Source organism: Tyto alba, unplaced genomic scaffold, assembly GCF_018691265.1.
Source record: "Tyto alba isolate M040663 unplaced genomic scaffold, T.alba_DEE_v4.0 Super-Scaffold_8, whole genome shotgun sequence".
Taxonomy (NCBI): Eukaryota; Metazoa; Chordata; class Aves; order Strigiformes; family Tytonidae; genus Tyto; species Tyto alba.
In genome coordinates, this window is record NW_024881329.1 from 15,530,808 (window position 1) to 15,595,971 (window position 65,164).

At 37.1% G+C, this 65,164-nt stretch overlaps 1 protein-coding gene across 1 annotated transcript; it reads right to left on the bottom strand.

The window, feature by feature from the left end:
- Positions 1 to 23,645: 23,645 nt before the first annotated feature.
- SLC17A6 (solute carrier family 17 member 6) lies at positions 23,646 to 57,993 on the bottom strand. Its single transcript, XM_033006928.2, has 12 exons — positions 57,381 to 57,993; positions 54,071 to 54,323; positions 52,884 to 53,002; positions 36,432 to 36,546; positions 34,491 to 34,578; positions 34,303 to 34,389; positions 33,242 to 33,384; positions 30,622 to 30,771; positions 28,337 to 28,469; positions 27,685 to 27,795; positions 26,127 to 26,254; positions 23,646 to 25,765 (listed from the first exon to the last, which is right to left on the bottom strand). Exons 1-12 carry the CDS (start codon positions 57,464 to 57,466, stop codon positions 25,433 to 25,435), a joined length of 1,746 nt encoding a protein of 581 aa, XP_032862819.2. The 5' UTR covers positions 57,467 to 57,993; the 3' UTR covers positions 23,646 to 25,432.
- Positions 57,994 to 65,164: the final 7,171 nt, after the last annotated feature.

The window sequence follows — 65,164 nt, forward strand, 5'->3', positions numbered from 1 at the left end:
AATGCTACACAGAAGACAGAAAATCCAGCCTGTGGAAAAATTAAGATTTCAGTAGTTTTTCCTATTCCACTTAGGGGAAAACCATCTAAATTTGGGAAGTTCTAAAATTAAAATTCTGGAAAAATATTTAAGATGTTTTGAAACATTCAATTTTGCTTCCACTCTGTGTGTAAGAAAAACTACAGACTTTAAGTTCAGAAGTGCCAAACCAGCGTCCTTTATTCTTGACACCTCTTTTAATTTTTCAACTAAATGGTATTTCAATGAAATCAGAGTGTTTCAGCTTTTGGCAGAGAAGTGCATTGTTATGTAAAATATTTCAATTAAATATTTTCTAAACAACAGTTTCATTTTGATTTAGTTTAGTTCTCCTTGCCAAAAGTTCCCTTCTCTTTTATGTCAGGACTCTGCTCTTGGAAGCAAGCTGAAAAACCTTTGGCTCTGACTCCATAGAAAGGCTGCATAGAAGACACCTTCCACGGACAGCATTAATTTCTCTGTGTCATTTCTGCTTCCCTGCATACACAAAGCTCTAGTCCTGGAGCATCTGTGTATAACTCTTCACAAATTGTGAACTTTTCCTTTGCAAAAATATTTTACCAGTCCTAGTATTTCTACAGATGACAGTATAACAGACATGCACACTGGTGGCAGACTTGATAATACAGCACAGGCTTTAGACTCAGCTCTATGAACACCTAACGTGGATGGGGTTCAGTTCTGTTCTCAGGGTAACTGAGAAGAGGTGGAGCCCAAATGTACGTAGCCAATATGACCCGAGCCACATCCTCCTTGGGAAACTGTAACAGGCACCGCTGAGGTAACTACCTAATTGAACTGTCAGCATTTTACAAAGGTATAACCATGCTTAGCAGTTTTGCTCAAGAACTAGCTTCCTAATGCAGACAGTTCAGTGAGAATCACAAACTTTCATTTTTAAAAAATGGTGGTTTCAAGCCCTCATACATATGGAAGAAACCTGGACAGCATAATGTAATGACATTATAACGACCCAGAAAGCTAAAAGCAAAAAACCACAGCACAGGCAAACAGCTGATTAAACTACATTTTAACTCATGAAAACGATTTTTTTTTTCCCCTTAAACCCTTAGGTTTTAAGGTCTGCCTAATGCTTTGTGAATGTTAAAAATTAGATATTAAGTTCTGGATCCTCAAATTCCATATGGTCAAATGTTGCACTAAAATATAGTGATCCTTAATTTTGTGGGGGTGCTCAAATGTAGTAATCCCTCATTTAGTGGAACTGCCCTGGTTCACTGCCAGGAGGCCTCTACACCTTTGAAGTTGGAAGTAGACTTGGCCCATGTAAAATCTCTGCTGTGTTACACAGAACATGCTAATACTATACATGTCATTACAGTAAAGTATGTTACAGTCTAAAAATTTTTATAACTTTCTTTTTTTCTGTTTTGAACAATTTAAATAATGTTAAAATCAATGGGGACATATAGAAGGGCAGATTTTGGCCCTATGTTATGGAGTGTACACATTGAATTGTACAATTTTGTGATGTAAAATAATACTGTAAACTATTAGGGCACTGTTTTCTTTTTATAATCCACATCAGATTTCTGTACTGCAGAAATACACTTAAAAGCTCCAGAACCCCCTGAAGAATTGATTATTTTGGGGTCTTTGGAAGGTTTGTGGCCTTTAAATCCAGCCATATTTCTTTAACTAAACCTAGTTGTATGTAACTGTTAGTAATAATAAACTATTTTGCATATCCAAGAAAATCTTTTGGCTTGCATTACAGCTTTAGCACAGAATGCACAGTGCATATCTGAGCAAAAGTAGTTTTGCCACTAAGGAAAACAGTCCAATATCTGCCAGGAATACTAAAAAATCAAATCAGTAGGCTTACCAATATTTTTTTCTGTGCTGAAGAATGGAAATACAGCTAAATATGGAGATCAGTAATATATATTATTGCTGGGGAAAAAGTTTCCTTTTTAGATTTTTAGACATTGTCATAAATCTTAAGATACGGTTTTCAGAGTTGCACAAGGTATTTGACTATTTTCTTTTTATTTCAATGGGAAATGAACATATAAATCCCACAGGCCTGGATTTTCAAAGCACCTAGAGGACTACTAATTTTATTCAGGTTTCTTCACTTTTAGGGAAAAAAATATTTTAAGTGAGTATGCCAGCAGTGATGTCCACAAATAGCACCATTTTGAAAGTAATTTTCTCTTTGTAAGAGAGAGCTATCGGAAAAGTAGATGGTGATTACCAAAAAGGCTCATATATAAATGAAACAGGTGGTCATTATATTGCCAAAGTTACTATAGCCCACAACTATGGTTAGGACCCCACTACATTAGGTGTTGTACATAAATTTCTGCAGTAAATTATTTATATATAAACTATGTATGAGTATTTGGGTTTATTTGTGTGTCAGGTACTGCACATGGGGATGATTGTCCTACCTTCCTATATACCTCATGAAATATATACCTGAACCAGGAAAGTCTCAGAAAGAAGAAATTCAAAAGAATGGAATGACTTCCACACAGAGGATGACTGCATAGGCTAGCAGTCTTCAACATGGAAATAAAGACATCTTAATCAAGACAGAAGTCTTCAAAATCATGAGTAGCATGGTGAGCTGTCATTTGTCTTTTCCAGCACAAGAAATCAGGACCATGAAATTAGGGCAGTAGGGGCTGACAAACAAACAAACACAACAAAAGTACCAACCCAAATCCCAAAACAAGAGGGAAGTTGTGTTAGACCTGTGAAATTCTTTGCTTTAGGAAATTTTGGATGACAAAATGTATTTTGTCAAGAAGGAACTAACAAGTATTTGGAAGAGAGATTTATTGAGGATTACTTAGACAAATATCAGCAGGCTTTGGAATTTTCCAAACTGAACATTTTTGGAGGCTCGAAGAGTATTAACAGGGGAAATATTGCATGTGCCTGCCCTCTTTGTACTCTTCCACAGGTGCTCACTTTGGTTTATTGTTGGAGTCAAAGCAGTAAGGTGTGGTCTGAACAGTATGGCTATAATCCCTCCTTGTGTGTGGAACTGCTTCAGCAGTAAAGATGGGTTAAAAGATTGTGCCCAAACCAAACCTCATTCCCTGATGCCTGGACAATTGTTCTGAAAGAACTGGAAACAAATGCGCTCATACAGAGGAGAAATCACTGATTTTCTGCATCACATTTGAATGACCTTAGCAATATGTACAAGATCACACAGGAAGCCTATATCCTAACACAGGGCTCAGTTTAAATCTTATAATAATTCTTTAGTCATCACCTGGCAGATTTTATTGGTGAACATTCTGTGGAATCAATGACATAATTTTGTAGCCTGAAAGTTAACAGCAGTAAGGGTAAAACATTCTGGTATCCACCCACATGTTTATTGAAATATGTCTGTGACAAATGAATCATCTTGCTCCTCACAGACTTTCTGATATTCTTGAAAGTTAGAAGATGCATTTGGTTATTTAGAGAATAACCAGAAAATGTACGGGGAAAAAAGAGAACAGATAATGTTGTACCTGTCAATCTGAAACAGCAGTTAAAGAAAACCGCCTGGTGTTGCCATACTTGGTCTAGACCCAAAAGCCAAATAGAGACATATATGTTAGCTCCAAAGCACAGGCAGGCCCAGTTAACAGCATTATAATAATCACTTGATCGATAACGTTTGGAGCAACCCTTATTCAGCCTAATGCTTAATTCCTTGCAATTCTGCCACAGGTATTCACTGTACAAGAAAACCAAAGACTATTTTATTTATAACAGAATCCAGTTTACTAAAAATAAATAATAATAGCATCACACTGTGGATGTGAAGTGATGTTGAGAGGCCTGTGTTAAGAATATTTCCTAAAGGTACTTTTTGGTTCTTTAAAAATAATCCTACATTTTGCGGAGACTGGAGATAAACTTGTGAATCATCATATCTACTCTGCTGCTATTCAGACAGACACATTGCATACACACTTCCATAAAATGATCAAGTTTCATCAAGTATTAAGTTTTCTTCTCCTCCACACCTATGCAGAAAGGTGTTCCAGAATCTCATTGATCAGATGATTAGACAATTGATATTCTAACTTTTATAACTCATAAATGAGTTTGTACTTTAGTCTTTATCTTACATGGTCCCAGGTTTCAGCCACTCCCCAGATTCCTGTTACTTCTGAAGAATATTGAGATGTCAGATTTGCAGATTTCTACAACTATAGAATATATTCCTAATATAAAATATATTCATAAACATCAGTTTAAGTGATGGATGGAGGGTCCCATTTACCCCCATATTTCATCACTTTCTCCCCAGAGTCATTAGTACCTTAATATTCACCGTGGCTCATTTTAAAGTCTCAGTATGGTAGCTGTAATCTAAAGTGTCTTTAGAATCTCTGTGGAGATTCTCAGGTATATCTGTGTAGGGTTCTGGCTGACAGGTGAATTTTTCCACTCTTTTAAGAATTAATTTTGCTCTAGGTGTAAACCAATTGCTATCAACATACAGAATCAACAGGCAACTTATCAAGCAGTATTATTTCTGACATGCCTTCTGTTATTTTTTATCACTTGCCTACTACCTCCTAGTTTAATCGCAACCTTAATTTTTATTCTGGTAAATTGTGGCGCTATATCTTTCCAAGAGCTAGAACAAAGTCCACTGTGCTGATTATATCTAACTGATAAATCAGTGACTTTTCATCTTTCTTCAGGGTTCTCAGTGTTGGAGTTCATATTAGAGGATCTGAAAACCTTATTTTCTAGACTCTATATAAGTGTTGTATCCATCATGTATTTTATTATTCTCAAAATTATCCTTGAACATCACTTTATGATAATAAATAGTTCATTCTTTCTTCATCAACATCATACTCCATTTCTTTCACAATCTGCCTCATGGTAAAGAAAGAAAAGGGATAAACTCCCAGTAGTTCATTGTTGGTGTTTTTCAAGAGTAAAGCTGTTTTTCCACCTTGTCAACCAGCACTGACATTATGCAGGGCTTTTGGAGGTGTTCTTTTTATGGACAATACCCTGGTGACACAAACCAGAGCAGCAGTGGCAGCAGCAGAAGCAGCTGAGGTGGTAGCATTTTTTTAGTGGATGAAACAGAAGAACTTGCCGAACCGGTGAGAATGTGACCCATAGGAGAACTTGTTGCCAACTTTCTCTCTTTTATAACTTTTCCTCTTTCTTTTTCATTATATTTGACATTTTCCTGAGACTAAGTTTTGTTAACTGCAAGTAGTTTATGGAAATGAACAGGAGAAATAGGGTCTGCTCTGATATGGAAAGTAGACAAAGAAAATATGCAAAAAAAAAAAAAAAAGTTTCAGAAGTTGGAAAAAGCATTTATGAAGTGCTTATAACCCCTCCTTGTCTTCAGATGCTGGGAGAAGAAGTTCTCCATTCCTTGCACAGTTGCTTATACACAAAATCAAATGTCATTAATTTCTATCCCTAATTAAAGCTGTTCTGTTTTTCTCTCTCTACCTTGACTTGACAAAGAATAACAGTCTTAGCTTTCAAGTTGGAAATTATCCACATGCTGTCATTTGGAATCCACTACTCTCTATACAATCCATTTGGTATATTTTTTTTTCCTTAAAATTAACTAAAAATTGAGGAAAAGTGAAAGAAGTTACTCAGCAGTGCTTTCACACTAAACCTATTACCTAAGTAACCTATTACACCTGTGTTCATCACATGTGCTGGCTTAAATCCAGATACTAACTTTCACCTATGTGGCCTTGAAGAGTCAAAAGCAGGATGTCTAGCAGACTACTTATAAAATACTGTTTCCACTCAGAGAGAAAAAACAAAGTTTTCCTAGGCTTTCATGGTGAAAGGATCTCATCACCATTGTTCTTAACTAGGTAATGTGGTGTAAGTACTGACAATAGCAGTAGATTCATGTGGAATGCACAAATGCAGTGTATAGTGTTGTGATTGACTGTGAAAGATTTTAGTAGATTTAAAATAATTTTAATAATTTTCCTTTTTAAAATACAGCCAAAATTGCTATAGTGATGCCACTAGAGCTTGAGAGGTCTAGGATGCAGATTTCAGAGATGGATTCAAACATCAGATGTAGAGCATGAGGTAAATTTATTTAATTTGTCCTAAGAGTCAATGTCTTTGGGATTAAGAGGCAACCACTGGATCATCAGGAGAAATCCATCAGATTACTTCAATTTCCAGAGCTTTAAAATTTGTGATAAATCCTGATGATAGATAGTAGTAGTAATATCACTTTAGGTTTTTTGTACTGAATTGTTTCTGTATGGTTGGTAAGAGAGAAGAGGCCAGGCTTTTGTACCAAGCCCATCTTTCTACTCTTTGTTGTATGTCTGGCCCAATGTGCAGAAAGACTCTGTAAAAAATCATTATTGCAGGCTGTAATTGATGTGAAACTGAAAGAGAAGAAGCCCTGTTTGCCTCTGTGGTGCAGAGAAGAGCAGCAAGGCTGCCTAATGGTCTTCGCTGCTCTGCATGTTGTGAGCGGCACAAAAACTCAGCAGTTGCATTAGTGAAACAGAAGTGATGAGATAGACAGCTACACTAACTCCTCCATCTCCTCTTCTTGCTACCCGCACATATGTAAGCAAACACCTTTTAATGAAGCATTTTGTATTTTGTCCATCCTTTCATGTCCTTCCCTAGTCACACACCAGGCATTGCTTGAAATCAAGATAAATGAGAACTTTAGAGAGAGAATTTTCTGATGAGGGAGAGATTGCTACACTGTTAAAGACAAGCTGCTTCAAAAGCCAAAAGAGCTCTGTTCTCAGATGTAGAAGCTAAGGCAAGAGCATACTCCTAAATTTGAAATGCTTTTCTCTGTTTGAGTAACTGGGATATTTTCTTCAGGCACTGGTGTTTAGATTGTGACCAGGGATTAAAACATGCTTAACTAATGGAAGTTGTTACTTCCATATTTGAAAAGAAAACAAAATTTCAAAATCAGATACATTCTGCTGTTTCTGTGTGACTGCATAAGTTTATTTTAATGCATATAGATGCCATCTTAACATACCTACCAAATGCTTTCAGGGGTACTTTACAAAGGAAATAATCAGTTATGTTTGTTGTGATTATTTAGAAAGTATATGCAATACTGTTTGCACTGTACAAGAAAGTAATGTAACTTCTTAACATTTTAAAATCTAACCAATCATTTGTGCCCACTGAGCTAGTTGCAAGCAAATGTGTTTTCACTGTTACAGTTGTCCAGCTTGGGAAGTCTTGATGTGATCTTTTCTGTGCTAATGTTTTCACACCTGATCTAATTTAAGATGTACTGAACAAGGAAGTTTATCTAAAATTTATTATCTGTTATCTATGTGCATCTATGCATACTTCTTTAAGAAGATGCTCTATATCTCTGCAACAGCTTATGATTATCATGTGATGCAGGAATTACCATGGTAACTACCTGTATGCATTTTTTACTGAACAGCTCAATGAGAAGGTAAGAAAAGCTGTATGAGTTGTTGGCAACACAAGTTACAGCTGCCCTTGGTTTGTGTAGTTCAGTCACTCAATGTGATGAAAGCATTGTCATTGTCTTAGGGTAGAATGCTTATACATTGTATTTTATATATAACATATTACATATATTTATGATCTATTTATATAATATTATATATAATTTTATACATTAGGTCCAAAGGAAGCATATTTTATTGGAAAATTAGTTTGACTTCTTGTGTATTTGTGACTTATGGCACAAAGGAATACTCTTGCTTACGCTTAGGAATGAGAATGAAAAGAGTTCTTTTGCTTATTTATCTCAGTACTAAACTGTTAGGCATTCAGTATTCTGTTACATTTTTGCAGCCATGAACATATTTCTCAAAGAAAAGAATTCACAGACTGATATTCCTTGAGGAAAATACATAAGCGGTGATTAAAGCTTTTTCAGAAATATGAATGCAGAAAATTCAGTAAAATTTAATTTCCTCACATAGAGTTACTGTGCCTGTTCATGCATTTTTATTTGAAATACTACATTTTGAGTGGTGTGGAACCTGAAATGCAGATGTTGGGGTTTATGAGATAATAGTTGCATTTAGAAATATATATGTCCCTAGTACTATAGTTTTAATATCTTCCTCTAGAGTTCTATGTGTAAGTGCTGCTAAGACAGACAGGAGCAGGATGTGGCCTGTATTCTCATTCACCGTCAATTGCTCAGATCCTTCGAGGAGCATTTACTACTCATTCATTGCATGTCTGCAAAGCCAAGAAGCTCAAAGTGGTTTATTGAAGAGCCCAGAAAAATTTGTTTTCTTGCAATTCACTGCTTAAAGGAGAACAATAGAATTAAGTGGAAAAACAAATCTGTACCCTTGAAGGGAGCCTGCAAAAAATGACAGTGAAATATTTTCCCCCATTAAATTATTTAAAGCTCAACCTGATGTCTTAGCTTTAAATCCTGTGAGTTGCTGAATATCTTCAGTCCCCACAGTCTGATGTTACAGAAGTCCTGTTTGCAGGAATGAGAGTTGAGAATTGTCCCCAGCAGTTCAGCCACTTCCAGACTCTGATGGGTCAGTGTTCTGAAGGAATCAAGAATTAAATTGTGCTGAAATTAATCAAAGTCCAATCGAGTTAGTCCAAGTATATCTATATGTGTCTATTATTTTCTTCTTCAGCAAAAACGGCAGCAGAGTTTAATAGCACATTAGAGCTGGAAGCTGGGTTCTGTTCCTAGCTCTGCCAGGAGCCTACTGGGTAAATGTGTCCTGGTCCTTTCAGTTTGCTCTACATGTATTTTCCTACTTGTAAGAGAGCATAATGCTTTTTCTCTGTGAAGATTTCTTTGAGATCACTCAGGTAACATATAAACAATTAGTAGCTTTGTCGTCATTGTCATGAAACAAAATATTGTAGCCACATCTTTGTTATCTGCTCTTCTTCCCACCACAGAAAAAGAAAAAACATTAGATCTCTCCTGACTTTGAATAGAGAATGCTACCTTTAAAAATAAAATAGCTCTTGCTTCTAGTCTTTCTCCTTGTCAACATCACAGTCTGCCAGCTGCCAGGTTTAAAAGCCCCACAAGTCTGCATTATTTTCCAGTACTGAGACATGGACTGACGTCACTCCTTATATAAGACCACAATTAAGTGAGTTTTTTCTTGAGTTAGTTCCAGTGATTAAATTAGTTACATTGACAGTGCCTGCTGTACAGAGTAACTGGCTCTACTCAAGTCTGTCTAATACCAATGCATATTTCTTTCTCCAAACTTGCACTGAATTTTATTTAGATAAAAAGATATTACAAATAATCTACTAATATTTATCTTCTCCTCCAACTCAAGTAGCCTTTCATGTAGCTTTTGAAAGTTGCCAGGTATGACACTGAATTGTCAGAGGTCATGACATTATGTGAAGTTTTTGAGCATCAAGTTACGTATGCTACGTGCTAATGCTTTAAGGAGAAAAAGGAAGTTGGATGTGCCTGATGTTTTCTACACTATTGATCATTCTCTGAGTCCTGCAGGGACCTCTTGGCAGGTTCAGAGTGATAAAAGAATGTTTCTCTGGATGTAAAAGCTTTTACTGAATATCAGTAAAAAATACAGCAAAACCTCATACAAAAATGTATTTTTAAAGGCTGTTTATATAGCAAATAAGTTATGACTTCAAATATTTGAAAGAGCGAAATTTAAAACAGCTTTATAGCTCTTAGTGATGTTGTCCTTGTGTACACTGTGTGTGCAAGATGTGTGCAAAAGTTGTCAAATGATCCTTGGAAAATACTATCGTACATATGCAGAAAGATACACGCATTGAAACTTCAGAAGCATCTATAACTTGCATATTTCCCACATGTCAAATGCTTAATTAAAATGTTCTTTTAAAAATATTTTTTATATATTTGCTTGATATCACATATGTCTAAAAGGAAAAAGTAAGACTAAATTATATTGTGTGAGATTTTAGCAGACCTCTCCTTGTATGGTGTCAATGGTGTGTAAATCCTTAGATAGTATGTAACGGCCACTAAAAATTCTATGGTAACATATACTCTGTGCTGTCATCCTAAAAGGGGCTCAGTCTGAATGTTCTCTTAGTAAAGGAACTGTGTTCTGCTAGGATAGGTAAGGAATGGGCTGCTTTGCCAATGTGCTACATCAGACAATGAAACAATAGAAATGTTTCTTGATGATCTCATTGCATATCCTATTTCCCAGTTTTCACAAGTTGTCTGTACAATATCAGATGCTGCTGGGCCGATAGTGCGTGTCTATTTCTAGACTGTCCATGTAGTGAAATTAGTTGGCTAATTATTACTGATGGTTGTCAGTATTTGCTCCTGAATAGCAAATGCTACAGCAGAAAAAACAAGATTTGGTAACAGTGCATGCTTTGGGTAAATATTAAAATAATTTATGAACAAAGGAAAAAAAAACCTATCTAAAGATTTTATTCTTCATATAATTAATGCACTGCCTAATTATAAAACATAATATTAATAAAGTTTTCTTTATGATCATTATTCATAATCTTTTCTAAAGATTGCTACATGCTATTTCAGGTATATCATGTGTATAATGACTATGTAATCTATATTTTTACATATACTCTTTTAAAAAGCACCCAACCAAAACTGAAAAAGTGATGTAAATATAACAGCATAGCTATGTGGTGCGGATCTGTAAGATATGTTGTGGAGACACGTCTCAAGCTAATAACCTTTCACCTCTCCCCATTTCATCTGCACTTTGGCCTCTAATCTGCCTCCACTGGGACTAGTATTCGTATTCCAAACCACAGATCAGCTGTCAGAGAGGTCCTATTATTATAATTTTATTTTAAAAAGGCAACTTGCCTTAAAACATGCCAAGTATTTTTGAATTCTCACATGAAGGGAGTGATGAGTAGCAGACACATGGTTTGAAGGCACTTTTTTTATAAGGAATCCTTAATTCTCCCTTGCTGCTCCAGTGACTAATCCCTTCCCTTCCAAATGCTGAATTTGTCAGCAGAGCATATGACCGGGGGGAGGGGGAGGAAGCCAGGCATGCGCACTTATTTTTGGTGGTACAGATTAAAAATTAGGTTGCTATGGATTTGCTAGAGCTTTTTATGCTAGAGTCCTGACAGTAAGATTTTGAAACGGAGAAAAGGGAGAAAGATTTGGTTTAGTAAGCTTGTGAGAGAATACAAGCAACTCAACACATTTGCCGTATTTGATGTTGAATTGTGTTTAAAATTTTAGGTCAGGTAATTATTTCTCTTCATGCCAATGTAGTCTATCTGAAAATCTTGAAAGGAATTCAGCTTGCTGAAAGGAAAATCATAATAGCTGTCAAGTCCAGCTCCTGTCCTTAGTGTATATGACTCTGTATCTAATCAACTTGACATAGAGTGGGTAGACTGGCAGCTTCCAGGTATCAGAAATGAAGGATGAGACACACATGTCAGAACTACGCAAAAGTAGGAGTAGCTAGAAGTATGCAACTACACTTTGAGAGTTTGACCTTTGGCACAAGGTGTTGCCAGCTCTTTTTAGCTGTTATCCAATATAGTAGCCGCAGTGCTGTTTTGTATATACTCAAAAAATGTAGCTAATGGCAAATTGTTGTCTTCAAAAATAGTTGTTTAGAGAAACTGATATTACTAGCTAAAAGATGGGGAGGCAACTCAGAAGTACCAGAGACAGATAGATGACATAATTCATGCCTCTAGCATTTCATTCCTTATGTAAATAAAGGACATCTTCAAACTATATACTTCACCACTGGATTGGCAGCTTTAAGACACAGAAATGTTTTTATATTGTCAGTTGCTATTTACTTTATATTCAGTATTTTTCTCAGTATTTGGATGCCAAAATGTTCTTTGTCAGTTGTACAGTATGTACAATTTTCCCCCTTTGCTCAGAGCCATTCATAATTCATTGTCTAGATTTGACTAACTATATTTCTCATGAATTTACAAATAAGTGAAATTTCTTATACTCTAGTGGCTCCTTGTGGAGTTGCCTTTTTTAGACTGAACTCCTGCACTTGATTCATTGTTGAAGGATTTTTTTCCTACATTTGCTTTAATGTACATACAGTTTTTGATTCTTAAGTGAATAGCTATGAAAAATAACCCAGATATTTGAAGACAGAAGTCTTTTATAAAGTAGTTCAGCAGTTTCATTATATTTGCTTTCAAACTGATTTTTTTCTTGGAATTTTGCCTGACTTCTTTTTAATGTGTGTTAACTCATAAAAAGTGCACATAATGAAGTCTTTCAAAATTTAAATGGCATATGTATGGGGGATGCTCTTACTCTTATTGAACTGGCCTGAATCATCTGAAGAGAGTAGAGCTGCTCTAGCAAGGTTGAAAGACTGTCTCTTTTCAACCCTGTTGCTCTGTTACTGTCAACCTATCCCATCCACTTCTGTCCATTTCTCCAATACACATGACAAAATGAAAATATTCTTTCACAGAGTAAGAAACAAACCTTCCAGAAATTGATAATTACTTACTTAGACAATTGAATCGATATGCAATACTTTAAACTTTGACATTTTTCAAAGCATGCTTTCAAATATTTGGGCTCCAGAGTAACACGTACAATCATTGTATTTATCCGTTAGAATTTAGCAGAAGATGCACCACTTCATAGTACTAAAATGTACAAATATTTATCTGCGTGCACTGAAATAAATTCCATATGAGGTTCCAGCTTATGGAGAATCCACGTGAAAAAGATTCCATGGGTGATGTAGACCATTATGGCTGCTCTTATCAACTGCATAAAAGGGTTGCTATATGGGTAGATTAGGTACAACAATTTTGCTATCCAAATGGTCCTTTGGACTAAGGAATCAAATGAAATTGAGATTATAGATTGGGACTGGTAATTGCAGTTTGCAGGTTTGGGCTGATGGAAGGTGGGGCAAGGAACATAGTGCTGAGGACTGGGCACTGCTGTTCTCATAAGATCATTGACTAATTCATCACACAGAAACAGTTTCTATAGATGAATAAAAGTGACTTGTCGCATGAGTTGAAAAATGTGTGGTGACTGAGGCAGAGGATTGCTATCAGATTACTAGCAAAAGGAGATGATGTTTTATTTATGATTGTTGAATGTTGTCCCACGGAACTGATTTCCTTTTTTCTTATTCCAAAATTTCTAGTCTGCAACTAAACAAGTTATTAAACAAACCATATAAAACTTCTCATAGATATTAAATAACTGTGTTTCTTATTTCTAGGATAGTGTGAGATGATACAGTCTGATTGTGGTCAGATGATACATCTGATTGATGGCATTAGAGCATCTGTAGGTGCAGCCAATATGGGAGGCTATGTTACAAACTTAGGTAGTTTTATTTATCACCACTTGTTCTGAAAAATCAGGATAAAAAACTCTCAAATAAATGCCCTATAAATTAGTTATCTTTTTTTTTTTTTTATGTAGTTCTCTACTTAATCATGCAAGCAAGGTGCTCATATGACATAGGTGCTGAGGAAATGGGGATCAATGTCTGGAGCACTAGGACACTGCAATGATGAGTATTACTGAAGAGTAAACAAGGAAATTAATCATTCTGTCTTCAAATCAGGATTTAAATTGGGTGATAACATTGAACGAGGAGAAAACAACATATTCAATAGTTGCTCATTAGTTTATGTTATTCAGTTGTGTACTGAGTGACACAGAGGTCTCATGGAAAAATACACTAGTTCATCATGCATTGTTTTAGAATATATGTGGAAAAGGGGGCGATTAGGGTTGTACATGCAAATTTTAATTCTGATATCTCCTAACTGTTAATACTTCTCTTTCCAATCTTAATACACACACATATCTATATACATATAAACATACTGTGTAGCAACCAGATTTTTTACAAGTGTATGTTGCACATGCTCAGTTTGATGCCTGGGCATCATCTGGAGGTGGTAGACTGCAGGAGGAGTTAACAGGAAGGTTTATTCTTCTGTCCATGGACTTAAACCTGTTCTTAAGAGAAAAAGGAGAGGTGATTTTCTGATTTTCTGTTCTTTAAGGTATAATAAATCTAATAATACTGAGTAGTGAGGTATTTGTGAATGTTAATGCAAAAAAACATAATGTGAATTTAATTACCACCAATAGAATTTTAAAAGTAACAAAGATAAACAAATTAGAACTGCTATTTCATGTAGACATCTTAATTTCTTCCATTTAATATATAATTATGTCACATTTTTCGCATCATATCAGAGTGGAGGATCATCTAAAACAAGTTGCCTTTAAAAATAGTATCAAAATAAATTAGCAAGAGAGGATCATGCTGAAAGATGATGCTTTGTAAAGTCTGGTTCTGCTTACCTGGAAGTGTGGTGCTGCTACAGGTTACTCAAAACCTGAGATCAAATCCTAATGGTAAAGTGCAACATGAAATTTGTGCTGGCAGCACAGGCAATCAGGCTTCTGATTTTAAACTCTGTATGGCCAGAGCTCTTTGAAACTGTCGTTTTTCCTGCCAAAGGGAAGAAAGGAGCCTGGCTGCAGCAGCGCTGCCCACGCAGCTCACACTGGCACGGTCTCAGAGGGAGCCTCCAACAGAGCCTCAGCTTTGCTGCCTTATGATAGTAAATGTCATCTCCCAGACTCAGCAAAGTGAGGAAAGAGAAAGGAAAAGAAGAAAGACATTGTCAATGTATAATCATATGCTAAATTACTATTTTACTACTATAAAATGTCAGGTTTTTCATTTTTACTATATTTTCTTAGTAAAATATTTCATCTGCTGCAAATCAAATATTAGCGTATAGCTAAATTTACCCCAAGCCTTGCCTTCTGTCAAAGTTGTTGCTGACAATCTCTGTCCTTTCTACAGATATAGAATAAGGAGAATGATGTCTGCAAACCAAAATGTGCATTTGCTAATGCCTTATTAGGAATATAATGCTGATTTGTTTTCATGCATTCAATTAATCACAAGAACAACTGTGGACAAATTAAATTTGTTTTTCTTTATATTACGTACAAGATAAAGAGTGCTTTAGAGATTAACTGTAAACCTGTTCTAATTAGTGCTCAAAAGCAGATCAATAATTCATCTGTGTATATCTTCCTGTACTTTGCTAGTAATCACAAATTAAATTAATGTCCACACACAACAAATGAAATTACGGACTCCAGCATTTTTCCCCAGGAGATCAACACCATTTCACTACAGATGACACAGAGTCTCAGTGGGTCCTACGCTGTTTATTCACGGAACAGAAGCAAAGTTACACTTAATGGGATGTCAGGCTTCAAGCTACTCTACAAACATTTTTTGTCCATATAAACTCTAACATATGCACATCAAAAACATATTTAGAAGAAGCTTTAGCTCCAAATAAAAATTGCGTAGACTTTTTATTTTGGAAGCAATTGAGGTTTCCCAAAAGTGTTTGAATACATAACGTGTCTATATGCTGTTATTAAGACAGTTAACTGTCAAACATCAAGAATACAGTTTAGCTAATTGATTTTATTGTCTTTTCTGATGCTTGGTTTTGCAGCCCATTTTGATGGTGACTTTTAAATCTCTCCCCTTAGTCAGCTGGAAGATTCTTTTCTGTCTCATTCTTCCTCACACTTTCCTTTTTCTGTATGCCTTTTTTATTATTTTTATGCGATTATTCCAGGATGAATCACATAATTGGTGATTTCATTGCAGAAGAAGAAAGTTTCTTGAAATGAAAGAAATGAGAAAAACATTAATTGTGAGATTCCTATTTCCTAAGTCGTGCTACCAACATGTTGCTGTTAATCCATTTACATATGATCCACTATTTCATTTTTATAACATAATTGAAAGTGATAGATTCACAAGATTAAATGAATCAGTAACAAAAGAGAAAATAAGCATTTCCAGGTAGTGCCTCCAGGTTCACTTATTAGTCAAATAGGGGTTTTTTTTCTGATGACTTGATGCCTCTAGGTTATTTTATTTGTTATTTTATGGGACTGTAATTCTTGTGTGACTTACCACTGTCACTACTGACAGAAACTTAGGTGTGTGTTAAGGTATATTACCTGACTGGTGCTGGATTCAGAACATCTGGAACATCTGCCGTTTGGGCACTGGGGCAGGTGGGCACAGATACATAGCTTGGCGACCAGGAGCTGTACCTTCCCCAGTTCTCCTCAGTGTCACAGAGACATCATTTCTCTTTGCTTCAAATACTCTTACCAGTTCATGCTAAGTAAGCAGCAGAGATCAGGAGATTACAGAAGCTCAAATCAGTGACAGAAGGACAGATGGAATATGAGAGGCTTACATTTGCGGCTCTGATTCACTGCAGCAGCAGCCGTAGTCATAGCCCAGGACTACTCTGGAGCTGATCCACTTTCGTTATGAAGTCCTGAGGAGATAAAGCTTTCATTCTGTCAGAGAACTAACAAATGCCAGGAGCTTTGAAGTTGAGGAAAATATAGTTAGGGCTTTCTCTCTGTTTTAGTTCTTCCATTCTGTTAAATGGGAATACAGACTGATATCTAGTGAGAAGCAGCACTGCAGATAATCTCCTACCTGGTGGTGCCTGTTCCAGAACAGAATTTCAGTGCTTGCAGTGTGGCTGTTACATAGCACAGTGTTCAGTCACTGGCACAATGGTGGTGGTTTTGAGAAACTTGGTTTATCTTCCTTATATTGAAGTCAATGTCTTCAAAACACATTGCCTCCATGGGGAGCTGAACAGGGTATTTTGACAGAGAATAGGGCCCAGTTCTCTGAAGTTTCATAGTCTGTGCATTAAAGTATCAATTAGGGAATAGATCTTAAATGAGTGCCAATAGTTAAATGATAGTAAATACTGCTAGTATTCTAACTCCACAGCAATTATTTCAGCTTGTATGTTTTCTGCTAGGTAGTTCTTGTATGCTTTCATATCAAATTAATGCACAAGAACAAATAAACCACTGATGGCCCAAAGGATTTTATTCTAAATAAAACATGGAGCATTTACATTTAGTATTATAAGCAGTAAATGATGGTTGCAATAAGGCTGGCATTGGATGAACAAGTTTCTAGGCTAATCAAGACATTCTAAGACAATAAAATAAATGAACTATAAATGGTTTTTAAACATATACCCTTTCTTTTTACTCAAATGAAAGACATACACACAAAAAAAAAGTCCTTTGAAATAATTGGCCTAAAGGGGTAATGCTGGTTTCTTAGATTTTTTTTTTCTGTCTTACTCATTACTGTATGTGTTCAGTATATTAAAACAATTATTTAATTTGACAAGAAAGGTGTATTGATTTTTGAAACAGTAAAATTTTAAGCTTCTTATCATGACCCAGACCATGTCTGAAAAAGAAAGAGATCTGGTTTTAATTGGGTAGCTATGACTGAAATATAAAAGAAATTTTAAAAATAAATATGTTTCCTGAAATACGTATTTTTTAAAAAAATATTTAATATTTAATTAAATTTTTAATGTATTTTATTTTCAGATTGCTTAAAATGACATTAAAGTTTTTGGAGGATGTATACACATGTTATATGAATAAGCTCTTCTTTTAGTCATTAGGCTGAGATTATGATTATATTTTTATTATTAAGGGGCATATGTCCACAGTAATTGGGATTTGCATGTTCACACAATGGAGAATACTAACTCACAAAGTACAGCCAGTCCACTTCTTCACAGTCCCTTCCTATTACATACCATCCCACTACCAGTCAAGAAATAACTGTGGACCATTGTCTCCAGGCCTCCTAAAGCAGAGCTAGATGGTCAGTCTTCACCTTGCAGTACTGCCTTGTGATTTTTTGTGCAAGACTAGTACATGCCGACAAACATCTGTTCATACAACCCAGTGAATTCAGTGCTTCATTTAAACAGGATAAATAGTTTGTGCTTTGTTGATCCTATGATCAGACATAACCGCACAGAAAAGTACAACTGAGAAAAAAGTCAAGCCTTGGTTGACCTTGTCTTTTTTTGATTCAATTTCAATTCCACAAAGCAACGTTTACAAAAAAGAAAATATTGTTATAACTTTCCAGATTAAAACTCAAAACAGTTCTGTTGATTGTTCTGATGTTTACCTTGAAGAAAATTATTATACTCTCCTCACAAACTTTTTCAGTTCATGGCCATCTATGGCAATTATCTAGTGTTGACACATTTAATTGATTATACAAGACAAACTCTAATTAATTGGCAACTTTCCACTTCTAACAATGCTATCCTTTATGTATTAAATGCTTTCTTATCTAGTTCATTTTCTGCTCCCAAGCATAATTCTTGCACTTTTTTTTTAACATCTGTTTTTGGTGTAATAGTGGCCTTTCTCTTTGATTTGCTGACTTTCCCAGATGCTACAAAAACATGGAGAGAAGTAAATAAGTAAGTAGGACTATCATACATGTATCGGGATTCTTCTAGATATGACTACTTGGATCACACAGAAATATTTTTCAAAATATGAGGATTTTTTTCCTCTCTCTGGATCCTTGAAGATCCAGCCATCCACTCACATCTTCTGAACACTGATTTAAACCAGACACTCTCTGTGTGGACCCTGACACATTTTTACAGTGCATGTTCTATTCATCTGCATGGCATGGAAATAGTAAGTCCAACATTTCCTGGTATCCCTTTTACTGTGCATGTCCTACTTAATTAGTTCCAATTTTTCAGTAAGTGTGTTGCACAGGAAGCTTGAAATCCCTGGCAGGAGGAGTACAACTGTTTGAATAAGGGAAAGAAATTCCATTCCTCAAGGAAAGGTCTTTTTCAAGCAACAACAGAGATGCTCTGAAAAAGTACGTTCTGAATTTAAGAAGATCCCTTAAATTGGGCAATATTATTAGCCTATTCATACATCTAGAAATATTATGAACCTCAGTTATATCAATTTAAGTAAGTACTAAATGCTAAATTCCTTCTATGGGGAAAATAATAGATTATGCTACATTTGTGGCCTGGAAAATGTAATGGCGGAAGTGACAAGATAAACAATACAACACCAAGTGTTTCCTGCCAATATCCCCATCCAGTTTTACAGACCTTTTTTAGCTGTTCTGAAGTTCCCTCAAGCTATCAGACTTCTAAGATCTCAGAGAGAGCAAAAAAACCTAAACGTCTTATGTATGATGCTGATGTCCATTCTTATTGTAGACTATAATAGTTTTGAGAGGAGACCTAGGTAAATTCTATTTGAACTTGCTGAGGATAGATTAGGATTTTAATCTGGTCAAAAGAGAACTAAAATCTTCCTGTGTACACTAAGATTTCTCTCCTATTACTGCTCCAAATATCTGTATATTATGCACATATATATGTGCATAGTGTATGTACATGCATGTGTACATATATGCAAACATAAAATAATACTCTAATGTGGTTCATGTTAAATTTTAAGTGAAGTTTTAGAACTGGATTCATTTTAATAACCATCTTTTTTGTGGATGGTTGCTATCTTTCTCATATAAGATATGTTTACCATTTGAAATATAATTTTTCTTGTTGCTGATTAAGTTAACCATTTTATTTTGTTAGGTTGCTAGTGATATGTGTAATCTCTGTTTTCTGAAAGAAAAGCAGTAGAAGAAGTAAATTTGCACATGTATAAATTACATATTGAGTGTTCCAGGTTGTACAATCAGAGTAGATGGGCAGAGCAGGGTGTTAACTCCATCGATGGTCCCAGAGACAGCAAGGCATTTATCAGGGCCAGGGCCCATCCAGAGCCCTCTCAGGAGCAGCAGGAGACAGGCCAGCATCAGGACTGGGGACAAGGACACAACAGAGATCCAACTTCTACTCAGGGGACAGACCAGAGACAGGGAAGCCCAGACCTGAGCTGAAATGGGGTTGCTGGGTCATGGGTGGGGGTGCAGGTGGGGGTCCAGGGCAGGATGATCAGGGCAATTAAGGCCTATAAGTGCCCTCATGGCCCTGACAGAGAAATGTGTTAGAAACTATGTTATGACAAGGTAGGGTGTGGTCAGAACATAATAACCAGCTTCTGAGCCAACTTTTGATCATACACTAGACTCAGGATATGGTGGGCCAGATATTTAGGACTCCACTTTTTTTCCTCACACTACTGCCATGAACAAATGTGAGGAAATCTGGCAGCTTTTCTATAAGCTTTTCCTTAAATGTCCTACCACACTTTATTTCCTGTAATTCTATCTTATATTTTATGTTTGATATTACATTTGCCTTTCATAGTCATTCTCTACTTACTTTCTCATAGATAAGAGCCAGCCAAAGGTTGGACGGCTGCTCAAAATCTTATTTTGTATTGTCTTCTAGTTCCCCGTTCATGACATTTGAGAGAACCTGGCTTCACATAAAGCAAAAATTGCAAGGATTATATGTTTCTAATGTTAAAAGCCTTACCAAGGAGGCATTTGCCAACAATCATTTAGTAACACTAATTCTCAAACATGGAAGATACTGTCTAAGCACTTGAACTCAGTATAAGTACGTACACAGGCTTCAGTAGTTGTACATATGTAAATATATAATACATTGCATCCTTTGCCATGCTTTGTGTTACAACAGAGTGAAAAAGTGTTAAGCAAAGCTAGAAGAGCAACATCAAGCATATCAGCTGGATCAGAGAGGATATACATAGATATTAAAAAATTTGACTGTAGTTTTAGGTCCTTTGGTTATCTACTCTTAAATCTCCCAGTGCAATTAAAATTATTAAAGCAAAAAAAACACAGACAAATTCAAAATAAGTACAAAAGCAGCTGCTGTTAAGTAGTTAATCTAGACTTAGACTAGCCTTCAAACTCCTTCACAGCATATCCTGAAAGGAACAAAACATTTCATCTTTCAGGGGCAGCAGCTAAGACTGTGATGTTATCTTCCTAACAGTACAGCTTTGAACTGTGACATTTATTCTGATTTCCACATTCATTCCTATTCCTAGCTTCATGCTGAAAGAGGACTTCATTCATATTTGCAGATATTCTTTTGTCACTGTTATTCAACCTTTAACTTGAGACTTTCTTTTCCCCCATAGAAAAGGGTTTTTATGAAATTTGGTCCATTGAATTTCATGATCACTGCTGAAAGCAAAGAGCACTTTGTGATAGCTTTATCTCTGCAAGAAATAGTATGTGTTAGCAGAAGGGATCTGACCAATACAGATTCAAATATTTAAAGAATTGTCACTGATTAAATGGTACTATCTATATGAAATCATCTGAGGACACCGTGGTTTAAACCTGGCCAGCAGCCAAACCCCACACAGCCACCCGCTCGCTCTCCCAGGCTCTGGGGGATGGGGAAGAGAGTTAGAGGGGTAAAGGTAAGGAGACTCATAGGTTCAGACAAACAGAATTTAATTATTGAAATAAAGTAAATTTAAAATAACAATTATAATAGTAATAATAGAATATCCAAACAAGTAATGCACAATGCAATTGTTTAGCACCCGCAGGCCAAGACCCATCCTGTTCCTGGCTAGTGATCCCAGAGGAGGAGAAATGCCCAATCCGTAATCCCAGAAGAGATCAAGCCCCTGCTTCCTGGCTGACCCTCATCTATATATATACTGAGCATGACGTTACCTGATATGGAATATTCCATTAGCCAGTTTGGATCGGTTACTCTGGCTCAGCCTCCTCCCAGGTTTTTGTGCACCTGCACACAGACAGGACATGGGGAATTTTTAAGTCCTTGATTCTTAGCAACAACTAAAACCATCAGTGTATTAGCATTCTTCTCATACCAAATCCCATAGTGAATCCAAACCTGAGCACTAATCTAGCAACTAAGAAAAAAAAAATAACTCTGTCCCAGCTGAAACCAGGACAGGACATAAAGGTAAACATTTGAGGTGATATTCTAGTCCATTTAAACTCAAAGCTTTTGTAATGATTTTAATGGAGCCTGGATTCTTCCCCTTCCTTTTACTTGTTGTTCTTCACTGAAAAGGTAACTGATAAATAAAAATGTGAGTTACAATTCCTTTCCTTTTTTTTCAACATAGTGAGCAGAGAGTACAAGATATGGGAAGAGAACAGAAATAAGTGACAGGACAAAATGATCAAGTGACTGAACACAGTCTGACTGATAAATGGGGACTAAGAGTCGCAAAAGAGGAGCACTGCACCTTACAAGTGCAACACCTCTGCATTGCTGGTCTCTGAATCCGAGCACAGAAGAGAAATCTCTGGTCAGGAAGGGCACAGTTCAGAAGAAGATGAAGAGGTATATTTTAGCAATACCACTTTATAAAAATGAAGTAGAAAGGGAGAAACATAAATATTTACGGAGAAGAAATATAGGAGTTTAGAGGAAGTGTCATGTCCTCTCAACTCTCCTTTTCCCTAAAACAGATCCAGCTGTTGCTGCTTGTCTTCACTTAATCAACCTTTGCAGGAACACAATTATTTTCTCCCTTTTCTCTTCAGCCATGTTCTTGATGATTGGTTCATGTATTTTTCTGTGAATAGGAGCCTGAGAAGTAAAAATCTGAAAACTTGTCTTGCCCTTCTTCCTTCCCACAACAGACCCCTCTGCACTGTCATTTAAAGAGGAAGTAGAGGAGACAAAGCAGAAGCAGAGAGCTTGAAAGAGAACATGGAGGATCTTAAAGCGATGTAGCATTTAAAGGCAATTATTGAGTTCCCATTGAGTTGTGCATGGCTCAACAGTGTAGTGTCTAATGCCTGGATTAAAGTCTCTCCTTTGTTCCAAGTAATTAAAAGGTGTCAAGCTAATAAGAAAAAAAAAATTGCCTGCACTTAATGAAAGGAAATTATTGAAACAATTCCAAAGATAGAGAACATGTAAAATTAGACTGAAAACTAAGAATTGATTTTAATTTTGTTAATTAGTTTTCATTTTCTGAGCTGTCCACTTAACCACAGTAAATACAACAGTACTTTTACAGCCCCTATTTATCCCACTTTTGAATCTTTCCGGAAGTTTCCATGGCAACATCACACCAGCCCATCAGAACAATTAGCAGTAACTTTGTGTGTTACTTGACTCAGCATCTCATGACAATTAGACTATTGTTGAGGAACACTGGGGCCATTACTGCTCTGTCTAGTGTTTTGCAGCCTTTTGTTCAGTTTGGTGTTTCTACATTCTTCTACTTGGTGCAAGAAAATTAATGAAGAGTCAAAATTTTGTTAGAAAAATACTTACTTTTAATATAGGATTTCTTGAATATACTGATTCCTGTAGGGTCTATCTAAAGATGGATGGATGTGCCTCACTTAAGGAATCTTGTTGCAGGAGCAAGAAAGGAAACAAATTCCAAGAGCAGCAGTCTGTGATTCTTTTCATTTTCTTTAGAGAATGATGATCCACACCAGCTCCTTAACTAACACAGATCAGCCTGTCTTTCCCAGTTTTACTACATTGGCTGGTATACTCATCCTCCTGCTCCTTTCTCTTCCACACCTACTCCAGCCATCCTCATGAGAGGAGGAACAACAATCTAGAGGTATGCGCCTCTCCCACCACATAGCTGTGCATGGTTGGAGGCAAGAGCAGACAATGCAGGACCTTGGATATTCAGCATAGCTCCCAGCTGGGACATAAGATACTATCTCCATATCAATAGCAGAACTTGTTCTGCAGTGACTATAATTTTGGTCACCTATATTAAAGCACATCTTAAAAAAAGACAAGAAACTACAATGTTCCTTTTTTATATAAAAGGATAAATAGAGCATTTTATTAACACTTTTTGCAGCAACAAAAGTGACACGGTCCACATCTTTTTCATTAAACACAGCAAAAGCTATGGTCACATTTTACATCACTTTGAGGCACAAAGCAAAATACTTCTTTCTTAAGGTCAAGGTATGATTTGCATTAAAAAAAGGAGAAGAAACAATCCTCAAGTTGTATATTGCGGTAGCAGGGTTTCCAATCACTAGCACAATACAATGAACAGACCAAGAATCCAGAATGGATTATTACATACAATAATAATCATTTGATTGAATTAAGAAATGGATCATTGTTGTCATTTTAGAGTATTAAGAAGTGGTCTGGTGTTGCTAACTTTAGTTGGTTCAGTTTGGTTTAATCCCACAACCCCAAATATATACAACAAGCTAAATGAAGGTTAATATATAGTCTAGAAGATTATGCACTTCATAATGCATTGCACTTATTGCTTGGTACACTAATGTTGCATTCACTGTTGAGTTATGCTAAAAAGTCAAGCATGATGCTTGTTGGCTTCTTTCAACCCAACGCTAGTTATTTACCACTTTGGTTTATTGTGAGTTTATATGTTACTCATATTCAGTGTCCATTATTATTAGGTTTAATTGAAAGACAAATACATTTTTTATTTCAGGGATTTCTAAAATAGCAACATTTTCTATAATTACAGTATCTTCAATAAACTTATATCTATGTATACAACTGTGGCACGATGTGTAAAAATATGAAAGCTATTAAGGGAAGAATAAGGGTTAAATTAGTCTCTGTTTCTTCTATTGGCTTCAAAATATTCTGCAAAACAAATACATCCTTTTCCATAGGGCTACTTGCTCATAGTAAATTTCTCTTTGGAATTTTGTAAAAGACTATATCTTTTTCTAGGTTATATTGGTTTTTTTCTCTCTCTAAAGACACCAGTACAAAGTTGGAATATACTGCAAAGAATGGAATAATAAAGCTTGGTTTTTTCTAAAGGGATTTGACAGTCTGCATGAAAAGTCAGACTTAACATTATGTATTGTTTTTATATTAGTTGATAAATGCAGGGAAGAACATGACAATACCTATAATTTCATAAGATTCTGTAAAGAATAGAAATAAGAATTTGTGCCCAAACATTCAGTATAAAACTCCTTAATAAGTCCTTTATTCATCACAGAGCAGCCTGCAGCATATAATCACGATAAACATACAATATGCCCTATTTGTTCGTTTGATACAATTACCATTAAAGGAACTGGATCAATCCTCTGTAAATGCCTAGGACTCAACCTTTCTTTTTTAAGAAAGTTCTTGTCTTAGACTAAACATACAATTCCTACATTGCACTGAGTAAACGTGTGTATTTAACACAATCTCTTTCAATACAGTGTAACAAATATATAAGTGCATTTTTAATGATCAAGTAATTTTGGCTTTCTAAAAAGAGCATTAGATGTGCCAACTTGGTTGCTTAGTTGTGCTTTAATCTTTAGTTATGAGTTTAGCTCTTGTATACTGTAAGTACCTAATTGCCTCTATAGTTTTGACCAGTAAACCCTTAAAACTCTAATGTTTATAGAACAAATATAACCTAATGAAAGTGATGACATGTCACAACTCATACAGATTGCACTTTGATGTATTTTTTTACAGTAAGACCTTCCTGTTTGATATGTGTTTACATGTTTATACCACATTTTATTTCTGTGTGCAAACAATCACAATGAATTTAATCACAAACACTACAAAATATACCCAATATTTAGATTTGTTATGAATAATCTCCTTCCTTGTAGTTGTATGAGTCTTGTACTTCCTCTTGTACAAATTCCTCTTTTTTCTCCCAACCGTTAGGCCAGCCACCGTTGACCTGGGTTGTAGCACCGTAAGACTTGGTGGTACCATAATTTACATAATTCTGAGTAATGTCCCCTGTCTCTTCAGCAAGTTCATCTTCATGAATAAAGCCACATTTCTCTTCACTTGTCTGTTCAGGGTCTGCCCAGGGTTGTTTCTCTCCTGAAGCAAATATGCCATAGAAGATAACACCCCCATAATGAACTAAAGCAGCAATGAGGAAGACATACTGCCACTCTTCACGTGTCTGTAAAGAAGAAATTTGCTAAATCAGACTAGTGCATAGACTTACCTAACTCTTCTGAGTGGAAAGATTTAAATTAGGGATTGAGGCTGTGATATTCATCACAGCAAAAACATTTAAGTGTCTGGTTTCTAATTATTTATATCCATCTTTCTTTGAAAAATCACTATTTGTTAACCTACAAAAGCACTGACATGGTGAGCATATAGTGATGCATGCTTCAAATTTGCACATTTCTGGATGCTATCCCCTGCAGGCCCCAGACTCTAATACAGATATCCTGTCAGGCTGTACTATGGAAAGGTCTTTTTCTTGAATCTAATAGTATTGAACTGGAAGATTTGAAAACTATATTGCCACTTACCTTATTCTTTGTCATTGCTCCAACAATTATAGGGCAAACCATTCCAGACAAGGTCCCGACTCCATTAGAAATCCCCATTAAGATGCTGGCATACCTTGGGGCTATGTCTAAATGGTTGACATTGAATCCTGCAATACAAAGGTCAGCAAACATTCATACCTAAAACACACCATTACTTCAGTTCTGAAAAGTAATGCTATCACTTGACCATTTTACTATGACATATCTGGGCTGTTTAATTGCATTTCTTTCTCTCTGAAAGTCTTATAATGGTTAAATATTCCTAGAGAGACTCTGGATTTTCATTTTCTTCTAAAATTATATTATAAAAGGATACCAAATGTATTGTCTTCACAAAATTGTGGGTTTTTTTAAAAAATCCCTGTAGTGATTGTGTGGAGTAGAGAATCCAGGAGATATTTAGGCAGGAAGAAAGTTCATATTTCACAATGTCATTCATGATCATTTCCTGCTGTAAATAACATATAATTTCTTCTTCCAGCTTGTACCACTTTCCTATTGTCCCTATTTTTCTTTCTGTCACACAGACCACCAGAAGGGAGTTCCCTTCTGTTCTTGAGTGGTAAAATGAAGGGAGTAAAAGGACAGTATCTATAAATTATTTATTAATTATTTGTATAAATATTTGTTTGTTCTCTTGCATTTCTAGCAGCTTAATTCTGTTGCAATTTATGCAGTAACTATTTAAACAATCCTGGAAAAAACACGTTTCCCTGAAGCAACAGAACTCATTGCCCCAAAATGAGCACATAAGTAAGTGAAAACAGAAACCAAATCTTTGGATACAGAAAGATAATAAAAGGGAAAAGGCAAGCAGTATGATATGGATAATGGTTACAGAAAGTGCAGTACAATTTTCAAGTCATATAAAACAGGCATTATACCTTGCAGAATACATGAGATTAAGGACAGGTTTGATTAAGGAGAGTTTAGATGTTTGGCACAAAAGAAAAGCGAACCTGTTTCAGACATAAGGAGCCAGCATGGGAGAGGATACTAAAATCACAGTGGGAAAACAAGGGAAGGCCAGGTGAATTGTGTTTGGGAAAGGCAAAGGCAAAGGGGAGATATATCATCAGATAAGGGAAGGAGCTGAATTTGAAATCTGAAAAAAATTGCTAGTAATTAGGCCCAAAGTAATAAAAAAATGCAACATTAACAAAGCATTAACTAACATACAGTGGAAAATACTAGTAAAAAGCCTATATTTAAACAAAGACATGTAATTTTAGGTATCATTGTATAATATCAATCCATTTGTGTTATGTTTGATTTCAAGAAAGATCTATGGTGTACATTAGCACTTCACTGAAAAGAAAGTCTCATTTTCTGCAATGAATGTGGAAAAGATTGAAGTATTTGAGCAAAAATCATCTAATAAATTGTGGTACTGACTGTACTTTTCTTTGTAATGATCATATATAATGTCATTTGGAATTCTGAGGTTTGTTTGAATTACTATCAATGAATAAAAATCAAATGAGATGTTCTCCTGTTAAGATAAAATAAGTTACTAATAACAGAAATATAATCTTACCAGATATGGCAAATCCACTAAAGCCTACAGCAAGCACTAAAAATGAAATAGCCACTCCTTTACTGTGAGAATAGCCCACCACGAGAAGAAGAGTTGCTTCCATACCAAAACCTGGAGAAATTGTAAAGAAAAACAGGCATCAGATTTCATTCCCTCTCAAATATTTTTGGTCTTAGGATATGTTAGTATTTCATAGGAAGAGAGAGGCAAAACATTACCTCCAAGTGTAATATAATCAGGTATTTATTTCATTCCTAAAAACCACATGTTCTTGCTATCTCAAATAATCCTTATTTTAGTCTTTGTATGCTAATCTATTATTACTTCCTGTCAATTTTAAGATGAAAAGAAATGCTTGTGATTTGGTGAGGTCATTCCAGCCAACCCTCATGGGAATATACACTTAACCTGCTTATGAATTTTGCAGCCCTTATCACAGCCAGGATTCAGCTCATGTGATTTTAACCTCTCAGAAGTCAGATATGTAATCTCAAGTAGTTGTCTGGGCTCTCTTAGTGAAGAGGGTGTACAAAAAATGCACAAAGTATTGCTTCCTAATATATAAAACAACGCAGTTTGTTTACTGTATACAGCATACTACATGGACATTGAATCCGTACAAGAACCATTTTAATAAAATAGGAAGACTTACCTCCACAGTTCATTATCTTTCTCACAGTAGTGGTTGAAAGAATCTGCCTGCTTCTTAAAAAGTCTGCAATTTGTCCCCCAATAGGAACAATTATTGTCATCACTAAATGCGGCACAGCAGATAAGATACCCACCTAAAATTATAATTAGAATTAACAGATTATAAACCGTAGAAAATATTGATGCTTCATTTTCTGAGGCATTCAACAAATAATTAATTGTTTTTGTTCAAATTTAGGCTATGTGCTAAAACTAAAAATCTTATCTTAGTTTGCTGAATGAACAAAATTGGTGATCTTAAGTTGTCATTGTATTTTATGAAGGACAGTCAGAGTTTTTAAGGACCTATGATGCTATGACACTTTTTATTTATAGGTTGTTTTCACAGTTTATATTTAAGTTAATGGCTTTTTTTCCCTCACTCATAGCCCCCCTGCCCTTTCTTTTCAGAAAATTTGTTATCAAATGTGTTGAACTGAATTGCTACATTTCTGTTGGTGATGTGTTTGGCATAGCGTTACCCAGCAAACCTAACACATCTGGACAGATTCCCTGTGGACCATCCTCACGTGAATGATGGCCATTTGCCTTTGATCTCTGACCATCCCTCAAGCTTCAAATTTCACGTGGGCAAAAGATATGTCTGAGAAACTCTGTATGTAGTGAAAGATAACATACTAAATATCCATTGACAATATTCAAAATGCTGTACATACTAGCAAGGTAAGACATGGTGATTTTGTGATAATATATTTGAAGACCATTTCTTCAAAGCAGGATAGGGTACCTGTGAGCATGGCACTGCCACCTGCTACCTCCTGTCAGCATAACTGCCTTGAAGATAGTTTGGTTTAATACACGTGGCATTTTGTTCTAATAAGGAATTCTGGTTATTGTGTATATCTGAAAAAATGCTTAAACACACGGAGTTTTGCATAATTGCTGTCTGAACGGTGTGTCAGCTGGCCTGATGTCTGACTTGGGTGACATCAGCATGCAGAGCAGACAGACTCAATGAGAACAGAAAGATAGTAAGTTTTCTCTACTCTTCAATTAAAGTTGTGAATTTCACTGCAGCTTATATACATGGCAACTACGTTGTGACAGCTAGCTTCATGTTAATAGATGTTTCTCCCAGTAAGCCAGATATTAACTGTGAGGTAACTATGGTATTGCAGTTACTGCTTTGGGGAGTTCCTGACTAAATAATAACTATTCATTTATGAGCGTCCATATCCGCAGCAGGTGAAAACTGACTTTGCTGTCATTGTTTGCAAAGCTCCACATTTCTTTGAGTACACTCTAAGAAAAATCTTTGAGAACAAAATAATCAGATTAATTCTATAAAATGTGACCATTCTTATTGCACGCATAACAGATTATGTTTCCAGCATAACAAAGCTTCTTAAAATAACTCCAGCTAAAGATGGAAGCTCATCTTTAAGTGCAGGATGACATTACATAATTTTGACAATACTCCATAATATGGCAACACTTTGGAAGGTACTGATCTAGTTGTCACACCACATCTTAGGGTGACAATACCTCATGGAATAATATCAAAAGAATACAGGTCTCCCAAAAGCACAAGCCCCCTTCACTTTCACAAGAAGGAAATCTGTATTAGTAGAAAGCTTACTATACATTCTGAAGGCTTGTTTGCATGTATCCATATTTACATTACAGGTCTGATCCGGAATTCACATAAATTATGTGGAACCTTAGATCATCCCTATGTCTTATATTTTGCCACCATCTTTTTCTCTTCCTAAGTGAAGAAGGGAAAGCAATTCTCGCCACATTAAAAGAGGATATAGAAAGGTGATAAATTGTACTATCCTTCCTAAAACTGGGTGGTCCTGCTTTGTAAAATTCACCTGGAAAAATGGAACCACTTGTCAATGCTTTCTTTACAGCTTCAGTGGGATCCTGAATCCCCTGGGGTGTCAGGGACAGAACTGTAATGGGTCTCTTGATTCCTTTCTAATACCATGCATGATCTGGTTTCAAGCACTTAACCGAAGGTCTTTTTGCAATATGGCCCCAAGTAGATCAGCACTAAATCTCATCCTCCTTCACCTTCCCCTAGTCAATCCCTTGTCATTGTTGTTACTTCACTCGTATGTGCTGGTCAAGGCAACAGTAACTGGGAGGGATATGATTGAAGACTTGTAAACCCGTGATAAAGACACAGGACACTTTTCTTTCCTCCTCCTAATCAATACCACAAATGTAGTGCTGATATTTACTTAGCTAAGACAAAAGCTTTATGTTATTTTTACATACCTTACTTATTTCAAATCCAAACACTTCCTCAAAGTAAGCAGGCTGACTAATAAGCAGCAAGTAAAAAGTCCAGCTTCTACAGAAGTTTGCAACAATTATTGCATAGACTGGCATAGATGTAAAAAATTTTCTCCATGGAGTTTTGTATTTCTGAAACATAGAAAGGGGGTTCTAGTTACCATTTCGATAATTATCAACTATCTATCTTGCCTTTTCCTATCTGTTATTTTTACAACAAGCTCATATCCACAGCTTTATGTATCTGAATTCCAGTAGCTTCAATTATCATAAAGTACATGCATCCATGTTTAGATGATCACGATTTAATTTAAAAACATAAACAAGTTAAAATTACTACACAGTGCAGGAGTGGAGAAACTCAGTGGTACTTGGCTGTATCATGACACTCATGTACAAGTGCCAATATCTCAATCATGTAAACTTGAACATACTAGGTCCAAACTAATAATATGTCTTTAAAAGGCAGTGTTGCTACACCTAAGGCAACAGTCAGATTTTACACTGTAAATGCACAATTTCATCCAGATTTAAGCATGTATTTCAGCATTTAAATCTTAATCCCAGCATTCTGAATAGTTGTTTTTTTTTTTATTATTATTATTATCAAGCCTCAGCTGAAACTGCTTGGTCAATACATTTTTGTTTTATGGTATTTTTAAAATGAATTGCATAATGAAAAAAAGAAAAAAAAAGATATGACAGATGGACACAACTGCAGTCCTGCTGAGTCCCAGCACCTCTCAATGAGTCCAGGGTTCTGCCCATCTGTGTTGATCCAAATACAGGATCTAGACCCAGATGAGTTTTTGAAAATCACTTCAGTAAGGTTTCAGGCTGAATTTAGTCTACTGTTGATTTGAATACTGGCTTTTATTCAAAGGAAAACAGCTCATAGATGGATTTATGCAACACCTTTTACACCTATTAAATTACATTTAAGTGAGAGCTAAGGATTAAATGTGACTTAATTAATGAGAAGCCAACCAGAAAAGCTAACTTAATACTATGGGAAGAATTGCAGCCTAAGTATTTTAGAAGCAACTGAACTATTGCTACAAGGTAATCACTTATAAAAAATGCTTAATTAACAAACAACAATAAAAAATAGACAGAAATTATCCAGCCCAAGTTAGAATTATATGATCATCCTTTGAAGTATCTCATTTCATGTCAGATTTTCAAAAATGCTTATAGGTATAAGAAACCACAAACACTGCTGAATGATACTGAATATCAACCCAGACACTCCCTCAAAAACACCTAAAGATGTCAGCTATCAAAGAAATGACACTGTAATATTTTCAGTTCCCTATTTAATATGGATCAAAGGTTTTTTACCAAGAGAAAAAGGGTTTATTCCTGAGTTCAATAAAGAACCAATGTTTTGACCAATAAGAAAACATGATAAAGAGCCATGGTGAGGGTGTACTGGAAATGGATGGTGTAAAAATTTGAGCATATGCAGTGAGGCTTAAGAACCATTTATTTTTTACTTTCTTGAGTTAGTAATGGTTTGAAACTATCATGGTAATAGTTTCTTTAAAGCTTTTCAATAGAGAAATAAGAAAATAATTATTTAACACAATAGGATTATTAAGTGGCTAGAAAATTCTCTGAGTTCATAGCTTGTTTTTTAGGAGTTCTTGAGAACTAAACCAGTACAGAACTAAATCAGATTATAAGAGGCTTGATAGCATGTTTCCAGCAAAGCTACCAGGATAATGGGGAGTGTTCCTATGGCTCTCCTGGCATGTTCCATTGCAACTTACAGTCTTTCTTGCAAATGAAACATAGAATAGTCAGGATTTGGGTTTTTTTCTGATGTTCTGAGGACCTCAAGAGACACTGGGTAGTGCTTTTCCTCCAGTTTATTTTTAGGAAGAGGAAAACCATCCAGAAGGGATCATTTAGGAAGGAAATTAACCACTTGAAATCAAGGTACTATGAAAGTCTTAATAAAGCTGCAGTTTCAAATGTAGCTGTAGGGGGTTTCTTATACTTTGAAGTACAGGAAAAGGCATAAATTCCATGAGTGATGTGATAGAAGAATTGGACACCTTACTGCAGGCTTTCAGTACTTAAAGGGGGCTTACAAGAAAGATGGGAACAGACTTTTTAGCAGGGCTTGTTGTGATAGGGCAAGGGGTAATAGTTTTAAACTAAAAGAGGGTAGATTCCAACTAGATATAAGGAAGAAATTTTTCACAATGGGGATGGTGAAACACTGGAACAGGTCACCCAGAAAGGTTGCAGATGCCCCATCCCTGGAAATGTTCAAGGTCAAACTGGAGAGGGCTGTAAGCAACATGCTCAAGTTGAAAATGTCCCTCCCCATTGCAGGGGGGTTGGACTAGATGACCTTTCAAAGTCCCTTCCAACCCAAACTGTTCAATGATTCTATGATTCTCTTCATGCAGAAGCAATATCCACTCAGAAATCCATCAGCAGATTTCAGATCTCCCCACCTCCCCAAAAAATCGATTGATTGAAATGTGCCTTTCTGTCTGAAAGGTGTTTGATTTTTTTTGTTGTTTCTATTTGGGGTTTTGGAGCTTTATTCCTATCTCATAGGAAACAAATGTATGAGTAATATTCTTACTTCCATTGCACCTAGGAGGTTGGCACTCTCTCCAATGCTTTCTTCTATGTATCTCCTTTCTTCATCTGTGATTGTAGGATGCTTTGCAGGACTCTCATATGAAACCAAAAGCCAAAACATGTACCAGACTATACCAAAGCTCCCTTTGGAATGGAAAGAAAAACTTTAAAAAGATGCACAGTAAAGCACAAACATGGAAAAAACCTGAGAATAATTGTAACAAGTTTAAATGGCAATTGTTGTTACTTCTCTTTTAATGAGTCATTCTAACAGAAAGTTGGATCCTGCAAACAATATTTGTGCAAAATGCATGCAGAGCTGGACCATAATGAAGTCTTCTTTGTTTCATTTAGAGAATGATTTCACTGTAAGTGAATATTCACTGATATTTTAACGTGAATTTGTACAATGCAATGCAATGAAACAGCTTCTATTTCATTTCACCAGACTGTAAATGAAGTTCCATTCTGCTTTAAGTCACTGTTGCTTGATTACTGCACAAAGTTTTTTACCTGCAAAATACAAGATTGTGGCACTGTTTTCAAACTAGCAATTGCTGAGTAGTTTATTACATTTCTATATGGTTTCCCTCTAATTCACATCAATTTTACCCTGCAGAATGAAATCTTTTGGAACATTTTTTTCCATCAGTATAAGTTAAGATAGCTCAGCTAGTGTGAATGAAGTTATGTAGGTCTTCATGTAAAAATCAGGACATCCTAGTCAGGGCAAGTACTCTAAACTTACTGCTGTATAAATGAAAGAGTGATGTTATGTGATATGAGATTTGATAGATCTTCATAGCAGTTTACACTGCTTGTACTAGAAGTGATGAAGGTTTCACCATGAACTAGTTTCTCCTCTTATTTAATAATGTTGCTTTCCTACTCTCCTTTAAATTCTACTCTTTCATTGTCCTTTTCTCTTGATTGTATTTTTAGCTTTATGAACCCTCTTCTCATTTTTTTTTTTTTTTGGCATCTTAACAGTAGCTTTTACATTTTCAGAAAGCATAGAGAAAGGTCATACAATATCAGACTGAGATGAGCAAAAATGCATACCATACACATAGAACACAGAAGACCACCCAGTATATTGCACTAGAATTCCAGCTAAAGGCATTGCAATAACAGCTCCTGCATAGGAACCTACAAAACAAGACATGTGTGGGTGAAAAGGGAGAAAAATTCAGTCTCAGAATACTTTTACATTGCAAATGACAGAAAGGCAAAAATAGAAAGTTACTTACCACAAAAGGAAGTGGTTGCTAACCTACTTCTTTCTAATGGGGGGGCCCACTTGCTCCAAATACCGTGGCAGGCAGGGTAGGTGACCCCCTGGGGAATGGGTGTGCCACAAGTTAGCTAATGCTGATCAATCACTCAGTTCATTGTCTTTGCATGATTTACTTTTTTTTTTTTAATTGCTACAAACAAGCAGTTGAGAATGCTTTGCATTTCTATAGCAAAGTCTGTGCACAGCCACAGAAAAACTTCAATTTCTATTAAAGTTTAAATGGGTTTTGTAAATCACTCCAAATCATTAAAGAGGCCATATGAAGTAGATATAAAACATAATTATTTCTATTGTCCCCCTTCCCCCTTCCAGGAAACAACTGCAAAGAATCTTAATGCACAAGTACCAGAGTCAAAGGAAGGATGAAAACACAGACCCTCTGGAGTCTTTCTAATGCTGGGCTGATTTCTCCCACCCTCAGTTTTGGTGGCCTTCTGACTTTTTTTGATCTAACGTTTAAAGTATAATTTGGGAAATACAGATTGCTGTTCCACTGCTCTAAAATTAGAAAGTAAGATGAATAAGAGTTTAAAAATATAACGTTGAGAGAGGTTTTTCACTATCTTTGTCCTTAATGAACCTTCTCGAGCACTTAAGTGCAAATAATTGAATGATGTTAGTTAGTTTGTTTTTAAATCAGTTACTTTTCAGGTCTCTTTTCAAAACCAGCCTTTAACTTAATAATAGAAAAACTAAAAAAAGAATTAAAAAAATATAAAAATCATTACATCCTACAGTGTTGAAATTTTAGAAAATGTAATATGCAATGTACAGTCATTTTCTACAAAATTCCTGCTTAAGAATTATCATGATGTATCCATAGCTACATAGAGACACTTTTATCTTATTCTGATGTTTTGTTTCCTATGCAAAAAGTAGAAAAAATTAATAACTTTTGCAAATGTTGAGGTTAACATAAATATTAAGATTATCACTCTCAATACACAAAAGATTGTAAGATACATTCTTCTGTTTAGAAAGAAGATCCTATAACCAATTTCATGTTCATTTCAGTCTTTTTGTCAGTGTTTCCAAAAAATATAAAGACATAATCTTAGGATTGTCATGATTTATTGTCAAGCTTCTTCAGATGGTCTTGTTTGAGATGTTTTGCATTCACAACTCCTTTGAACAGTATCACAGAAATAAGTGGGTCTAAAATAGCTATTTTAATTTGTAATTACCCACTTGCTTCTATTCTTCTCCTCTTTGTAGTCAAGCACACCTCTACATGCAGATCACTTTTCAGGAATGGATCCAGATTTATATACGTATACTTTAACAACCTGACCGACAGTTACCTAACTTTCAGGCACATTCTGTACCCTCTTTTGGAGTCTTTTTATAGAATAAAGTGCACAAGTTAAAATCAGCTCAAGCAACAAAAGAGTGTAGCCCAGAAGAACAAAGAACCAGCAATCACAGGCCTAAAAATATGTCTTTCAGTAAAGAAACAAACAAATAAATAAATTTAGAGAGCAGGCTCAATTTTTTCTCTTTTAAGTTGTGGTAAATCTCTCACTCATCCCAAAAAGAGCATGGTCAGGGCCTACAAGAGAAGCTCAATTCTTTATTATAGATTTGATCTGTGAGACTGGACAGCAAATAACTCTTGAGAATAGCACTAGTAGAAGCCCTATACAGTATAGGATTTCAGTGAAACTTCAGCATTAAATATGTATCTCACTGGCTGCTTAGCAAGAGAAAACTTTGCTATGTAATTTTATAGATGAAAGAAAATCAAATAGCTGTAATTCTTACATTGAAATCCACTACACTGAAAATCAGTAATAACTGAAAGCCATTTTTACTTTCCCCCAAAAAGTTACAATTGCTAGTTAAAGACTAACAAACATCTATCACGTTTACTGGTTATTTTATAATTTTTCCATACCTCCACGAGGCCCTGCAAGATCCTAACAAAGATGACACACCCATAGTGCACCCTGGCTGCAGACGGTATTAACATGTTGAGGGAGGATGTCAGCAGTATAGCAGCACCGAATACTCTGCAAAGATGGGAAAAAAAAGGAAAGGAAGTAACTTCAGTGATGTTCCAATTGACTTATTCCACATATGCCCATATATCAATATAGATGTATTTAAACATATGTTCTTTATGTAGGGAACATGTTAACTGCTGGACTGGATTAGAGTCTACTTCCATCTAGTGTAATAGCCTGTCTAATAAGACACAGACCGGACATGGACACAGACATCTTTTTAGCATAATTTCCTAAGGAAATACATCTTGTGCAGTCACAGGTATAGATCTTACTCTCCTTATCTGCCCCCACTCTTTCCTTTAATTTTCACATCTATTTCAACCAAATCTGACTGAATTCACCACCCTCTAGAGAAATTAGAAATTAGAGGTCTCCAAAAGGTTTGCTAAAACGGGTGGCCAAATAAGAGAGATTCTTGCTAGTGCTTTAATTGTAAGAAAGTGGCACCATGAATTCAGTACTTAAAAAGCATAAGAGAATCCACCTTTATAAATGCCAAATCAGCAGCAAGAATTTCAAACGGAGCTGGGGTTTTCTTAGACACAAGAGTTAATCAATCTGGAAACAAATATCCATAGAAAACAGGTCATTCTTTCTGCTGCTTTTTCAGAGGCTACTCACTGAATATTGCTGACTTCAATTCCAACAATATCCTAGGAATTGCTTCAAATAAAGCGCATTACAAGGTCTAAATAAATGTGTAAAGCGATGATTCGTTTTCAAAATTCCATTGCTTTGACTGAATTTTAATTTGATTCAATTAATATCTGCCCCTCATAGGAGGAAGCCTTCCCTCCAGCATTATTGTATCATTTTTCTATGTTCATTCATTCCTTTAACATGGAAATAATCCTTTTTTACCCCCATTTTCCTTTCAGTGGAACTATGGAAAAGGATGAAACCAATTGCAGTGACTGTCCACTTGGTACAAAACTATGTAATGCTAAGATAAATCCTGGAGATGTCTTAACATATGACATCACAGTATCTGATGTGGAACTGATTTGACAGAAACCTTTAACCTTAGCATGTGTTCTTCAGAAATTGGTACAGTGCCATAAGTTAGTGAGAAATAGACCTTGGGCTAAAGAAGTAAGAAGCAGTGATAAGTTTCAAGATGAAAATTCTCCTCAAAGACATCTATGTTTCACATTCTCTATTTAGAATTACAGCCTGATATGAATCTTTAAATAGCAAACTGAGTATACTCCACTTTCCTTTGACAAATATTAAAGGACATCAGAAAAAAAAAAAAAAAAAAAGCTTCTTGGCATAGTAAGAAATCTTTGTTAAATAGCTTTAAATCTGGTCTCCTCATTGTGTTCCCTGTGATCCCCATCTTGTGTTAAACATCTAGCTGGCTGTGCAGCACATTTCTGGCTTTTCCTGACAGCGAGTTCAATACATGTACTGGAACTGACTGATACACGTGCTTGTGTTGCACTATGTGAACTATTTTGGCCTGAATTCTGTCTTTACTCTTAATTTCTTTATGTGTAATTTTCTACTCCAAAAGTATGTGTAGTTCATTTCCTTATAAATAAATACCCCTGTATGTTCACATAAACCACAATTGTGTCTTGTTTTTTGTTTGCCTTTTTTCTTTAATTATTAATGGGAAGAGATTGGGACTCATAGGATATTTGCTTGTGACTTTTACAAATTATTTTAAAAAGATGTTCCTGTTAGCAACTTTTGAAGAGCAAGACTATAACTGTTCTAAAGGTTCGTCAAGAAAAACCTTATTCATCTGTAAGCAGGAAAAAAGGACTGCTTCTTTTGTAGCTTTTCCTGTTTCTTTTCTGAATAGCTATTTAGCTAAACACCTAATACAGCAATATGGTGTTCAGTTTGTGATTGTCCATAGACTTGCTTCAGCAGATTCTTAGCTAGTGTGAATCAGTGCAACTCTTCTTAAATCACTGTTCCTGTTAAAATGATGCTAAGATAAGTATTGAAAAATGCCATCTCTTTATAAGGATGAGATTTACAAAATTATTATAGTAGGTAACTGTTTCTTCACGGAAATCTACTCTACTTTTACTTTTTCAATTCTGTATCTGAAAACAGCTTTTGTTTGCCACAACTGAAAGCTGTGGTTCCCAGAATTGCCTTTGTTCTCATGTTCACTAAAGAGAAGCTGTTTCCTTGAGTCTGTTCCTTCTAGAAGAGAAAGGAAAATGTAATTTAAAGAATGATCAGACATGCATCTTCCAAATTAAAATCTTGCCTGTATTTAGACACACAGGTACCAGTAAATATTTAATTACATTGAGGAGGAGGTGATGAAATATTTCCACAATGTCACTTACAAGTCAATTCTCCCTCAGAACTATGCCTTATAGGAGCAGCCTTTTCAAACATAGATCAATTTTTCCCCAAAAAAATCTATTGATTTAAGTGTAGAATATATTAGAGTTAAATTATGATTTCTGCAGGAAATGGCTCTTTTATTCTTTTTCTTGAATGCATATTAAGAGCAGCACCATGAATTTAGTGCATGGCTATTTTAGTGAGTTAGTTTCCTCTATAATTCTTAGACAAGAGCAAATACATCTTCCTTTATTTGCTTTGCATCTCTCAATGGACATTCATAAATATAATCAGTATTTCTCCTTCGTGATTTTTTGTTTTGTTACATTTATTTCACCTCCATAAATAATAAATTCTTATTCCTAACAGGGTATTGTGATATAGTCCTGGGTTTTGTCCAAACTTACTGTTTTATTGTTTAAATATCTCAGCTAAATACATTTATTATGGTTTAGATCAAAGAAGAATGATTTTGAGCTACAATAAATCTAAATAAATTTGAATACTGCTCACATTTGAATTTATTTAATTGGGAAATGGAACATTCTGATTGTTCCTAAGGCATTTCTAAGGTGTTTTACTGACCCACACATCAAACTCCAAAATCACATCATTCTTTTTTTGTGCTTACATTTTTGTTGTTTATGAAGCTAGTGATTTTAAGATCTGTTATGTTTCATTTCTATTTCTCAAATAATTCTCATTTGCTCAATTTTGCTACAATTTTAACTCCAGCAATCAGTTAGAAACCATGTTTCCATGACAAATTGACAGTATGTGAGGTTCCATAGTTGTATTTATTGCAATTGAAGATGGATTATGTTCATTCTTAGACAGACATGGTTCCTTATTTAAAATAAGACTTTCAGCCTGTTTAGGAGTGTTCATTCCTATCCCACATCCCACTGTATTTTTTATATATGTATCTGCTTGTCCTCTTGATATTCCGATATCACCTTGAATGGATAGGTGGGGCTTTTATGGGTTACACAGTCTTAAAGCTGCCATGCCCTGTTGTGCATTTCTGCAGTCATGCTTTCTAGAGTGGCATGGGCTCTCAGGGAAGGATTTATACCTCTAGCACAAACGCCACTGAGGTTCATGTCATTTACAGAGTGAGCCAAACCTTGATGTGTGGTGTCCCTTGAGCTGAGCTCAACCTAAGAAATCCATGCAACTGTGCTGTTGAATTTTCATTCAGAGGTATCCCTGAGCATCCATTTCATGTTGGGCATACTCCAAACCCCACAAAACATATTTAATGCCATGGCACAGATGAAGACCTTTAGCAGATTGGAGGTAAACTCTGGGAAAACTACAGTATGCCACAGAGACAGAGCTGGAAAGGCCACTGACATTGCCATCATTCTTGGCCCTGGCATTAGGAGAGAATTAAAATGCCCTGACATGCCTTCAGCAGCCTCTAGACTTGGGAGAAAATTCCTTTCTGGCCCAAAATCAGCAAATGTGTAACTATATGTAGAAGAAAATCACCATATGCAGAAGAAAACAAATTAATAAATACAGTAGCAGTATATCAATAGGAGGAAAAAAAGGTAAATCCTGTCCTCATAAGTGACCAGAAGAAGCCCTGAAACAAAGAATTATGTTTTGCTTATCTGTTTCTATTTCTAGACCCAGTAGACTCAATCCCAAAAGACAGAATCTGACACTGATCCTCAGTCTTTTACTGACATTGGCATTATATGAAGGTCATGAGCTGTGACTTAGTCCTCCTGTAATACAAGTAGTAATAATAACAAAATCATATTTGACTAAGAGACGTTTGGGATGAGAGCAGAGGAAGGAAATTACTCTGACAATTCAGGAAAAATGCTTAGAATGGAATGAGGTTGCAGAGGGAATTAATCTTTTTGGGTTTCAAGCCAGTTGGCTCATTTTTCTCTTTGGGGACAAACTAAAGAGAAAGAAATGTATTTATTTTCGTTTCTGGATTTCTAATCTCTGCATCGTGCAGCCCCGCTATTCTCATCTACCTTTTCCAGGCAATTCATATTACATGAGCACTCTGCTTGGAAGCGTGTTATAGATATTGTTACTCTGATGGAAGAAGTGCCAGCTCAGAAAGGGAGCTGAGAACAGTGGGAGCACAGATGCATACCAAATGCTGAATGCCAGATGGATGACATATAGGGTTACATATATGATATCTGAAAGTAAGGGGTCCTGGTTGGAAGCACCCTTTTAACCTGGTGACTGGGAGTGAAAATTGCTACGATGACTCCATAAAGCTAAAATTCCTTTCATATGTGTATGGGGAGGAGCCAATTCCTCAGCTGTCTGAATCCTGTGTATTTCTATTCCTATTTCTGCTATTTTTTTATATAACTGACAATTTCCCCAATTAGCTATGTCCCTATTTTCTAAGTGGTTCAACTTTGTGAAAATTAAATTGTTATGGAAACCAAATAATATATAGCTGTTCTAAAGTATATGAAGTACCTTAACTAAAGTTTTTCCTTTAAAATAATAAAAATCAAAGAGTAACTCTGTATGTTCAAACCAGCATTTTAAAATATTTATTTAAAGAAGAAATGAGTGTAGATTTAAGATTCTTAAATATGTGTTGTATCAATGAATTATGAATGCCATTTCATTAAAATCCAAAATAATTAAGTAATAGTGTTTGTCACTGGCAACTACAAAACAAGATTGCAAATGTTTTAATGGATTTACATTGAAAACTATGAAGCTATAGAAGGTTTCACCTCACTCTTCATGATAACCTAAAGAATTTTCCAATGGCTTCTAGAGAAAGTTCACTCAGGACTGTAACTGAATAGTTTTCACCTCCAAAAAGCTACTGATCATCATTTCATGAAAGACTTATATATGGAATAGGTTGGTTATTTTATTAGTTTTCTAGGGAGTCATGCGTGAGATGTGTGAAAGCATTTCACACTGCTACAGTAAATTAAATCAAAATATGATAAGGTGGTTTATTCTGACTGTAAACAGGAACCAATGAAAAATGTCACCCATGTTCTTTTCTGAGACAGACAACCTATATACTTCACAATTTTACAGTAATACTGATCATATAATAAAAGACATTATTTTCATTGGGTAACGTATCTGTCTTGAACAAATACTTTGTTTGTAAACAGTGATAAAAGTTGTTTCATAGTTTTAGATGAGAGTCCTCTGTTAGGTAAGGATGGAAACTAAAGAGGACTGAAAACATGAGTTTTCCGTGCAAAGTTTTCCCAATTTAGTCTAAAGATGAGATGAAAATTCTGTCATTAAAAAAAAAAAATAAATTTAGTTGGATTCAAGTTGATGATCTGGTTATTGCCATTCCTTTTCCTTACTGAAAACACATAAAATATATAACAAAGACTTTTTTTCTCAAACAAATCAAAAATAAACTGGGTCTTGACTATCTTTTGGTGTTCTTTCTTGAACATTGCTTGTTTGGGAGAGTCCTAGAGCAGCAGCAGGTCTGAGCAGCTGAATATGTATAGCACAAAATGACTATTTAGACTATTCTGTCAACTCAAGTTTTCTAAAATTTATTATATTTTACTCTGACTCTACCTACTATCATTCATCCTTGACACATCTCCTCCTGCAAAAGGCCAACAGCAAATTATGTTATATTTTTAGACAACCCAAAGAATTTATTGTCTGAGAGGAACTGCAAGGCTGAATGCTGCGTTAAATGCTTAATTTTTTGATTAAGACATAATGTCTAGTGAGAAACCGTACAGGAGCTAGCTGGAATGCCTGTAGGCATGCAGCAGTTTTCCAGAATTCTTCCTCCTGCAAATGTTGCTAGCAATGACAACTGGTGACCATCCTTTTTAACTTATTTTTTTTTCTGAGTTGTGCAGTGACTGAATATATAGAAATTTCAGGGGTGTAGCTGCCAGTTAATACTTCCCTTCTTACCAAGTGTATCTATACCCATCTCAGGTGTGATGAGGACCTTCTAAGACTTTGATGCAGAACATGAACATTTTAACAAGCTGAATTTGCTGTAATTTGATGTGCCAGCTTTGAAGATAAATAAATCTTAAAATATTCACAAGTCTTTTAGCAAAATGGACCATACAAGAACTGTATCAAACACCAGAGTAAAATGCTGTACAGAGATGAGGTCAATGTGTATCAGTAACACAAAGTCCCTTCAGTCTTCTGCCTTCTCCAAGCCCCACTAATGCCACTGGCTCATACAGGTTAAACCAAGACCCTGAATAGTTTTCAGACTGTGCCTTCCATTGCCTCTTCACAGACCTATTTTTGATATGTCAGTGTGTATTTTATGGAAAACTTGGGCACTGTTGGATGACAGTATCATTGCAATTGATGATGAATGTAAAAGACTCCTGGGTCATTAAATTCTGATTGTTGCTCTTACCAGCAAGTGCATTACCAGATCAGGTTCCATTTCAGAAGTGATTAGAATTTGCCCTACTTATTTTGGAGGCCTTTCCAGCTTGTTACAGCCCACATCCAGTAGATATCTTGTACAGGTGCTGTTTTATTGTAGCTATTTTAATCTCTGCAGTTTACCCCAACAGCAATCCTATCTTCTTTCTTTTTCATCACTAAGCAAGCCGGGCCCTCTTTACCTCATCTTTTTTATTCTTCATTCACTTGATCACCCTAACAACCGTCTCTCTGTCCTGTTTGAATTCAGCTGGGGAATCTCTCAAACCTGTGGTTTCATTTTACAGCTCATTATATCCATATATGTCTAGATAAAACTCTGACTCATTCCTTCTGGCTCATTAGCTTTTGGATGGCTTGCTCATTAAATATGTAATCTGCTAGATCATGTTTCAAACTAAGACTATCTCATTCAAATTACCTTACCAAGTTCCAGGGCTTAGTCTGTGATTGAACCATCTCTGTTGATTTAGAGATAGTTAGTACACTTATCAGAGAAGTCATCTGTGGTTTCATCTGTAAAATGTTTTGTGGAGCTGGTTGGAAAAATAACTGCTATGTGATGGACTCAAAAGCTACATCTGTACTGCTTTGTGGAGTGTTTTCTGATATATGGGCCACATGTTGCAGCTGACTGTAGCTGGACTCTTCAGAGTAAATGCTGATTCCTTCAGAGAAAAGTGACTGTGACGTTAGTGGTTTTATGCAACCAGCCCAAACAGCATTTTGTTGCATGAAATCCCCTGTATATATTTTATTAAGATGAAATATCAAAGCAGGTAGAGGTGATTAAGGATACCTGTTGGATAGAGTGCTTCTTAGCTATATCTGAACAAGCAGAACCAAATTCTGAAATTTTTATATTTAGTCCTGAAATAACTCATCAAGGATAAATGTAGTTCTCTGTATTTAATATCTTGAGAATCACTGCCATTCTATATCCAAATAGTTCCAAAAGTCCGTATCTGTCAACTGAGAGTTATACAGGTACTTCTCAATAACAGAGAAAATAATATTTTAACCTATAATGTTCTTGCTTTGGGGTTGCTTTGAAGGTAAAAATTTAATGCCATAAATGGTAGTTTATTTGCTTCTGATTTATGTAAATGTAAACAGTGCTTTTGCTGACTCTGAAAAGGTCATTTTTCCTTGGTACTATAGTATGACGAGTTTTTGCATTTTTTCAGCTGTTCTTCGGTGCATCAGTGGTCACCTCCTTGACTGCAAACTGTGAGTAGGTGCTCATTTGGAATATTCACATTATCTATACTGATGTTCATTAAGTGTATACTTATCATGTCACTTGTTCATATTTGTAACCTAAACATTCCTGATAATATTTCTCTTACTCTAGCTGTATTTTCAGTCCATAATCATGCTGGTTACCCTTCTTCGGACAACTTCTATTTATATTTATGTATTTGAAATAGGCTGAGTGAAAATGAACCCAGTACGGGGAGACACTGTTTAGCTATTCTGTGACATATATCATCATTCTGACTTTTTTCTGGTATAGACTAATTTCCTGATGACTCTGTTGACCCCTCTACTGTAGACATATTCCAGTGAAATGCTCACCCTGACAGTTTATGGCTTCATAAATGATAAGCAGAATGTAGTGTTTTTTCCTGAATCGGGCCTTTAATTTGCATAAAATGACATAGAGCTAACAAAACTGGGATTATGCCATGTATATTAGACTGGTTGATGAACTCAGCTGCCCAGCAAAACAGATAGAATAAGCTACCTTTAACATTAGAGAGGAACACTTATTCCCAAGTGCCAGTCTTAGGTTGAGCGTGCTTCATGAGAGAATCACTTAAAACCGGTCCTCTTTAATAATAGTCTGTGGCCAGAAGCTGTAGTATAGCAGCTTTGTTTGGCTTTTTAAAAATGTGATAAAACAGGTTATTTTCATTCATATGTGTACAAGGGAGGACGGGGGTGTGTGTGTCTCTGTGCCCTTCATACTAAATCCTATTATAAACCCTTCATGAAGCATTAATATGTAAAAGCCGACCTCCCGCCATCTAATCTAGTATAATAAGGGCTTGGATACATTATTAATTTTTGTCACACATCTGAGGCCCCCTTTTATCAACCAAAACCCCCATCCAAATCCCTTGTTGCTTCATTAAATTGTGAAAACAGCTTCATCATTCATGACAGAAAAATGGAAGGACCCTGAGCCATATGGCAGAGGGAGCAGTGGTACCAGCCACCCGTAGATGTTTCCCCAGGCCCCTTCTTGCAGTGACTGGTGCTGACAAGGCCCTTTGGTGTGGTAGGGTGGCAAAATCATCTTGGGTTTTTTGTGTAATATTGGCTTCTTTGCCTGGAAACAGGCGAACCAACACCTGGGATCAGAGCCCAGCCTAAACTGCAGGATTTTTAACTGAACATGAAAGGTGGGTATGGCAAGTAAAACTTCAGGGGTTCTCTCATATAGTGCAAGGTCAGTTTATGTCTTCAGAAGTTGGCTCTTGTCTAACCATCCACAAATCCCCTGGTCATGCTGTGAATTATACATTGTTTGCAAATCATAAAAGCACACAATATGTCTACCTGCTGAAGGGGAGTGAACAATTTCTCTTTTTAAAACAAAAAAAATTTAGACATGTACAATTATAGGAAATCTTTGTATTTGTATTTCTAAACGAATATTTACTTTGCATTTTTTATGCTTGTGGTCATTAGGGCTGAGTTAGGGAGAAATATTTTGATTTCAGTGATACACTAATGACACAGTTTCAGTGAAAATCTTTAGGGCTCTGAGATGAGATGCACCAGCATACAATTGTCTGAAATATCATTCAATTTATTCATGCAAATAATCCTATCGGATTACTTGCTGGGAAGAAGGATTTAGCCCTTAATAACAAGATGAATGGCACTTTAAAAACAAAGATAAATTTGAAGTGAAAGGTTGATTTATATATTTTCATTCAGGTTAGACTGTGACAATGATGAAGAGTTCAACATAGGTGAGAGATAATTTCATTGTAGAGAAATTTAGTATAGTTATGTAGTAGTGATTCTTAATGTGCACAGTGCCAGTATTTGTTGTTTAACAGATAATGAGAAGTAGACGTCATTATCATAGAATTATATGGTGACTTTAATTTTTTAAAAATTCTCATTCTATTCTGCCCTTTGTTTTTCTTTGTGTAAGAAATTTCTAATATTTGAGTATACACGAATGAGCTAAAAGAGTCACTCAGCTTTGTTTTACCAAAAAAAAGTCTGTGATCATCGCAGATGTATTTTTGAAACATTACGTAGCATGTACAGTCACAACCTGCATTTCTATTTTAAATATATAACTACAAACTTGGGATTTAATTCTCTATCCTGTGTAATCTAACACAGACCCATTATTTCAGAGAATCTTTCCTCATTTACAGTAAGTATTCGAACTGTTCACTTAGGAAATCAGTGAGGAAATACTGGCACAGTAGTTTGGTAATACTTTTAATAGGGCAAGCAGTTTATTATAGATTTTCAGTGTGTTTTTTTATTAATTTTTAAAGAGTGTATCAGAAGTTAAAATATAATGATATTTAAATTGTCCTGAGATCAGGTGGTAAAAACCAGTACAGTTTCACACCTTTCCATATACGTGTGACAGCACAGCAGGTAGTTTATTCACAGACAGCTGCAGCTTTGCAATAGCATGAATGTGGCATAAGAAATATTAATTTAAATGAAATCACTACATTTCTAGATTAAAAACAAAACAAGTGCTTAATTTTAAGGCCATCTAGCCTGACATTTGTTATGGTATTAACCTTTATGTTTCACTTGATTATCCCTTATATTTTGCTTAATTATCCCTGCACTGAAAACATTTTAAAATAGCTAAAATATAACTTCCAATATAGGAATTTAACACCCAAAGAAGAAGAATCTAGTATATAATTTCTCTGGTTGGATCAGTGATGGCTAGTCATTATTGTTAAAATTCACGCTTTTTTCATTTATATGGCTGCCATTTTCTGATTCTTGTTATGTCTTTCCATGGGACTAAAGCACACACTTATACCCAACAATTTTTTCCAGTGGAGTTACATGCATACTTGAAATCAGATTACCTTTTTTTTATATACTGATATCCTGAATACATAGTTCTTGCTATTACTGTCACTATGTGACTTTATATACTATCATCTTTTAAGTAGTTAAAGATCTCTAAATCAATCTCTAATTTTTTGACATGCATATTAATATGCATGTACCCAAATTACCCACAACTGTCCAAGGTCAGTGTCATTGACCTAAATACTGAAGAGAGAAGTTATTTCTCAGCATCAATACACTCACTACACTAAATACAGAGAAATAAATACCCCCTGATTACATTGACTTCCTTATTAGAGCATCATGTTGGAAGCTCATGATAGGTTTCTAGTCAGCATGGCTTGAGATCTCACTCAGCGTGACTGCTTTCCAGGGCAATTCCCTACTCCCTGATGTTACTTTGCACTTGAATGGCATATATATTGAACAGAATTCAGTTTACCAAATGGTGTTTCATATATCATCTGATTGTCTGGTCCTTTTTCTACGCACAAGTTTATCAGCATTTATACATATTCCTGAAATGGCTGATGGAATGTGAAGGTCGCAGTAGATTTTGTTTAAGGACTATTCAGCAGTGTCATAACAGTATCTAAATCTTTGAAAGGTTCATAAACACTAGCAGGTTAATCATCACTCTCCCAGTGTGATAAATATCACTAGTCCTGTTACAGGCACACATTTGGTTGTGCAAAACACAAAAATAAGGGCTTTTATCACACCACGTGATGACTCAGGCAAATACCCCCAAGTAGGCCGGGGTCCCTGTACAGTATGTAGGCAGAGATACGCGTATTCTGGGAATGATACAATACACCTGAGGTTTGAAGTGCTTATTAACTCACTCAGTTAAACAGGACAAAACTTTCTGGAGGAGCTCAAAGTCAAGAAAAACTGCACCAGTTTCAAGTTTGCTATTTTCAAAACATTAGAACAGCAAAATCTGTTTATGATATAGTTGTTAAGATACTACAAAAAAAGGTAATTATTAAATGACATTTCTGATTTCATATCAGAATATTGCATTCTTTGCATTATTTCAGAACATTTAAACATCTTGGTCATTGATGTTTAAATGCATTCCATTTAAATCAAAATTTGAATCATAGAGTTGATGAATCACCAAACTACTAATTTATTTTTCTTTCTTTTAATAAAATTTCAGTCACTGAGAATTATAATTGTTTTTTAAAATTTGTAAAGGTAGATGAATTCTGATTAGCCCTAGCAAAAGTTCTTTTCATGGACTAAGAATAAGTTAAGACTAGGTGAGCTTGGAGGACTGTCAGTATTGCATATTCTTTCTGTTCACATTGCATCGTAATCATATAATGACAACCCCTCTGGTGGGAGCTGCTGTAATACTGATATTAAAACCTGTAGTTTAAAAGCATTCAAATGAGATTTATGTGCTTTTAAATGGCATTAACTGCCATTATGAGTAAGAGCTCAGTTGATTAAATAATGTGGATACATGATATTAGGGCATCACACTAGAATTGTCATGTTTTATTCTATTTTTCAAGGAAAAATACTTTTAAGCAATGCAAAAGCAACTCAGTTCATTCCTCCTAAAAGCCCTGCTCCCACTAGTCAAAATCCACTGTGATTTAGTGAAAAACAGCACCACATCCCCAACAATCTAAAAAAAAAAAAAGTCTCACTATTCACTTTTTGGTGCGAAAGCTTTGCCATTACTAATCAGGAAGGGTTGTAACCAATAAACATTTATATTATTTTGGATTTGTCTCTGGAATCTGCTTGTCTGTTCTTATGCCTACAGTCTCAAAAGCTCTGATTCATAACCAATTTTCTCTCGATAAAGATAGTTACATAAACATCTCTGCAGGGACCATGAATCCTACTCCCAGTGTACTGCAGCCCAGGGATAAGGGCACTTTTTTAGTGTAAGGCTGTACGGATGTTCCAATAGAAGTAACCTGGATTACTTGCAAACCTGTATGTCCATGTGACAAGGTGCCTTCTCTAAACTATTAGAGCCTGCTCAATACTCTGCTATCATCATGTCATGCTTAATTGATGGCAAGGTTAATTGTTCATTGCTCATGGAAAACTTAACCCTGAGATAAGGTATAACTGTAATAAACCCTACCCAGGGGACTCCGCATTGCACTTCCTTTGTTCCTCCGGTCTGCTGTGGTTGGTGGTACAGTGGTTTTGTACCAGCATCTTCCAGAGGATCCTCCTCTGGGAGAAGAGATCTCCAGCCTCTTGTGGTAAAAGAGAATCCTCTTCTATGTTCAAACACTACTCAAGGGATGCAAGTTTAAAGCTTCACTGACTGAAAATGAGGGGGCACCTGAGACTCAATCCGTGTCTTTTGAAAAATTATATTGACCTAAACTCTACTGAAGGTTCTCTGTTCCTATGGAAGGGAACAGGGGTTTAAAGTGTTCAGGAGCACTGACCTTTGTAACATACTATGCTGACTTCTATTGCCCACCTAAGGTAAGTACTTGGGAGATGTGTTGTTTCTGAATATTCTCTGGAATTTTCAAACATGGCTTTGTTTGACCTTTGTTTGATACTACAGCAGCATAAATGCACCTTTTAAGTAAAGCATTTTTCTTAGTGTTGGGCTGAAAATGTTTTATAGCAGAAAATTCTTAGTGATGCAATATGAGATAAATTGAGACCCAAGGTATCAAGAGCAAATTCTCGAGAAACTCCATTTACTACTTATAAATCTGTAAATTGCTAAATCTGATCTATCAGAAGTAATGGGGAGCTGGTGTGCATGACAAGATCAGTGGGTCAAGGCAAAACAGAATAAGCATGCAGTAGCAACCTCGGGTTCTACAATTAGGAAAGGATCTCAATAAAATGTTACTCATTGACAGACTCAGTTGAAGAAAATATATTAGAGAGTTCAGAGCTCAGGGCTGCTAATTCTTGATTGGCAGTCAGCATTTTAAAACAGAGGCAGAATCAAAATAAAGGGTTTCAGCCCAGCTTGAAATTAATGTATTGTGTGTAGAAAGGTTTTCTTGATACCACAGGAGGGTCATTTCTTCCATGTGTTATACCTTAGAGAAACTTGCAAATTATGTCAACCGAATCTCTATAATTGGTTGCTAGACTGAATCTTAATGCCAAGCAAACTCAGTGCCATATACTCAGCAACTCCCTGCCAATAATAAATTAAGCTCACAAAGCACACTTAACCCCCCTTCCCAGTTTTCTTCCTTGACACACTGAGCAGTTGGGAGTCAGTTTTTCATTCGTGCTGTATTTCCCATGTAATCATTATCTCCTTTCTTTCCAGGGAATGAATCTCTTGAAACCTCCTTTTTTCTTGAGCTCAAGACTGAGTTTCTCACAAATCACCTTGAATTTGGTGACGCTATTCTAGAGTCCATTATTTTTTATGTAGAACACATATGAACTTCCTTGTTCTGAATCAGTTCAGACTTGCTCTGAATGGAAAGGAAACCATTGATGCCACGGAAATATTCAGTGAGGTTTGTGAAAAAAAAAAAAAATATTACTTGGATGTCATCTACCACACTGTGAAGGGACCAGTTGTGGCTCTATCACAAGACATGTAAATCAGCAGGTACTTTTATAGTAGCTCATATTCTACTGGTGCTGTAGGCCTCTAGGCGTGCGTGCTCACTTGTCTGACTTTTTCTCATGCAGTTTCTTGGTCAGGGTATGAACATCAAGGCTTGCACCCAGTTTTGGGTGCCGCTTTCCCCTACAGTCATCCTGTTCATTTCAAGTTGAATGTGTGGATGCCAAAATCTCTTTGTAACATTCAGGAACTAACTTGTATTTTCACCTCTTCAGTACCTTGTTATTCCAATCACTACATCTAGCCACTCCACACTTCATTATCTGTCATTTTTATCTAGAAACTAAGTATAAATCACAGCCACTATTTGTATTTAACTATTTGCAATTACTGACATGTATGTCATAGCTAGTTCCTTAATTAAATCTGTCATTTACATAATCATTTGCCTTGTGTTGGAGTTGTCTCAGAGGCTTCCACAACAGTAATAACAAATCACTAATCTGTGAAAATTGCTGAGTTAAAATACACCCAGGTTAATAACTGGAACTAGTCTTCATTTACTGTTGTAAATGTAAATGTTTGTGAAGAGGAGGAAAATTTGATTCACATATGCCAGGTTGTGTGTTTCTACTACTGAGTTTTCTTGGGAATGTCCCTGCCATTGTCTTGCAAATCTTTGTTCTTTGCACCACTTTCAATCTGGATTGATTCAAGTTACTGATGTTGCTCAGGTGTATGAAGACAGCTTTTTTGATTCTCTGAGTCAAATTCTGCAGTCTCAACTCAAGCAAAATCCCAATTAATTCTGAGGAGTATAAATCCTGAGACTGTGTAAAAATGTAAAAATTCTCGAATGAGGAAGAAAAGGAATAGTCCTTTAACTGGCTATTAATTGTTATTTAAAAAAGCCTTTTACATTTCTGAACCATTATCAGAAAGATGACACTTGTAAACAGACAGGCAATGGATACCTCCAGTTTAATAAATGTTGTACTTAGTTTTATTTGCTTTGAAAGGGGGGTTATTAGGGTTATCTCAGTTACAGAGCATCTCTCCATTATTAAATACTCATTATTTTTAATGTAGGTCTCTGTCTGGAAGGTATTTACCTCGGAGAGAGCATTTTTGCTGTAGCTCCCCTCTCTTTTCTCCCTCTTTCTCCAACAAACACAAGTAAGCTTGCTCGCCAGGCAAAGCCTCTCTGCCCATCCAGTCCTACCTTTGATGTTGCACACTCCTGCGAAGAGTTAAAGGGATATATTGCTGATTTTAGTATCCATTTGCACTTAGTTTGTTACCGTTTTGAAGAGGGGCACTAGGACCTTGACTGCTTCTGCAAACGATGAGCCTATGTCATAAAGCATGGATGTGAAAGCCTCATGTGTCTTGAATACTCAGTGGATCTAATTAACAGGTAGAATCGCACCCTGGGTGCTTGAAAAATTGCCAGACACCATAGAAACGAGTCCTTAAGTCCCCGCACCATCTGCACTTTCTTTTCATTGTGGAAGTCTCATTGAAACATGTTTTTCGACCATTCTAAAATCATTTGTGCCTTAATCGAAAATTCCTGCTGATGGTTTTCCTTTTCATTAAAAGAAAAATCATAAAATTCTTCCGTTCAATCGTGGTAAAAAAACCTCTCAGGCTTTGATGAAATAACGAGTCTTTGAATTTACCTCTGAATACGGTTTGTGTGACTATCATTGCCACAACCTCCTGACATGACTCTTTAAACGAAGAAGCCAACCCAGAATAAACCCCCCGCCAGCCCAGAAGCCGCCCGGAGATGTGACCAGCGCATCCCCACACCCGCCTGGCTGCCTTTCATACAAGTGTTCCTTCCCTTTCCAACGAGGTTTCTTCCCTTCGGGGCCGGGGGCGATTTGTGGGGGGGCCGCGGCTAGAGCCGGGGGTCCTGCCCTCCCCCCCCCCCCCCCCCCCCCCCCCCCCCGCTCCCCCTCGGACAGGACCCTGGGGTTATTTCGGCCGTGGTTACCTGTTAGCTGCCAGCCGGGAGGAGATGTACCCGCCGGGGATTTGGGTGATTATGTATCCCCAGAAAAAAGAGCCATGGATCATGCCGACTGTTTCAGGATCCCAATTGAACTTCGCTTTCTTCCAATGCAAGGGATCGGGAGAGGAGGAGAGAAAGAGAAGAGGAAGGCTGTAATCGTGCCAGGTTAAAGCATTCGCCTGCAATAACTTCCGAGCGGGGAGGCGCGAGGGGGTTCTGACTCCGGGGGTGGCCCCAGCCCGGCGCCCCGGCCACACCAAATCTCATCGGAGCAATAAAAGGAGCCGGGAGGGTCAGGGCGGCTCAGGCGTGACCCCCGTGTGCCCCGAACCCCACGGCCGGGACAGCCCGGACCCGCGGGGACCCCCCGGCTTCTGCGGCACCGCCCCGGGCCCTGTCGGCAGCGCTCCTGGTAAAGTGTCTTCAGCCTAGCTTTCCCGTAGCAGAGTCTCAGGCACCGAAGCTTATAAAGAATGATTCAGGTGGGACAGCCGGAAAAAAAAAAAAAAAAAAGAAAATAAATAAATCCACCCCTGCGCGGGCAGGGAGGGGTGGAGGAGTCGCTGCCCTCCTGGCCGCGGCTTTGAGCACCTACATCTCGCATGTGAAAGGATTAAACTCGAGGGGATTGTTTGTCTCCGGACTCGTGTATTTAACACTCGTCTTTCTTCAGCATTCACCTCTTTCTCACTACGCTCTAACTCGCTTTGAAATGGGTCTTACCATTTAACGCCTTTTATCAACGCAAATTCTTTCACCCTGGTGTTTTCAAACATTCCTGCACAATCTCCCCGTCCCCGTTACACCACGGCGCAGCCGCTGGCAGGAGCTTATTCGACGCCCTCCTTCTCCTATCCCCGACATTTATTTTACGAGATATCTGCGTATTTCAACGTTGTGTGCAAAAGGAAAAAAAAATATCTGCCCGCAAATTAATACCGTAAATTGGCTTGGGGCTGGTAACGGGAAAAATAGGAAATAATCGGTAGGAATCGTTTCTCCTTCTAGAGCGGGGCTGCCGTCCTGCAGAGCGGGGCGGGGGGGCCGGAGCATCGCGGGCTGAGCGGGGAAATGTCGCCAAACTCCCAGCTGGGTGCTTGACCTGGACTGGGAGCTGGACTGGGAGCTGGACTGGGAGGGCATGGGATTTACGAGGGAAGGGTTCCCACCTCTTTAATAATTTTTCCTCCTCGGTGTATGGTGCTGTTATTGACCATATCCACGATGGCCACTCCCAAGTTACATCGGATCCCGAAGGAAATGCAGAATCCCAGTCCACTCATGATGGCAATGATGTACCTCCGGGGCAGCCCGAAGCAGGTACAGTCGCACAGCGGGGCTTTCTTCTCGGGCATTTCCACGGGCTTCCCATCTTCCGTCAGCTCGATGGTGTCCCCGGGTTTCTGCCTCTTCTCTAGGACTCTGCCCGACACAAGAAGGGAAAGTCAAGCCCTGGCCGCTCTCTCGCACAGCCACCTCGGGTAGCCGAAGCCTTAAATTCACCGCTCCCCCCGCCCCTTTGGCTGGCTTTGGATTCATTTGAGGATTTATTCCTTGTTTTCCATTCACCTTCAACTGTTCTTTAGCAATGACCTGTGGGAGTCACGATTAGTCATCCCCGACTCCCCCCGCCACCCGCCGCAGGAGCCCGGGGAGGAGCTCTAGCTGCGAACTGCTCATCTATCATTAAAGACTTCTGCTTAAATATGTAGGACGCATTAAGAAGACATCATCTGTAACCACTGCAGAGGCGCCATGTTGGGTAGCCCAAGAGGCAGAGTTTGGAAACCGAAACAGTCTTTTGGAGAAGGTTTTACTCCCGCCTCGCTGTATTAGAAACACCAAGGGAGGATGATCTTGGTGTGCATCTCTCTTCAGGTCTGGGAATAAAAGAAATATTAACAGAAAGGGAGGGGAGGGGGGCGATAGTGCTACTTATTTTAGCTTTGCAAAATGGCTGTCACACGCAGTGGAGGAAAACATGACCGTCTTTAGAGAGCTGGCATCTCCGGAGGAGGCTTTCCAGGAGATCTCATCTGCTCAGCTGCACGTTGTGAGCGTGTGATCTCTCAGCAGGTTTAACCTTCTCAGATCAGTTTTAAACTCGGTCTCGTTTCCCTCGCTCCCTTGTTTTCACATGAGAATCCTATCTCCTAGAAAACAATGTGCAGGAATCTGAAGGGGAATGGTAATTCGCAGCTATTTCGAATCAACAGAAAAATACCTAAAAAACCTGCTCTGCCGTCCACGAAAAGTGACTTAGAATATTTCGTTTTATTTCTTCTTTGGTGGAAAAACTTTAAAAATGCCGTGTTGGTCGTGGGAAAGACTGAGTTTATCGAGCAAGTGTCCCGTGCTGAATCTCTTAATCTTCTTTTGTAGTCACTGAGATATTTAAAAGACATTTAAACTAATTGCTTCTGTATTAGCTCCATCGTCTTGAGGAGACAATTTGTGATCATTTCCCGAGCCTCTGGACTCTCCTACGGCTGCCCTCACCCCTGTTCTAGGAGTGTTTCCTCAGATCAGAAATTCTCCTCGGAGGAGCGTCTCTTTGAGGTTAATTCATCCGGCTAATGGGGCAGTAACAATTAGCAGAATAAGTCTCAAAAGGTTCTCCGTCTTTTGGAGAAAATACAGGGATTTTCTCCGATAGTTATTCAGTGGAAATTCTCCCTTTTTTTCTTTGCTGGGAGAATTATTTCATTGCTGAAAGACCGCATCGTTAAGAAATGTCTTGAAGTTGTGAATAAAATAAACCACGGTGGTTTTATATTCAAAATTCGTTCGTGCGAATAAAGGCTACTGTAGAAGTGTTTTCTCCCTGGGTGGACTTCTTGTCTTCGGGAAGACACTAGAAATCAATGTGTAAGGGACAGGAAAACTATCTGAATTCTAAGAATCGGCAACAAAATACTTCAGTCCCGTGTGTTTAAAAAGATCAGTAAATCGCACGTTTGCTCATCAAGGGGGGAGTTTAAACGGAGTTTTGCTGGAAAAAACAAACACCGTTTCTCCATTATTCACTGTGTGACTATATAAAAAGCGGTAGACACGATCATTTTAGTTATACGTTGTAGAGTCTTTTAGGACTAAAAAAGAGGTTTATTTCCTTAATTATATTTTAAGCAGTCATTCTGGATTATCAATATTTCTTTTCCTATTTTCGACCATTGAAGATGACTTAAATATGACCAAAAGCTGTAGGATATTCACTGTGTTGTTGATGGTTTTGGTTTTACTTTTGGCTTTTCAAAATTGTACCCTTCCTACTAAAATGGAAATCTTAATTTTTGTCATTATCACTTCACTGATATGTCCCTTTCCTGAAAATGGCAGCAGAAGTTGTGACTCATGCTGTCGAACAGCCTTGTGCCTGTGCCCAACACTGCCGCATAGGTATGGAAAAAAGACTTTTACGTGACCTACCCTCAGCAGATAAATCCGCAGTTACCTTTAATCTATAATTCGGAAAAAAAAAAAAAAAAAAAAACAAACCAACCAAAAAAAAAAAAAACCCAAACAAAAAAACCCAACAAACACCAAAACCAAACAAAAAACCCACAAACAATCCAACAAAAAAACAACCCAAACCAACCAACGAAACAAACAAAAAAAACCACCCAAAACCAAACCTTTGGGGTAATTTCTAGCAGAGTGGACAATCGAAAATACATTGGAATTTCACAGACTATTCTCAAACGTCCTGGAGGTCACTAAAGTCTCCAGATTGGATGGAGCACGGTGTGTCAACTTTAGTGAATACACTTTTTAGGTATGCGAGAATTTGGGCTTCTTTATCTGTGTGTGCAGGGCTCGAAGGCGGTAGAAATGTTCTGTACACACAGAAACATATCGTTGAGTGATGCTTTTGAGTTTAGCAATTGCAGTTGTGTATTACTTATAAGACAAGTGGATGCTTCTCAAGGCAGATGGATAAATAATTAAACACATCCTTCTATATGTTTCAGCTTCAGGAGAAAAAAAAATCGTTCGGATATCAATTATTTATACATCTCCATGTTTATCTTCCTCTGATGACGGATTACACAAGGGAGAAGACTAATCGAAACTAGGAAAGATTATTATTATTATTTTTTAATGATTGGTAAGGGCAGGGGGAAAGGTCCTGTGACTGCATTGCAAAATTAACACAGAACAAAAAAACAGGGAGCTGCTTTCCCCTGATGATGATTTCAAGATGGGATCCTGTTTTCGTGGGTGAAAGATGGGGTAATATTTCGCTACATATTTACTGACACCATCTACGAATCAGATAGAGAAGTTACGAGGGTGCCATATTGAGAAGCTTCAGCACTAGTTTCCAGGATCCAGATTATATCAGCAGTATCTCAGCGGCTCCCAGCCCCTCCACCACTAACCTCTCCAAAACACTCGACTTCCTTCAGCAGCTGGCAGCTACGAAAAGCTTCCATTTTTTTCTAGGAAGTAGATTCCTGTAAGAAATCTCAGTCTTACCTGTAGAGTTGACCAAGCGATTTTCCAGCAAAATTCTTCAATCCTTCCTTGCCAGGGGTCAAAATCCTTTGTTTTACCGACTCCATTCCTGCAGGGGTGCTCGCTGGATTCTGCTCTGCTCTGGATAGGGCGCTGCTACGAGCAACGATGGTTCATATTGGTTTAATGTCTTAACTTTCCCCCCTCATTCAATGTCTAGCAGTGCACCTCCGGTGAAAGCGAGAGTGAGAGAAAAGCGTGCGCGCCTGTGTGTGTGTGAGAGAGGGAGAGACGGCGTGCGGAGCCGGGGGGGGAGAGGGCGAGGGAGCGCGCCTGTGTGCGGCAGCGAGCGCGGAGCCTGAGCGCTGCAGGCAGCCCCCGGGTTTCCCGGCAGCGCGGAGTTGCCGGGCACGGTCAGAAAGTCTTCTCGGCCTTGCAGGGTTCAGCGGCGGCGGGGGGAGGCAGTGCCATGCCTGGCTGGGAGGGGACGGAGATCCCCTTCGCGGGAGCGTTTCAGAGCGGTCTCGCTTTGGCGCTGGCGGCGGCCCCGGCTGTACCGCAGGCAGCCGCCAGGTACCCGCAGCCGCTGGCTCAATCCCTCGGACGGCGAGGAGCCCCTCCGCGCCCGCGCTGCCACCGCCCGCCCACCCGCGCAGCGCCGGCTCCCAGCGCGGCCGCGCAGGTCGCACCCCGAGGCGGCGGCGGAGGCGAGCGGCACCCTCAGGGCGCCTCCCCCCCCCACCACCTTCCTCCACACCCTTCAGCACCGCGGACAGCGCCGCGTCCCTTCAGCACCGCGGACAGCGCCGCGCCCACTCCGCGCCGCGGGGGCGGGCCGCGCTCCCGCCTCCCACCCGCGGCCGTGGGGCCCTCCGCCGCGCCAGCCGGGCCTCCCCGTGGCGGGTGGGGGGGATCGGGGCCACCTCGGCGCCGCGCCGAGGGGTTTGACGCACGTCGGGGCGAGCGTTGCGGATGCCTGCGCGCTGGCGGAGTGGAGAAGGGACACGGCCTTGGGGCGGTTAGTCGCTCTTCTGGGGAAACGGGGCATGAACTGCAGATAGGGCTGCTCTTGCTATAAATACATAACAGCTATTCCAAAGGTATATTTATCTCTCTACCCATATTTACTCAAACAGCTTATTGTATAGCATATTTGGCATCCATGGCGACTGCTTTCTCTTAAGCATTTAATATTTTCCATCTCTTTTGTGTCCTTTGCTTTCATGCCTCTGAGTAGGCCAGCATAACATTTTGACTTCATTTGTGCTATTTACAGCACTGGAATGAGCTGGGCACATTCTGAACAGACTAATTTTTCTTTCCAAAATCTAGTAGTAATTTTCTGACTTTAATCACTTTGTAGTAGATTGAAGATGCAAAATGTAGTATTTTATTCTAAGTCATAATTGTTATATTTCTCTTAGGCTTCATGTTAAAGTTTCTGTAGATTTGTTAATTTTTTAAAAAAATACTGATATGTAACATGCTCTAAACAAATCCTTCTAAAATTATTAAGCTCCTTCACTTGCCTATTTGGTGACAAAATGTAAACGGCATATTTTAGAAGTAAGATTCCCTGATGAAAACCTGTGTTGTATCTGCAATATCATAAAGGCAACTGCTCTTTGGATTTATACAAATATTTTTTTCTGATGTTGCCCTCTGGTGGAGGGTTAATGAAGTTTTACAGCAGCAAAGCACGTTTATACAAGAAAGATGAATTATTTTAATATTGAAATTCCCACAGTAACTAATCTTTCTGTAGAATTTCAATAATTCCTTTCAAAGTTGGAAAAGAACTACAAAGTACTAGAGTAGAAAATAAAATTACATGTAATTGAAATGTTGCTAATTAACATCATAACACAGAGCTGTTTTCTAAATCTTGGTAGGTACTGGCTGTGATTTCCAGCACAGGTTTTGGTGCAGCCTCTTCACTACCATTACACTGCCGAAAGGATTCTTCCCAGTCCACGCAAAGCTGCAGTTATATAAGCAAGTCTTACCCGTGTTTCATGGCTCCAGTGTGCCATTGCAGATGCTCAAAGGAAACCCGTATTAACAGATTTTTCTGTTGGGGCAGCAGGAACAGGGAATTGTTTAGTAGGGTTGAAATGGGATTGGATTCCGTAACGCAAGTCTTTCAGAAAAGTACTGAGCACTTTTATGAGCTGGAATTTGAGACTGTAAAGTGTTTTGTTTATTTGCACACTATGTTCAAGGAGCTCTGGCCTTTTTTTTAGAAAGCTCATCACTGGCATGTTTTTGATGCTATGGCTACTAAGTGGCAGCAGTAATTATTAGTAAAATAATAGCATTTGATAAGTAAATAGTGACTGATTTGGGAAAGATAAACAATTTATTATATCACTTGAAAATGAATTTGAGGGCTAGATGAGACATTCCTGTGTGTAGACTCTTGCTAGAGGAGAATTGGTTAATCCTTAATTGGATAAAATACACAAAATAGTGAACAACCCTGGTATAGTAAAATGCTATAATGACTAGGCTGCTGCTGCAGCCATCTGAAATAGAAATTTTATATCTATCGTATGCTATATCCAGATATTAGTGAGTCACATCCTGATCAAGCTCAGCTGTTTTCATTTCACATGAGGCACTAATAAGAGCAGTAGAAAGCTGACGTCATCAGTGTTATAAAATATGTACAAACTTGTCAACTTTTTAAAAACTATATTTTAGTTATTTAACCCTGGTAGAATAAGCCATTTATAGAAAAAACCACACATAGCATGAATATATGTCATCAAAATTGTTATCCGTAGAAATATCTATAATGAATACCTGTTGCAGACAGACAAACTACAAACAAAAAGCCTAATTCAAACTCCTGTGAAACCACTCACTATGAGTTCTTTCCACTGGTGTCAGTGGCAGGTGAAATAGGATGTTACACAGAAAATACTAGTCCAGATATGACTGCTAAATGTTCATGTATGGACCAGAAGAAAAGGCATTCGGTCAGAAGCCACACAGTAAAAAATACAGGTCTGAAAAAGCTCTAAGAATATCTGTGGGATGATACGGTATGATGCAGGATGCTGCAGATGTCTGCAGTTTTTCACATAGAGCAGAAAGCTTATTGTTTAATCCTGAAATCTTGTAATTATATGCAATTCTCTTCTCCTGATAAGTTTTTCTTTTGCTTTTGCTTGTGTGAAGGCTAAAGGATTGAGTCCTTACCTGCCCCTTTGTTTCTATAAATAGTTCCTTTTTACAAGTTTCTGACTGAGCTATTTCAACAAGTTAATTGAAAGAGATGAAGAATTACGGTTGTGGCTCTTAGCTCGGTTTTTCTTATTGCTATACATCTAATATCAAAATTTTCCACAATACACCTCAAAATAGTGTCTAAATATAGTATAATCCTTTTAGAGGACTACAAAGTAAACACAGCAATATACATTTGTCTTCTCTAAGTTTTAGTCTTGTTGAAGCAAATTACACCCTAAACTAAGGTTTCATCAGTGATGCATACCAGTGATTTAAAATAAGAACTATTTAAATTCAATTTTTGACCTTATCTTTGCTGCTGATACTCTGCAATATGGATTTGCTCTTTCCCAAGTGTCATACATGCGGAGCTCAGAAATGAATATGTATTTTATGATACACTTTGAAAAATAATCACACATGTGTTACTTTAAATTCATGTGGTCATACAGATAAAATCAAAGAGATTTTGTTTCCCCCCATCTACTCAAAGGTGACAAAATGCTGTTGTTAATGATACAGTATTAACTTCAGAAATGGATTACGTGCTTAAAATCTCAGTTACGTCATTAAGTGCATGTCTGTAATACAGAGTCATTTGGGTCTAAAGACATCATAAACATGCCTCAAAAATTATGATCTAATTCTCACTCCTGTTTATGGTAGCTGTCCATTGAATCCAATGGAATTTGATGTCACCTTAAGAACAAAACAATTTTTTACATTTTTTGGGACTATGGAACTGCAAAATCCCAAAGCAATGCCAAAATAATGATCTTGCTTGTAAGGCCACCAGGAATAAGGTTGTCTGAAAGAAGCAACAGCTTTGTAAACTCTTTTTCAATAAACTATTAAAAATAAACTTTAAATATTTCAAAAAATTATTGAAATAAAATCTCGTGCCAAGCCATTGACTGAAGAGGCAGAAAAGGGGGACAAAGAGATTGTTTAAAACCAGGAGCTTCCTCATTCTTGCTGAAAATTTGTGAGGGTCATTCTCTAGCACAACTTAGGTGGGCTTTTGTTTTATCCTCCAGTGTCATGATGATTCACAACTGGACAAGTCTCCTAAAAAAAATCACACAATCAAGCAATTTGAGGATTTAGAGGTAGTGTCCATGTGTTGACACATTAAAGACATGTCTATGCTAAATCCTTCACTCCAACCTGTACAGATTCCCCAATCCTAGCTAAAACTACATGAAGTTGGGTTGACAATATAGATGATTTTGCCTTTTGGAGATATATTCAGCAGAGGCTAAACATAGATTTTATGAAATGGCCTTGTTCTTTTTTGTGCATGTAGCTCCAGACCTATACTGTGTGCACAATGTAGATATTATTTCCTGTTGAGACGTGTATTCCACAACGGTGTTGAAAGGAGTAGCTGTAATGTGCTGTAATGCTGGAAGCTCACAGAATTTCTTTGTTTCCTCCTCATCTGTGTCGCTTACGTCTTGAATGATATTTTAATTTCCTGAACTGTGGGCTAGGTTGGTAATTTATATGCTATAAAACAAACATGGCAGAAGTTGAACCATTGGATGAGATATTTGCTCTGTATCTCTACAACAGCACGAAGACTCTATCTTTCTCTATCTTTTTAGAGCTTGTAAACTGGGTTACTGTCTTTCAGATGCCCCCATTCAGTTGCTAGAACATTATTACACTGCTTTGCCGTTAGCCTAATAAACACAAGAAATAATACATAATAGAGGACAGAAGCTGCATGCTAATTTTTCAGGGCATTTTCTAGTTTTAAGCCAAACTGGAGGGAATTCGCTCAGAAATCTCTGCACTGACGTGGATGATGAAATACTCTAATGACTTGCTACAAACACCAATGTTTAGAAAGTTGCTATTGCTTTCCAAGAAAGTAATAACAGTCATTTGAAAAAAGAAAAAAAAAAAAAGCATAGAAGTATGTGAAATCTGCACTTTTTTGGTGTTTTTTGTTTTTTGTTTTTTTTTTTTTTTGTATGCTTTAGTTTGGGTTTGTTTGTTTGTTTGTTTGTTTGTTTGTTTGTTGTATTAAGGCATATCTTGGTTTTAGGCATAAATTCATATGTTAACTCTAATTGCAATGACTGATTTTCAGATAACCCAAGGTGTGTTTGGCTCATGTAGTGGGTCAGGTTCATTATCATATTGAAGCTGTTGCTTCCCCACCTCTAGTGGTAAAAACCATTAGGACACTGGAAGTGCAGTCAATTTTTATGTTCAGTAGATCTCACTGTGGAAAAAAAAACCCAACAGAACCACTAGATGATTTGTAGTTACCATAGATGACTACTCCATGGCTGGAAATCTCCCTGTTACATTACATAAAGATTTATTTATTCCTTCCGTCCTCCCTTTCCTGTTTAAAATCTAGTTTGTTTTTAATATTAGCAACTAGATTAAAAAACAAAAAATCATCTAATAAAAATCCACCCAACAGGAAATGCCTTTTAAATCGTGAAAGCAATGATATTCATATAAAAATCTTATATTTTTCTTTGGTATGTCTGTGGAGAAATTTGACAGTATCAAATATATTTATCTTAAAATTAAATGGGGGTGCTTATCTTCTTCCCAGATATTACAGGAACATCTGTTCCTTTGAATTCCTGTACTGCTTCATGAGTTAAATGCGAAGGATCCCGAAGGACTTCAAGCCATCTGTCACGTTACACAGGCAGAAATGCACCTACCTCTGGGGGTGAGCCAGAGTAACAATTATCTTAGTGCAGAAGAAATCTATGCAACACTTGGTGAGTGGGATGCAATTACCCACAATGAAATTTAGCCAAGGATTGCAGCATATTATCCTATCTTTTATTAATATGATGTTTAATGATCTTTTATATCATGAATCTATCATTATTTTATTGCTCCAAGATGTCCATCATTGGACTGTTTAACAGCTTAGGGAAGGCTCTTATGCAAGAGTCAGTTTGGTCTTAGTGATAGTCAGGTCTCTCTACACCACATGAAAAACCTTGAGGGAATTGTACAAATTGAAGACTGTATGATGGTGCCTTTTTTGGGCTAGAATTAGAAAAATCAGAACCAGATTTTCTAGAGCTGCAGTAGTCCTTTCTTTTCTGTTGACTTGTTTCTTAACATTATTTTAAAATGTATTAAGAGAAGTTTGGGAAGGAAGTTCTGTTGATTCAGATCACAGTTTGCACTGATTTTAACAGGGCTTAAACCTATTATAGATATTCATTTGCTAGGAGAACTGCTAAAGAGATACCAAAGGTAACCTCAGATCAATCATTTGATCAGGAAGCTATTCCTGATGGGGAAAACCAACCCAAATCAATTCATAATAGGTATTTGGAAAATAGTTGTGCTTAATACAGCAGGGAGCTGACATTTGAGTTTGTGGGCAGACACTTAGACTACAGTTGGGTCTGGGATTGATATTACAGCATGAATTTGTCACTCAGCTTTTCCATGCCTCAGGGTATTTTTGGTTATGAGAGAGAGAGAATAATCCTTCTTTAGGACAAGTATTGATTTGTCAATAGACTAAATTAAACCAAAATACATAAAATGCTGCGTAGGAAGAATATATGGGGATTCTATTACATGTAAAGTGGTTTCTCTAAGGAGAAGCACATACATAAAACTGTAATCAGTAATCTATATGCACAAAGTACAATCTGCTAGTGGTACAGACAGCCAACTCATTTCACCTTCACCACTAGACTCTGCCAGAACAGGTTTCAGTGATCTAAGGACACTTGTGTATTTTCAGTTGCTATACTGTAGCTTTTCTACGTATAAGGATATTGAGACAGCGTGTATAACTGTAGCAAAAAAATAAGGAGGAAACGTGTCTTCAGCCGATGTTTGAGATTAGTGGAGTCTGTAGAAAGTGATTCTCACGCCTGCCCAAGAACGAACCATGTTTTTCACTGTGGGAGGTTTCCATTCATCCTACGTTTCCTTATTTCTTGACAAGATGACAACCATCACATGAATTCAAGATTGAATGTAATCACAATTAATCTCTTAAATTTCCTTGTAATCAGCCTAACAGAATAATAGAAATGTTTCCAATCTGGATCCAAAATATGAAAATAAGGAATCAGGGGGGAGGGTGGGGTGTTTTATGTCATATGTTTGCATCTGCATCAGATAACACTAATCCAAACTATCAATGCCAGCATATCCTCAAATGATTAGTATTTTAATCAAAATACTCTCATCATTTTATTTATACTATAAAATGAATTATTGGCTGTTCTCTGAGAATCAGAATGAATACCTCTGGCTCCCTGAGTCTTCTTGTCCTCAGTAACCCTAGTTTTCTGATACCCCCTCCTCACACCAGGCCCTGGTCAGGATCTCTGAGAACTCCAGTCCTTCCCTGCATGTTCCCTACTGCTCTTCTCTCAGCAGCCTTGGTTCTCATCATGTCATCAGCATGCCTTTTCCCTCTCTTTCACTGTGTCTTTACAAAACTGCTTTTGATAAACTATATTTCTGATAATTATAGGGAACTCTTAATTCTGTCACTGTTATGTTTCTGGCAAATTTGAAAAAAATAGGTTCAAAAGTGATTAAGAAGGGGAATGGAC

Bases quoted from the DNA above. Each gene is read 5' to 3' on its own strand.
- SLC17A6 (XM_033006928.2), bottom strand. From the start codon at position 57,466: ATGGAGTCGGTAAAACAAAGGATTTTGACCCCTGGCAAGGAAGGATTG. The intron at 36,547-52,883 runs GTAACCACGGCC...CCATCTTTGCAG, and splicing joins TCCCGGCTGGCAGCTAACAG to AGTATTCGGTGCTGCTATAC. The intron at 30,772-33,241 runs GTAAGAATATTA...TCTATGTTTCAG, and splicing joins ACCTCCTAGGTGCAATGGAA to AAATACAAAACTCCATGGAG.